The sequence below is a fragment of the Nelusetta ayraudi genome, unplaced genomic scaffold, assembly GCF_046127955.1.
Source record: "Nelusetta ayraudi isolate G7.1 ecotype Tasmania unplaced genomic scaffold, CSIRO-AGI_Nayr_v1 ptg000031l, whole genome shotgun sequence".
Classification (NCBI taxonomy): Eukaryota; Metazoa; Chordata; class Actinopteri; order Tetraodontiformes; family Monacanthidae; genus Nelusetta; species Nelusetta ayraudi.
Genome location: NW_027466081.1, coordinates 3427023 through 3498630, shown reverse-complemented (window position 1 = coordinate 3498630; position 71608 = coordinate 3427023). Strand labels below are relative to the sequence as shown.

Here is a 71608-nt window from a genome sequence, read left to right as displayed (position 1 = left end):
GAGCGGGCCGGGCCGGGCCGGGCAGGGAGGGAAAACGTGGCCTCCCCTTTGAGGATGTTCATTAACTGCCCTATTTATTTTCAACTGTCAGAAAAGCCTGCTAATTCTCAGCAGTCCCCTCGCTGTAATTAGGTCTGTCGGCGTGCAGGCACCGGGCCCTCCGCTCAGATGCTTCTCACATTATCCCTCCTCCTCCTTCAAAACTATCCCACATGTCAACATATTTCCTTCCATTTTTCTTTTTTTTGCAATATTCAAATCTCGCTAAGTCGAATTACAGAATCAGCCTGCTGCTGTGCGCGCTCAGCAGTTATCCGATTTCTTTTTTTTTTTTTTTTTTCCCCATGCTGGCGAGTGCCACCCCTGGATGAACGTAGCATATTTTTAATTCAAACGTGTTGTGTATCAGGTGTGTTTGTGTACACAGCATGCTGCATACTGCCAGAGCGGTACTGGTGAATGAATGTGAGGACTGCCAGTGAGCAACAGACACTTTCCACTATTTTCCTCTTAAGAGGTATCATTAGTTTCCCCCCGTCAGTAATATCCTTAAGGTAAATAAATAAAGTTAAACACATTCATTGTCAGCACATGGGAAGAGAGCGATAAAACCAAACGATTTGTTTCCGTTTGGAAGGAACCACCGAAAGGAAACGAGTAGCTCCAGAAAAGAGTGTGTTTATCTTAAAAGGGGGGGAGGGGACGCGGGAGAAAACCTTTGCTCACCTACGAATGTTCGGGCGAACGTCGGCTGTTGCAGCTGCTCGCAGCTGCTCTCCATGTGATGGCCGACGTCCTGCGGGCTTAACTGCTTGCAGGCCTGAACTGACAGCACAGTTTTAGTCGGCAATGCCATGATTTTTGTTTTTTCTGCACCCCCCCACCCCCACCCCCCTTTGCCGATTAAGATTAATGCAACTGCTGTTTATCAAGTCTGTTGTGATTTGCTGGATTTCACCAGACGGCTGCGGCTGGACAGTTTCAAAAATTTCAAGCCGGACTTCGGGGGAAGTCATGTTGGACGGTGTCCACGCGAGAGGAAGGGCATTTGTTTTCCGACAGGAATTGTCAAAGCAGCCTAAAGGGCTTTAAAAAAAAAAAATAATAAAATAAAAAAAGGGCTACAGCACATTTAAGCTGCTTTAATTCATCCTGTCAAGACTTCGCATTACTTGATTTATACGATAAAGTTGTGCTTCCTGTCGTGGACGGGCTAAACGGCCTGAGTCATCTGTTTAAAACTTGATGGCCGATGGAGTCATTTGTTTGTGCACTTTGCTTTCATGGTCATGGAAAAACATACTCTATAGTATCACGGAATGAACGCTTAATTTGGCTGAAATCTTGTTTTGGGGAGAAAGTCGAACATTTTTGTAAGCTTACCAGCTGGGGGCGCTAGTGCACATGACCCCCTGGAATTTGGACACAGCTGGACTCCAGTTAATTAGCCCAAACATTCGTTTAGTTTTTTTTTTTCTGAACAAATTCCATATCAGGCGATTATGTAATATTTCAAATTCCGTCAACCCAACATTGAAAAAACACTTTTGACTAGTAATATAATTATTATTTTTTTTTTTTTTTTAAATGGATTTGGAAAAGAAAATGATATTCCCTTGGGAGCACTCTACAAAGAAACAAAGTCAGCAATCGATCATAATCATAAAATTATTCCCACTGGCCATGAAGATGTCCAACATCTGTGCTTCACCCTTTTTGATTTTCTAAGCCAGCGGAGATATAAGGTCCTTGAACCCCCATCCCCCTCAGCTAAATACGTCGCTCCCCTTTGCCCCGGGCAGGTAACCCGACACCACTGTCGGTATAACATGGCCTGTCAGTGTTTGTCACTTCCCATAAACCGGAGAAGCCATTAAAACGTGTAGTTTCTAATGAGCCAGATTACAGCTTCCTGTGTTGAGTTGGCAGAGCTTGTCTTGGTTATCTCCGCCCTCCCCCTCCTCCCCTCCCGCCACCGGGGGCAGCGCTGCAGACTGCTTCCTTCAGAAGCTGCAGCCTGTTAGGACCCGCGGGCCTCCGCCCGGCCGGTTATTTTTGGAGCGCCGTCGGGCCCTGTCTGCGGGGAGTGCTGTTTTTGAAGGGCCTCCAGTACCATTAATCAGCCCGGGGACCCCACGGCGCGAGCGGGCCCCGGGCCTTGGCCCGCCACACTGCGGCGTTCTGTTCCTGCGCCCCTGCTCTCTGCACAGTGTGAAACTCGGAGGAACCTCATCAATCTCACCTGTCCCGCACGTCAACCGCAGATTTAATCAAACGCTCCTTTTGGGGGCCTTTGCCCCCCGCCCCCCACTCCCCCTTCAAGCTGCCCCCCCCCCCCCCCCCCCGCCCTCCCCCCCCCCCCCCCCCCCCCCACACACACACACACACACACACACACACACACACACACACACTCAAACACACATGCTCACAAGAGCGGAAAGAAAAGTCTTGGCTGCTTCATATTATTTATTTTCTGTTTATATTTTCACGTATGTATTTTTTTTAACCCACTTTCTGTTCTATCAGTTGTTTACCATCTTAAGTCAACAACACAAATGATAATGATAATAATGACAATAATGATTTATTTTATTTGTATCGTGCTTTACATCAAATTCAAGTGCTTTTGATAAGAGCATTACAGGCATTGAAAATAAAAAAAGCAGCCAGGTCTCTATGGCACAATAAGACAAAAACATTGGCTATAGAATTATGCTGAAAACAGTTTGATTCTTGGCATAAATAAGACTGTAACATCAAATATAAAATTATGCAAAGGACTAAAGAAATCAAGTTACTAGGGCGAGAAATAATATTTATGTATGCTTTTTTTTAAAACATAGGTTTTAAAGCCTTTCTTAAAAGCGTCCATGGTCTGTGGTGCCCCTAGATGGTCAGGTAGGGCATTTGTTTGTTCAATTTAAATGTATTTATATTTGCGCTACTTTGTCGTTCACGTTTCCTACATGGTGGAAAGCACTTTGCTTTCACAAAAGCAGTCCAGCGCAGCAAAGCTCTGTGATAACTTCCTGAAGCGGGTCTCCGTTGGTCCCGGTGTGAGAAGGAAGGGGGAGATGAAGAGAGGAGCGGAGGAGCGCCGGAAGGTTTGTTCTTGAGGGAGGGTCAGCGCTAATGCCGTGCACGGGGTAAGCAGAACAGATGCAGGGGCAACACTGCCTCCTGTGTGTCCGATGGCGCCCCCTCGGGAAGGCGCTGGAAATCCGTCCCCTTGCCCCGCGGCGGGCCCATCTCTCCGAAGACTCAAAGAGCCGATGGTGACTCGCAGCAGGGTGGGTTGCGATGCAACGGGAGGAGGGGGGGGGTGGAGGACGGGGGTTCTGGGACGTGTTGAAATTGGCGCGTTCAGGTGGTGGCGGGCGAAGGCTGCCCCTCGCCGAGCGAGATGTCAGTGGGGCCACTTCACAACCCCCAGCATCTGATGTGATGTATGAGAGTCTGAAAAGAGAAAGCCACTGTTTGACCGTCCCTAAGACCGCCGACTCGGGCTGAGATGATGAAAAATTTGTGAGGGGAAAAAGGGCCACAGGCCAATAATAATGGCAAATCTCATGGCTGCGTTCAAGGTGTCCCGAGACGACACCTCGCAGTGACAACTGCCGTAACAGGAGACGCTAATAAAAACTAAATTAAAAGCTGTAAGCTGTGAGAGGTGTTCTGAAAGGCTTTAAAGGCCCTACGTTAGACAGAATCCACTTCACCAATGTTCACCAATGTTCCATTCTGTCATTGAGCTTCCCAGAAACGAGGCGAATCGCTTCGCTGTGCTTCGTTTGGTTTCCACATTTCGGAAGGCGTGCCTGAAAAATGTTCTGGAATTGGGCCTGTGTAATGTCACAAAGGGTACCAATACCACTCCCAGGCTAGTGACCACTTGGGCTGGGTATCATCCAAAATCTTTTTTTACATGATGCAAGTTTCACTCCGGGTCAGGAGGGAAGTCCTACCGCAGGTGGGGGAGTTCAAGTATCTCGGGTTGTCATTCACAATTGGGGGTCAAATAGAGCGGGAGATTGACAGACGGACTGTAGCAGCATCTGCAGTGATGCTCCCACTGAACCAATCCGTCGTTGCGAAGAGGGAACTGAGTCTCTTGATCTGCCAGTCAGTCTACCTCCCTGCACTCACCTGTGGTCAAGAGCTCTGAGTCGTGACCGAAAGAATAAAGTTGTAAATACAATTGGCCGGAATAAGTTGCCTTCGCAGGGTGGCCAGGCTCTCTCTTAGGGATAGAGTGAGAAGTTCGGTCATTCGCAACAAGCTTGGGGTAGAGCTACTGCTTCTCCGTCTGGAGAGGAACTCGTTGAGGTGACTCGGACATCTGGTTAGGATGCCTCCTGGACGCCTCCCTGAGGAGGTGTTTCAGGCATGCCCACCTGGGAGAAGGGACTATGTCTGGCTGGCCTGAGAATACCTTGAGGTCCCCACGGATGAGCTGGTTGAAGTGGCTGGTTAAGAGGCTGGTTTTGGTTTCCGTGGTAAGGGAAACCTGGATACCTGAATAAGTGGTAGACGACGAGATACCAATTTCAGCACCTTGGTTTTGATTCTGGTTCCAGAACGATTATATGAAACCACACGAACAACAATAAAACACACTGCAGTTGCAGCACAGATGCCCAAATTTACTGTCTTTGATAATGTAATTTAGCACGGAAAGATGATACATTTTTCAATAATCAATAGAATTTGGGCATACCCAGCCATAATAACCACAGCCACAGCGATGTGTTATGACAGCCTTCTTTTACACCTCCTTCCAAACATGTTGGAGGTCCAGTAAGGTCATGCTGTGGGCAGAGGTCTAATATGCTGGACATGCCAAATATTTCTGGAGATCTCGTAGGGTTTTTTTCTTTTTCTTTGCATGAATCCAAAGTTACTCCACTCTAGTAATGGATATCTTTTTTATTTTTTGATTTATGAGGCTCTCAATCTTTTTACTTGGTAATAGTAAAGCAATATTGATTTGCTTTTACTACTTTATGTATGAACAACTGATGTTTCTCTGTCAGCAACTCTTTATGAAGTTATTGTCTGTTGGATTTTAATTTGTGTTGACAAGATAATTTAAATAATAGTCAGTTTTGCCAGTTGTCAAATCTTTCATTTTGAGTTGTATAAAAACTGTGTTCAGATTACCTATTTATGTAGAATAGAATAGCTACATAGAAAATCTATGGCTATACTATCTGTTTGTTGTGGGTTTTACCAATTTTTTTTATTTATTTTTTGGTCCAACTTATGCGCTTGTGCAATTTTATCCATCTGGTTCTGGTCCTCTTTGTCACTGTTACACATTCTTCTGCAAGACAGTAATTTATTTTAGTTTTTGTCACGCTCAAATGATAATTCCAACACATGTTATTTAGTGATCGGAACAATGAAGTGGTTCCAGTCGAGCTCTGGAAGACTTCTCAAGGGACTGGCAGACGTTTACGCAGGATCCAAAGCTTCTCTCTCGGGTGGAGTTGTGGGATTTCGTTCAATTAAGTCAGTTGAAGTCAAACGAGGTGAATCTGTGAACGGTGCAGCTCGTGAACAAGATGTAGTTGTGTTATTACAATTTATTTTTTTTGCAAGTTTGAAAGTTTGATTTGCGCCAGCACTGCCTCTGACGAAAGCTGTCAGACGTGCGCAGACGGCTGTTGATACAGGCAAAGACTATGACACGTGCGGACAAGCGTCTGTGTTTGCACATGACCTCTGCCCCCCCCCCCCCCCTCCCCCCGTGGAGTACACCACACACATTCGCACACAGACACACACACACAAATTCCCGGAAAGGTACTGAAAGTGCAAAAAAGCGACCTCATCGTTACTGTATCCCCAACACTCTTCGTACATTCATTTGGCATGTAGCAGTCATATACTTTGGTGTAATGTATGAGGAAAGCACAACTGGCACCTCCTATGTTTCCATCAAGCAGCATCCAACGTCTGTGAGGCAGTTGGAGAAATGGGAAGCGGACGAGACGGAGGAGGGAGGTTGAAGGTGGCGCTAGCCAATCTTGAAATCTGTTTTCTTAAGCTACATGTACGTTATGATCTTTTTTTGGGATGCACACTGTCAGCCTTCTGCATGAGGCCAAGACTAAAGTATCGGATCCTCCTGCCATAGATTTTTTGTTGTTGTTTGTTGTTGGGGTTTTTTTTTTGTTTGTTTGTTTTTGTCTTTTTAGGCCTGTAATGTTCCATATGAACAAAATCATGGGATCAAAGCCAATCAGGCCCTGAATAGCTTTGTTCAAAATTGCATATTTCTGTTTGGACGTTGACATTTTGTGGACCATTACTTCTTTTTTTTTCAATCAATCAATCAATCAATCAATCAATCAATCAGACAATCAATCAATCGACTGTTATAGATATACATTTTATTATAGAAAACCACATATATACATATACATTTAAATATGTATATGTATATATATATATATACATATGCATGTGTATATATATATGCATATATATGTATATATATGTGTGTATGTGTATATACTGTGTGTGTGTGTGTGTGTGTGTGTGTGTGTGTGTGTGTGTGTGTGTGTGTGTGTGTGTGTGTGAGTGAATGTGTATATATATGTATGTGAATGTGTATATATATGTATATGTATGTGTGAATGTATACATATACATACACATGCACATGCTCCTGAAGTCCAGATGGTCAAATATTCAAATTGAGTCGGAGGAAAATCAAGTTTGCTTTTGAACTGAGCTTAACCTCGGCTGGACCTCCTCTTGCGTTTGCAGCAGGTGTTCATTGTTGGCTGTTAAAAGCCAAAAAGCACCTGCTGTGACATCGCAGAGAGGGGTGCAGCCGGAGGCCCGGCATGTTCTCCATAGTTCACTGAGCCGAGAACAGATTTTTAACAAATGCGTCTTGAAATAAACAACCCGGCTGTATTTGTTTGGACTTTAGCCTATTTATAAAGCCTGTGGCCAGTTTTCTCAGCACATGCTGATTAAAAAAAGACAACAGAACAGTAATTACATAATCATTTACTTCATGACACTAACTGCATTGATAACTAGGGTTTGGCATTGAGCATCAATTGGAAATGGACTAACATTCCGATTCTCCCGGAATTGTTCGAATGTTTAAATTTCAAGTCCTAATTTTGATTCCGGTTTGCCAAACGGAAGAAGAAGCCACCGCCGCTGATCACCAAAGAAGAAGAAGACGCTGCCAATTAGTATGTAGCAATGGAAAACGTGGGGATGTGCATAACATGCTCACCAAATTTATCGTTCGGTCATTAGCCCATCAGTAGGAGCTCAATAACATCTACCTGCAGCATCAGACCCTCAAAAGGCTTTCAAAAATAAAGCTCAGTTAGTTAAAAATGTATTTCTGTGAAGAGTAAATGTATAACATTTATATCCAAGTTCATTGCAAAGTTCATACAAGTTTTGTAGATTTAAAATTCATGGAGCAGTTCAAACTATTTAATGCAGAAAGACCTCTGGTTAGCTAGGAGCTAATGCATTCAAAACATGTTCGGAATCAAAAATCATTTGAAACCGGAATCGAATGCCAAACCCTATTAATAATATTAAAGCTAGTCATTCTAAGTAACTGACCAGTCCCTGATACCTTAAGCAAAGGCGGTGGCTTGAGGCGTCGCAATACAGTTGCCCTGTGGCTGGTTACGTCTGGCGTTGACTCTCATCCGACAGCCGATTGGCTCGAATGACACCATTAGCATGTCTGCATCGCTAATAGCTTTTCCGGAGGGAGGGGGCGGGGACAAAGCAGGGTGGGGATGTGGGGTTGGTGGTGTGGGGAAGGAGGGGGTACATGCATTTGACGTGTCAGCTCAAGGTGAGAACACACATGAGCCAGACTCGGAGGCCCCCCCGTCCCGTCCCGTCCCGAACCCAAATCAATCCTGACACCTCTTAAGAGGCTCTCAGCATCAATGGCGCTCCGGCCGCAATTACCCCCGTCGGTAATGACATAAGCGCCCAGTTCCTTCCTGCTTCTCTCGCCCTCTCTCTCTCTCTCTCTCTCTCTCTCTCTCTCTCTCTCTCTCTCTCTCTCGTCGGCCGGCTCAGCGAGCCTCACGACAGTTGTTATCCGATCCCTCCGAGGGCCGATGGAGGCTGCTGACAGAGCAGCTGCTCTGGAATAACCCGTCCCTCAGTCAGATTGGATGTGATGTCGCTCCTTAAGCTGTCAAGATAACCCGAAATTCTCAGGCCGCGACCGGAGAGGAAATCCTCCCAGCGCCTCGGCTCCCAACGATGGGTTGCGATAACCTCCGACGGGGTGCGGCTGGGGAGCACACGATTGCGCGTCAGATCTGTGGCGATAACGCAGGGATCCCCGTGAGGTTTGTTGGGTTTTGAGTTTTTTTTCCCCCCCCTCTGTCAGTATACGTTACAGTACGTCTCTCCTGTCCGGCTGTTGATGTTTCCAATTTACCAGCACGTCATCAGCATAAAGCTTAAACAAACCTAACCTCGTTCAAATTTTGAGGACCTCTTAATATATAAACTGATGACTGGAATAACACAACATGTGCTTGGCAGTTGTCAAAGTGAGTATCCTGCAAATTCAAAGGCTCCAACTGGAATTCCCATCTGTCATTTGCTGTTATGATCTCGGAAGTGATAGTTCTGGCATCAGCTCCAGATTTTGGTTTTAGATCCTTCGGGAACCAGGTGGCGCTCTTTGTCCTGTCCAAGCCAAAAGGCTTGCCGAAGCTGGAAAATATAACAAGGGCACGTGACTCGTTGTTTCCAATGCGATTTGGTTGGATTGTGTTAGTCGTGCAGGCTAAGTCGATTATGACAAGATGTGCTGTTGCTTGCTGACCAGAGACTCCGTGCAAAGTCAAATACTGCTGTGCAGGACTGGATGGATTGAATAAAATACAACTAAATAGATACAAGCAGGGATGTAAATCAATTACATTGTTTTGCCAAAAAAACAACTTTTTTTAAGGTCTGCACAATGCTGTTTTGCCCAAAAATGAAAATAAAAATGCAATTTATGTTATTGCTGGTAAGAACTTCATAATAGCCAATTACACCTGATTGTGTTTTACTGTTTACTTTTTGTGTTTTTTTATGTTGTTTTGTTTTTACTATGTTTTTCTGTTGAATGACTGAATACCGTCAAGGATCACACCTTTTTTTTTTTCCTACATGTCGTTGTACATTGTATACTGACAATAAAGTTTCCAATAGGCTTTACACCGATCATATCGGCTATATCGGATCGGCCGATATTTGGCATTTTTTGAAATGTTTGTGATCGGGCGTCATGTCATAAATCACCGATCCGATCGATGACGTCATGGTCGTGTTGAAACTTTTTTTAATCTGTCTCATTTACTCCAAAGTAGTTTCACAGCATCGACATGTTTATTTTTTTGTATCCGAGAGCTAATGATTCATGATTCAAAAAACGTAATTTCAGTCTTCGTGTCTCTTCCTGTATTGAGTACTGTCGCTATGTGACGGACAATAAAGTTTCTTTGAATCTTCACGACAGCAACATCCATGGGCGACACAAACAAACATGTTGGAGGTGTGGAAGTTTTTCAAAGTGAGAGAAACAGACATAGCACAAGCTATCTGCAATATATGCAACGCTTACAGTACCTCGCGGGGGAACGTCGGCAAAAAATTTCAACACGACAAATTTAATCAGGCACTTGGAAAAGATACACACGGAGGAGCAGGTCGAGGTCAAGAAACGCAGCGCGGAGAAAGAAAAAGAAAAAACTCCAAAACGGATGCTAAAGCAAACAACTTTATTGATACTCAGGAAACAGCACATAAGTATATAAGTACATAAACAAGTAATTTAAATATTGCTCCTCACATGATCGGGTCGATGATCGGTGATCGGTTTATTTAAACTCACTGATCGGTGATCGGCACAAAAATCGTGATTGTGTAAAGCCTCGTTTCCAATTCTGATTCTATTCCAAAACACAAATTACAGTCAGTATCTTAGACCTTAAATCAGCTGATAATGTAAGGGCAGGTTGGATATCGTTTACACACGTCACCTGAAATATTATTTGTCTTTCTTTGCGGCCCTGCAATAAACTGGCAATTTGACCGGGTTGTGACCCGCCCTCTTTTCCAAAGACAGCTGGGATAGCCTGAGGCCCTGGGCGCAGCAGGGGAAGCTGAGATAGAAAAGGGACGAGTGTTTTGCTTCTGCGGTGTCAGGTCTCGTGCAGGTGCCACGCCCCGTGCCCTCTAATTGTGTGGCGGCGGCGGCGGCGGCGGCGGCGGTCGGCACGCGTCCAGCGGTACGAGCCGAAGGCCGAGGCTCGGCGTGGTGTGGCGGGTCGGTGCCAGGAAAAAATAGCAACCAAAGCATTTACGAGGCGTCACGGACGCAATGAGCAATCCTCCTTGTCAGGACAGTTTTCCCAGATTGTTTTTATGTCTTTTTTATCCCCGTGTCTTTCTGCTCCTCCGCCCCCCCCTGCATCTCAACGACGCGGTGACGGAGGACCCTCAAGTTCGGCTGCGCTCTCATTAATTATTGTTGGCCGCCGAGGTGATGCATTCTTCGCGTCGGGCGTGTTTGGAAAAGAACGGAGGTGTTAGCCACGGAGTCCGTCTTGGTAACACGAGCACGTCCGCCGCTGGCCTCCAACCTGTCAGACGTTTAACGCTAACACTTCAGTCATGGCAGACTTTTTTCCAAGTTGTCAACTTTTCACTTTTTTTCTGCCTTTGCCCCTTTCGCCAGTTCCTTTTTTTCCCCCTCCAATGTTTGTCTTTTCCTGGCTCGTTTAGGGAGCAACTCCGTACGCTGTTAAACAGGTCAAATAAGATCACTAACGACAAGTAAAATTTACCCTACTGCCTTTTTTTTCCCGTCCCAGGAGCCAACGGGAGGTGGGCGGGTCTTCTCGGGAATCCAGCCAACCGGGGTGCCCCACCTGGGCAACTACCTGGGTGCCCTGGAGAACTGGGTGGCCCTGCAGCAGCGGTTCCCCTCTGTGCTGTACAGCATCGTGGACCTGCACTCCATCACGCAGCCTCAGGACCCGGCGGTGCTCCGTGGGAGCATCCTGGACATGATGGCCAGCCTGCTGGCCTGCGGCATCGACCCAGAGAGGGCCGTCCTCTTCCAGCAGTCCCAGGTGGGTCGCACAGAAAGTTGGTCAGAAGGACGGACAACTCCAAGGGTCCATTATAGCCGCGTTCAAACTGCTATCCAAAATCCGGATGTTTAGCTCCAAATGCACCGATCGTTTTTTTGACTGTCCGTGACGTCACTCTCTACGCGACACAAGGCCCAATGCACCACCAGAGGGCGCCATTCCAGGTGCGGAGCTGTAACGTAATGGAGCAGACGCCTCCGCTCTGTCGTTGCTACAGCAACCTGTCAGATGGGTCAGTAACGTGGCCCAGAATGAACAGAGCCAGATTCCATTTGGACACTTGCTAAACACAGTGTGGACCGTCAGCCCTAAAAATCGGATTTGAATCCGATTCGCCTGCAGTCTGAACGCATCCTATGAATTGCACAGTTGATAAATTTTTTTTTTGAGTACATGTCAATATTTTCTAATCTGTTATCTTTTGCAACTTTTTTTTCCCGTAAAAGTCAAATTGTTTTTTTGTTTTTTTCCTGACATGCTCTTGTAAGCAGTTCCAGGAAACAGCACATTTTGCCATCAAAAGACCTTCCATATGTTTGGAAGGGGACGAAAAACACAAGGCAGCCTCAGCGGGCGGAGCCAAAACCTGGCCAGTAGCTTTTCAGGACCTCTTTGCGGCATCGCGAGGAGCCGATTTGCAAGGAACTGAGTGTGTTTCAGCGCTCATTCTCTAGAATATCACAAGAGAAAAAGGAGAGAAAAAGTAAAGCCTAGACTTTTCCAAGGAGATCATTGAAAAAATAGACACATATCATTGGTACAACTATGTTGCATAATATTAAATACTTAATGTTGCATAACTAGACCTACTAATTAGGTGAGCAAAGCAGAAATCTACATTAGACATATCGAGTTCAGCCTTTTGTCTCTTCATCTTTAGCAGGACTGTCAAATAACAATTACTGCGTCTTTGAAAACACACTGCAACAGCTGAAGGAACTCTGCAGCCTTTTACTGTTTATTTTACTGCTGTCAATGGTTACCTTTATCTACTGTCCGGTCAGATCAGGGCCTTTTCTCTCTCTCTCTCTCTCTCTCTCTCTCTCTCTCTCTCTCTCTCTCTCTCACTCTCTCTCTCTCCCCCCCCTTCTCTCTCTTCTCTCACTCTCTCTCTCTCTCTCTCCCTCTCCCTTAGATCCCAGCGTGAGATACGTTAAGGTCATCATTTCTTTGCCTTCCTTCTCCCCACACTCACACACAGAATTATTTTTATTCCTGTTTTGCTTTATGCCACATAACTTGGCGGCGGCGAGCAACCCTGCTGTCGAACACGCCTGCTCCACATGTGAAAATAAGATGGCTGCCCAAAGAAAATACTTGGCTTTATTGAACAAAAAAAAAAGAAAAAAGAGCACAAATCTGGTGCGCGCTCAAGCCGGGGTTGTAAAAATAAAGTGAATGAATGAGCAGATTTAACCCCCATTTAAAAAAAAAAAAAAAAAAAAATCTATATTTTGTATAAATAACCGGAGTAGAGAGTTGTTTTTCCTCTGGCTCGGCTGCCGCCACTTTTTAAAGGTCCCGTGTTGTGCGAAAACTCCACCGGCGCTTTGCTAACAGCGACGTGCTAACGACAGAGTCAAGTCCAAACTGTCTTTCAACGACTGCTGAAACACTCAATTGTGACGCCACAAGCGGCTCCCCGGGGTTGATTGACAGCGCCGGCCAGGTGTTGGCTCCGCCCCCTCTCGGGCCCCCTTGCTGTTGTTCCCCTTTGAAACACGTGGAAGCTCCAGCAAAGCGACGCTTTTAGCGGAAGGCTGGAAACTGGAGGGCAAAAAAGCTACAACTGGAAACTGGAGGCAACAAAAAAAACCGTCTGTTTTCTGGAGATCTGAGGGTTTGTCGAGGCTTTTTAATATATCTAATAAATTATGCGAAGCTTCTTCAACCCTTCTCGCCCTACATGGCTCTCCCGACTGTCAGTCTGACCCCTCCTTATTATCCATATAGCGGACATATCTTTTCCCTGCGCCGCGCTCTTGCCGTTGAGCATGAATGGGAGGTCCTGTTCCGCCGGAGCTTTTCCGGGATAATTTATTGCCCCTCAAACCGTATCCATCCCTGTCCGGGCTGTCATCGACATCTGTCCCATCTCTTGTCTGCTTGCGCTGTGTAATCAATACCCCCCCGCCCCCCACCCCCACTCCCTCCCTCGCGCTGGCTCGTCCCTGTCGTTGACGTCCGCTCTGCAGAATGTCTTTAAAGCGAGAGGACGCCGTCCATAAACTTTAATACGCCGGGGGGTTGGGTTGGGGGTCTGGGATATTTACCTCACACACCCCCCCCCCCCCCCCCCCCCCCCCCCCCCCCAACACGCTCTCGCTCCTACAACGCAGTACATTAAGCTCGAGCCTCCGCGAAAGCAGATGAGCCGCGGCTGATTTATCGCCGCCAGATGCGCAGCACGCTTTAAAGTCGACGTCCGTAGCTGCGCCGCCGCGCTGTTCTTATTCCTACTTCATCGTTTGGGGAGTAAACTGGCCGGAGTGAAACTCATTAGAATCCGAAACATGTGGAAGAACGCACATTTGGATTATTTCATTGTGGTTTTTAGCTCCAAAATCTATTTTTTCTTCTTCTTTTTTTTTTTTTTTTTTTTTTTTTTCAAAGGGTGCAAAAATGAAGTGTTTGTTTTTTTTTTTGTTTGTTTGTTTGCTGTATTGACATGGAAAATAAACCATGTCACCTGTTAGTCCCATCATTTCATTTTTTTGAAGTTATAAAATAATGGCAGCAGTGGAAGTTTGCATTCATCACATTTTCCATCCTGGCAGGAGAACACAGGTGTAGACCAGGTGCCCCGTCTCATTCCAATACCCTTAAAGTTACCAGTACTCCTTTGTGCCACTTGGGGGCATTAGGGACTTACCCTCCATCTCTACCATGTCCCAGTATAGCAGCTGACACACAATCCACCTGCCTGCCTGCCTGCCTGCCTTCAGACGCTTCCCCATCTGGAATCGAATCACTTCTGTGTCTGTAAATTCTCACGTGACTGTTTGTGCTGTATTCTTCCCATCATCAGCTCTTTATTTGCACACGTCACGCTGCGGCGACGTCACAAAGGGCTGGTTTGCAACACTTTCCGGAAAGTGGAGTCTGTCCTTTCTGGAGAGGTCGCCGCTGACTGTCGGTGTGAATTTTCTCTGCTTGTCCGTCGACTCCCCCTTACTTCCACTTGCCGTCCCCCGCAGGTCTCGGAGCACGCCGAGCTCTCCTGGATCCTCGGCTGCCTGACCACCATGCCCCGCCTCCGACACCTGCCGCAGTGGAAGGTAGGCCCCCACGCTGGCTACTCAGGGCTCCGTTTCGTACATGGCGCGAGTTCTGTGCGGGAGAGAGCGCACGTGTTCCTGATTTCCAACAGATATCTCCAGATAAGGATCCGGCGCTTGTCGCAGAGGAGACGATTACGGCGCTGATAACAATCCAACAGGCCGCTGAGATGTTTCGTTGACCTGTCACAGATCCCCTCTCCTCCTAGCCGTGATTGTTTGTTCTGCGACCGAGGATGGAACCTCCTGGCTTCACCCCACACGCTTCCATAATCGCTCCCACGTCTGAGCCCCGGCTGTGCTTAAACGGTGACAAAATTTGAGATAATGAGGTTTTTGTTTGTTTGGTTTTTTGGGGGGATTTTTTTCCTCCGGCTCCTCTCCAGCATCCCGCGTTGTCCGGTTTTTATTGTCCGGCCCTCTCCGCTCCACCTGCCAGATTTCTCCAAAGTTACGGCTCTGTTTCCCAGCCACATGCGGCTTTTATGCAGGTTGGAGCCGGAGCCAGGCAGAGCCAGCGAGTGCCTCTCCGACTCCCCGCCGCTCGGCAGAGAACATTTCTCCTTTCTGTTTTTTTCGGCACGCGTTTAGCCGACAGATGAGTTGATCTCAAACGCCGTGTGCCGCGTGAACTCATCCGCGCAGCGTTTGCCTGAGAATCGATGACTCGTAAAAGTGGAAACGGCTCTCTGAGGCCAAAGAGGAAGCCGCGTCTTGAACCGTGGCTGGCGTTTCAGTTGTGTGTGCGTGTGTTTTTTTTCTTTCCCTCAGATGAAGAGCAAAGCGAAGAACGAAGGCAGCGTCGGCCTCTACACCTACCCTGTGCTCCAGGCCGCCGATATTCTTCTCTACAAGTGAGCTCTTCACACGCGCACATTGTTGCTTTGGCTCTCATGAGGCCGTAACTTGTGTTGTTTTCACAGCGACAGGCCCACATACACTCTTAATTTCTGTGTCCCTTGTGCCTCATTTCATTCACAACGAGCTCCAGTAGCGAACTTTTTTTTTTTCTTCTGAGAGTCAAGATTGTTTTTTTTTTTGCGATACTGCGCCTAAACATTAATTTCAACTACTGTGAATACTCTAATACTACTTTTAAAAGAAAAAAGAAAGAAAAAAGTCACATGACCCTATAAAAACCCATTTCAGATCAGATCCGTTCAGTCAATGCTTTTTGTGCCAACGCGGTGATAATCAGGGGTTTAGTGGTTCAGTGCAATTGAAAATGAACAGGCAAAAAAACAGAAATCAAGAAAAGCTTTTTGGATTTTGACAAGCCAAGCAACTTCCTAAAGGAAATGTAATTGAAGCCTGCAATACAATAATTATTAAAATATGTACGTATTTTCTGAGAAATAAGAAGTGTGATTTTTAAAAGAAAGTGTCAATATTTCTGTCTTTGCGATGTATATGATGAAATTTCTTCTGTGCACCGTTATTGGAAATGTACACAAGCCAACAACTTTGGTCTGCAGTGAATAACAATTGAACTTAATTATAACTCTCTCTGCAAAATGTTCTTTTTTTACTTGAATTTATTTTATTTGAATGAATTGTCTATGTATGTATATGAGCCACCGGGTGATATTCACATCCCTTATTTTCAAACGGCATCTTTATTCTCCACTGTCTCTTGTCAGAGACGGTCAAGTCGAAAAGCCGACTTAAAAATACATGTTTTGAAAAACAGTTCTGTTCCAAAGTGACGCTTCAACTGCTTCATTTCAGCCCCTTAAACTCCTACCATAATAATTTGGTGGCCAGATGACGGCGCTGTTTCACGTGTGTGATCTGCTGTTAAATCTGCTGTCGCATCAGAAGGCTTCGGCGTTGCTGTGGGGGGGTCACGTCACGTATGTCCAATTTTGCTCGTTTCATCCCTCAGGTCCACCCACGTTCCCGTCGGCGAGGATCAGATCCAGCACTTGGAGCTGGCTCAGGACCTGGCCCGCATCTTCAACGGCCGCTTCGGAGAGCTGTTCCCCGAACCCAGCGCCCTGCTCAGTAAGATCCGGGGACGGAGCTGCGTCTCCCGTTATTTGTACTGCAGAGAAATGATTCAGCATTTTCTTCTTTTTTTTGATCGGGGAAATGCTGAAATGCTACTGGGCGAGTAATCCATTACTAAGTAATCCACCACTGTGATTAAACTACTTTTATGCAACGGGATTACTGTGGCAAAACTGGTAATTATATCATAATTACTTGTGTCAAGTTACGATTCCATTACTTTTCTGAAATATTTTGCAAGCTGAAAATGTTATATTATCCATAAAGTAATCAAAGAAGTAATTAGATTACTTTCTAAGGAGCAATGAGTCGTTGGGTTTTCTTTTATGGAGTAATCCCAACAACACTGCTTCAATACTTTGAATATATTTATTCATCATTATTTTCAGTGGTGGTGTTATTACCACTGCCAATAATAATGTTGAGAGTGACAATCATGATCATAATAAGAAAAGAATAGCAATATTAAGGATACACAATACAAAGCATAGTCGTTATTTTCAAGTATTTCAAGTATTTTGCAGTAGATAGAAAGACCTGTACAGAGCACGTATTGGTTTTCTGTCACTGAGGATGAGTGAACGCAGAAGAGAACAGCTGACAGGTAACAGGTCAGAAGATGTGTAAGAGTTACTCTTGGTTGCTCCCTAGTCAGCTTATTTCAAAACGTCATTATCAAGACAATCATTTTGTCTGAGGGACACCAGTAGCTTTAGTGCATAACAAACAGAGACGTAATGGCTGTCTGATTTCAAAACCCATCAAATAAAGATAAAAAATGCATAACAGAAATTTGCATTTATTTAAATGTAGAAGTTAAAAAAGTGTCCATGCCAGTGTTTTTCAAAGTGGACCCTGACTTGACGTCACGTGTGTGTTTCAGGTGCACTTCATCATTTTCTCATCCTGGTGTTATCACGCCAGTTTTTTCGTTCTTTTCTTTTCCTTTTCCAAGTCAAGCCTTTGTATTCGGCGCCAGGTTCGATCTTTGGAAGCCAAAAACGAACCTTCGCTCCTCGGGCTCGGCGCTTGTTTTCCTCTTATCGTCGTTTCTTGGATGAAGATAAATGGGGAAGCGTTCCTGCTCTCCGCCTCGGCACTGGGGACAGTTAGGAAATTAAATCACGGGGACTCATTCCGGGCCAGATTCAATAACATTTGCATCATACGGTCGGTAATTCCACTCGGGATCGTCGCTCTGCTCTTATCTCACACACCAAACCGGCCAAGTCCGAAGCGTCTTCGGCCGTTTTCCCAGGATCGCCCGACCAACCGGCGGGCCTTTCTCAGCGGCGGCGTCATTTAACCCGGGACGAGCTGCTGCTAAAGAGATTAGCGCAGACGCTGCGGTAGCGGCAGTTTTTTTTTTATTATTTTTTTTTTTTATATCAGAACTGGACGGCGTTTCCACATCAAAAGAGGAACAAAGAACGGCGCCGGAGAGGATAACATGTTTTCACTTTATTCTTGGCCGGATTTGGCGAGGCTTGAGTAAAACGCTGCAAGACGTTGCGGCCCCGCCGTGAGGCGGCGACGCGCACGTCTACGCGTTGCTGTTTGCGCCAGTAGAACGTCTTGAACTGTTGCTAACTGGCTGAGCTGGAAATAAGAAATGGAGAAAAAAATATATTTTCTTGCTTTGAATGTGCTGAGAAGTTCCTCCAATCCAAAATATTTCCTTTGGGCTCTTGCCTCGGTTGATACATTGAAATATATCCTGTGGATCAAGGAAAATGTTTTCCACTGTATGGTGTCAGGACAGGCAGTTGTTTACACCACTGGCCTGTACACAGCATGACATGATGAGTGAGTAATTTCTCTTCCAAAAGCCGTGTGAATTTGCAGCTTCCGGAATATCTGATTATTGGCCCAAGACGAGGTGGAAGTCGCTCGCTAACACATGGAAGCTCTTGACTGAAGATCTGATTTTGATGAGCGGAATGGAGGAAGAGGTGGGCGAGGCTCGCCCCATTTGTTTTTTGGGGGGGGGGCAGTTTGATATAGATAGACCTGTTGCAACACGATGACGGATGTGCGGACTAGCAGCGCGGGATGAGAAGAAAGTGCCAAGGAATCGTTGGTGTGCGTGAAGGATGAATCAGAAAATCTGGAAGATCTCGGTTCCCGCTGTCCGCTCATCGCTTCACACTGTGAGGCGTCTGCTTCACGCTGGGGCAATTTTGTCTCTCTCGCGCGCACGCGCACACACACAAACACACACACACACACGGCCGCTCAAAGACACACTCGCATGCAGAGCAGCAGTAATGGAACTCTGTTTTTTCAACTCCGGTTCAACCCTTCAAAGTCCGGATTGATGGCTCTACGTCGGCGACCAACCTGGCTGCAGATGGAAGGTTCTCCTAAACCCCTTTGGATTCGACTCGCGCGTCCGTCTGGTGAAGAACGCGCGCGAGGAGTTCTGCGGAGGGGCTTCAAATCGTGGAGGTTGCAGTAGCTTTCCGTGATGTACGTGATGGGGACGGACCGCAGGGGTGAAGGTCAAGAGGGGTCATCGCCTTAAAAAGTGAGGTGGACGAGCGTCGAAGTCTTCGGACTGCTGCAGCATCTCATGCTGAACTCCCCTCCGTTCCTCCTCCTTCTGTTTGATGGCCACAACCTCGTCGTCGTTGCTTCGTCTCCACTAAAAGAAACCGGATTGGTTACACGCACTTCAAACTGGGGTTTTAGAAGTTTTCGCTCTTTCAGAAGTCGGCCAGACGGATGAGCAAGATTCAAAAATTGATTGGATGTGTCGCGTCGGAATTTAGTTAGAAAACAGGATCGTTTGTCAGCAGTGGCTCTGCTTTTTCACCAGAAATCAGTTGAGACAAAACAAAGTGAACGTAGAATAATTAGAACAAAATTGTGGAAGGCAGTGCTACTTTCTAAAAAAAAATATACAAATACACACAAAAAACAGTTCCAGATGAAATTGCAAGCTGCAATGCAACAACATCTCACCCGGGAATTTCTTGCAGATGCTTTGGGAATTTCCAGTTGTCTCTAAATTCTGGTGTTGTGTAATTTCAGCACTAGTGGACATACTCAATATTTGGTATGCTTCTAATCCTGTATTTTGTCTCCTTAATGATAGTCGTGGTGTTACTCTGAAGCAAATCCAGCTCAAAATGGTATTTGCAGGATTTACCACTGCAAAGCAAAAAATAAATAAATAAAAAAAATTTAGTTTTAGATGACGTTGATCAATATTTGTTCTGACTGTTCTATTCTAATCCGCTCCTTTCCTTCTTCAGGCTCCACCCGAAAGGTGAAATCCCTGCGCGACCCCTCCTCCAAAATGTCCAAGTCCGACCCCCAGGCCATGGCCACCATCCGCATCACCGACTCGCCGGACGACGTGGCCCTCAAGATCCGCCGCGCCGTCACCGACTTCACCTCCGAGGTGACCTTCGAGCCTGAGGAGCGCCCCGGCGTGTCCAACCTGGTGACCATCCACGCCGCCGTGGCCCGGATCGGTGTAGACGAGGTCCTGGCCCTGGCCAGGGGGATGGACACAGGCCAGTACAAGAAGCTTGTGGCCGAGGCGGTCATCCAGAGGTTGACGCCCATCAGGGAGGAGATCCTGAGGCTGAGGGCAGACCCCGGCCACCTGGAGGCCATCCTGGCCCGGGGGGCCTGCAGGGCCCGCGAGCTGGCCACCCCAGTACTCAGAGAGGTCCGACAGCGGGTCGGCTTCTGCTGATTGGTCAGAGGAACTTTCTCTTCGCTTGGAACTGGAAGATGCTTCACGTGTTACAAAATGGGCCTGTTGGACCCTGTTAAAGTGTAAAGTACTGCAAGCACACTTGTTCTGAAGACTCTGAACCTTATTTCTCTGTTTTCCCCATGCTCTCTGTATGTATATATATATATATATATATATTGTCAATCTATGTTGACATGTCTGTGATTTGACAAATTGCTTTGTACCATGATAATGAAAAGTTGAAAAACACTTCAAAAACGGTTTCCCTCACACTTCATTGTAACCTGACGCACACATGTAGTTTGTCCTTCCAGTCCTTTCAACGTATTTCAGTGTGAAGATCGTTCGGTGTTCTAGTAAACTCTGTCCAAAGCCAGTGAGGAAGAGAGAAAAGCCTTCTGCGCTGCTCTGCAGCAGCCACACTGGGGATTTTTCTCCAACTAGCGGCAGCTCCTCGTTTCGGTCACAGCTAAACCCCCTGGCAGGAGCTCCTCTCTCTGATTGGCCGGGGTCACACTCCTATGAACCCTAAACCCAAAATAAATCTGCTTGCGGCTTTTGAAAGGCAAATCTTTGAAAATTCACACTGAATTGTCAGTCACCCAGCTGCTTCAAAAGAGCAAAGCAAGTAAAGTTAATACATGGAGTGCTCAAGTAATTGTGGCTTTGTGTGGATTTTTTTTTTTTTTTTTTTTTTTTTTTTACTACGTGCTAGAAGAAACTTGAATATAAACATACTTTTTGTAGCATCAGATTCAAAAACATATTTTTAATCCTTCGTGGAACAGTGTAGAACATTATTCTGAGTGGCCTGTGAGTCAGTGCAGCCAGCTGAAACGCATTACATTTTAATTCTTTTTTTCATTTTCGAGTCCCACAACTTCACTTGGTTGAAAAACCAGTGTGGTCCGCTTCAACAAAAGCACCAGCACGTTTATTAGAAATAATGAGAATACAATTGTTCGTTTAAAATTACATTGTCACTTTTCATTTCGTCCCCTGACATAAACGTTGTAATTCAGTAAAAAAAAAAAAAAAAAAATCCCGCTGATTGGTGCTGTCAGAGGCTGCCTGACTCTTCCACCATGGAGAGACTTGAGAGGTGAGCGCTGGAAGGACGCGCCTTGAGCCCCAATTCCACTGCCCAAAAAAACGTGGGGTTTTGTTCTTCTGTTATTGGCAGTTGGTTAAGAGTGGTACTTCTTTTTATCACTGCATTATGCTTTTTCTTTTCTTTTCTTTTCTTTTTTATTTCCCACATTCCTTCATTCCTCACTGGCACTCCTGCATGCTGCGCTCCTAAGTGCCTTGGCCTTAAAGTGCCCACAGGGACCTGGAGCCTGAACGCATCGTGCAACTTCACCTTCATCTCAACCTCTCTCCATCTTTGCATTTACCTGGAAGAAACCTCCGCTCTCATCTCTCTCTGTCTCTCACTCTCTCACTCCCTCACTCTCTCTCTCTCTCTCTCTCTCTCTCTCTCTCTCTCAGGTCCCCTCTTGGCCTCCTTTTTTTTTTTTTTTTTTGGCCTCCAGCTTCTTCCTGTTGGCGTTCGCGGCTGACGCGAGAGTATAAACGAGAAATGTGGAGAGTCGGAGCTGCGCGCCGTAAATCGCGGTGACCTGCGGCACCGCAGAGTCGTGACAAACGGCTCTGGGTTGCGGAGATAGCGGCCGCTGCGCGTAGTTTGTAAATCCGCCGAACGGCGGGAGGGGGTTTGAGCGCGACGCCGTATAACTGAACCGTTTTATGCGCAGAGGTAAAAACTTTAATGGAGTCGTAATAATTGTTATTCTAATGGAATCGTGGTAACCGGAGTAGACGCGCAAGTCTAAAATGCGGCCAAAACGGACCTTGAACACCGCCCAATTAACGTTTTGCTCCACATTTACACAATATTGCCGAGAGAGAGAGAGAGAGAGAGAGAGAGAGAGAGAGAGAGAGAGAGAGAGAGAGAGAGAGTTTTCAACATAAAGGATGGGATTGTAAAATGTATTAAAGGCCCGCGGTGTAACATTTCGAGGGTTCTGTTGGCGCAGTATAGGCTGGAGAATAAAATAAACAGGTGTGTGTTTTAGCAAGATAAACCCACTGAAATAACGGTTTTCACTCCGTAACAATAATAATAATAAAAAAAAAAGCGTTTAGTCTCTTCACGGTGTGTCCACTAGAGAGTCATCGAGAGACTAGAGAGTCCAGAACGTGAATCTCAGAGTTTGGTGACAACAACCTGACGTCACAGTCTTAGAAATATAAATAAATAATTAAATAATAGTAATAAAACGGCCCTTTGCAGTTTAAATCACTTTGATAATATTACAATTGTAAAGTAAGAAATTTCTGCAATTCATGCTTCTGTTCGGTTAAGACGGCTGCTTGTTCCAATGTATCATTTTATCCAAAATTCAAATCCGTTCAGTGTCCCGGAATTATTATTATTTTTTTCCTATATTGCACTCAACTTTGAGATTTAATACATTTTATCCCTGCAGAGACCAGATTATTCTTATTTAAATCAGTTTCTGTTCAGGTTATTTTTTTCCCCCCCGTGCAAAATATACGTGTACTTCATCGCTTTTGTTCTTTCAATTTCAGAGTCACATCTGTAAAACATTCCGTTCAATTCATTTGAAGAGACTTCACAAAAAGTGAACAACAAAAAAGCACTTTTTTTTTCTCGTTTTCATTTTATGTTGTCGATCTCAAAATAGCGTTTTTCAAATATATTTTAAATTACAGCGTTGCTTGCCCCGTTCATATAAAAATCCCTTTCATTTAACACACGCACACACACAAAAAAAAAAATCCAGTTCGACAAAAGGGGAGTAAAAAAAAAAAAAAAGGTCACTTTTTTCAAGGGCGTCTTCCTTGGGTGCGTGCGCCAAAAAAACATGTGTTTGGGATCGCCGTTACGTTTAACGCGCACGGCTCTTGCAGTTGTTCTCCGCGCTAAATTTAGCGCGTTTGTTCCTCGGCGCGGAGAGCCGCAGTCCTTGGCCCCGAGTGGAAGGTGTTCAAGATGAACCCAGAGCCGCCGCCGCCGCCGCCGCCGCCGCCTCCACATCCACCACCTCCACCTCCGCCGCTCCGGATTCCTTTAGTGCCTGCACGCAGGCTTGATCCCCGGGGTCATCCGAGGTCAAAAGCTTTCTTCTACTAATTGGACATTAACGTCACGTTTGGTCGTTTTAACGCGCGGTTGCACGTGTTGCGCTCGGGGTGGTGGACGGGATGGGGCGGGGGGGGGGGGGGGGGGGAGCTTTTTTGGCATCGTGTCTTCACGTTTTGCACAACAAAGGCCCGGATTGTGAATGAAAATAGCGGGGTAAAAAAAAAAAAAAAAAAAACTTACGTAACCGCCGTTTTTCGCGCGTTAAACGCTGAAATCAGAACAGAGTTTCGTAAAAGCTCAGAATAAAAAATTAATAGCCAAACAAATTTTTAAAAGAAGAGAATACATTGGCTCACGTGTTGTTATGTTATGTTTGTATGTTACAGTTTTGTGTGTCTTTTCTTTTTTCTTTTTTTTTTTTTTTTTTTGCGTTAATGAGATGCCATCGGGGCTGAAATTGGGATCTAAACAGTTGGTTTTTAGCTTTTACTGCTTGTTTTTAACGAGTCCTCTTCCACAGGTATTCAGCCTCCCTCCCTCCGCTAAACACACACACACACACACACACACACACACACACACACACACACACACACACACACACGCAGGGCATTCAGCACGGTTGTTTACTTTACTGGAGCTTTGCGCAGGGCTTTAACTCCTCCAAGTGACGCACGCCTCGCAGTCATGTGCAACCCAATCAAAACGACACGTCGTTATCCGGCTGCGCCAGGACGTCATTAATGCTCCGAACTCTTAGCGAATACTTTTATTTATCTTGTTACTCCAAAACAAACGGGGATGGATATCCCATTGTTGTGTGTGCAGATTAGCACGAATGTGCGTAAAAGCTGAGCAGATGCATAGTGGTTTAATGGTGGATTTTTTTTCTTTTCTTTCTTTCTCCTTGCGCGATTAAAACAAACAGAACCGCCCTCGCCCTCCTCCACTTGGAGCATCTGGACCAGTTTTGTACAAAGCTACAAAATGTTTTTTTTTATGTATATATATTTCAAAATGAATCCTTGTAAATCTCAGACTCAGGCCTCCAATAATCATAATCAAAGCCGCTTATCTTGCTTCTTTTTCAGAACCTGCTGCAAACAACCCCGGCTGGCGCACCTATTTGGTTCTCATTTTGCTTTTTTGGTGTCTAACCGGGAGTCACAAAGAGCCTCCGAGTTTTCGTGGATATCTCCTCTGATCGCATCCCGGAATCAAGAGCAATATTGTTCATCTATGTTGAAGCAGTTTTATAAAATAAAATAAAGAGTGGAGGAAGAACTGGGTATTGAAAATGGATGGATGGAAAATAATTGTTTTCAGACAAAAATAATGATTATTATGATTATGATTACGAGGATGATAATGATTATTATTACTATTGGTGGTAGTACTAGTATTATTAGTTATTCTTGTTGTTGATTAAAATAGTTCTGATTTTATAATTAATATTGTTAACAAATCGTTTATATGAAATTATTATTATTATTATTATTATTATTATTATTATTATTATTATTCAGCGTCCGTCATTAATAGTAAGCACTATTATTTTCTGAAATTTAAATCATGTGTAAATGTCAATATGTATCAATGCATCACAACAATGACGGGTTTTTTCGTAAACCAAATAGAAAATATGATCATAGTTTAACTATTATTAATTTGCCCGCATCGTCTCTAACTTTTTTGTCATCAAATAGATTCATTAGAACCACGTCCCATTGCTGCTCAGATCCAGGGTCAGTCACTCAATAATTGCAGTGCAGTGTTTCTATTTTATGGATCGGGAAGGGGTGGAGGGGTCCATTCAAATAGTATTTCTAGTTCGGACCATTTCCTCCAATGTGCTTCTCTAATCTGAAACCTTAGATGGACTTCTCAATGTGTTTGAATATAAGAGGACGCGTCAAGTGAATGGAAAGAGAGAGAGAGAGAGAAAAAAACTATCACTCTACTCTCCTTCCAATCGGGCCGGGAGCGCGGGTCCGAGATCAGCCCACCTTGTGCGGCTCCTCAGCCCTGCTCCTCCACCGCACAACGAAGACAATTAACGCCGCTTGTCACCCCGCCATCCCCTGGTAATGATGGAGCACCTTGAGCTGCATTGGTGGAACCGAGGGACGGTAACGTGACTGTGCAGTGCATGGTGTCCACCGTGAAGGCCTCGCTACTTGCTGCTGCTGCTGCTGCATGATCAACCTTGAGGAGCAGCCCGCTGAGGAAGGTCACCGCAGCCATCACCCTCAAATCACAAGCACGTTTTCCAAAACCAATTATTATTATTATTATTATTATTATTATTATTATTATTATTATTACAATTAATAATTCTGTTCTCGGAGCGCCAAGTGTGATTTTGCAAACGCGTATTTTTCCATGAAGGTGTCACTTCGGCAGGGCTGCAGTCACCCCCGATAAACTCTTTCACTCTTTCTTTCTTGACCCCCCCCCCTTTTTTTTTTCTTCCAGAACCCGCTGTTCCCTTCTCCGCCATTGGACGAGGCGCTCCGTGTCGTCGCCTTTCCTCGCTCCTGATTGGACCAGCGCTGGAAGGAGAGAAAGAGAAAGAGAGAGAGGGAGAGGGGGAAAAAAATCCCCACCAGAAGTGAGTATCAATCAGAGAGCAGCGAGAAGAGCAGTAAGAGGAAAAAGGCGAGACGCGCGAGCGGACGCGCGCGAGAGAGAGACAGACGCTCGAGGCGCCCAGACCGCCGAACCCCTTCTCCCCCGCCCCCACCACCACCACCACCCCATATCTACCCCCACGTCGTTTTGATCTCACGCGCGGCGACGATGACTCGGCGCGCCGCGCAAAAGTTTGTCGCGGGCTTTCTAGTCGCAGTTTGGGATTAACTTTGGACACTGTTGGTGGTGAGTTTGCGTCCCGCTGTCAACAATCGACGTGTGCGTTTTTTCCCCCCCTCCAACCCCGCCTTCTCCACTACTACTTTTTTTTTTTTTTTTTGTCTTTCTGTTTTGCTTCACCGCGTTGGACGCACGGCGAAGTGGCGAGTCGGGCGGGCGGACTTTCCCCCCCCCTCGAGAGAAATGAGTGAGAGGAGGCGATCTGCCGCAGCCCTGAGCTCGAGAGCCCACGCTTTTTCCGTGGAAGCCCTGATCGGCTCCAACAAGAAGAGGAAGCTGCGGGGCTGGGAGGAGAAGGAGCTGGAGTTGTCCATGGAGAGCCTCGGCGCGGACGGAGAGGACCCGGCGGCGCACTGTCTGGATATGGACCCGGGTCAGTCAGTCAGTCTGTCAGTCAGTCAGTCGGTCGGTCAGTCCGTCTGTCAGTCCGCCGCTCGATATGTTTCCCCAGGGGGGGACATCTCTTGTTTTGTGGGGCCGCAGAACAACACAAAGCGACCGTGGATCGCGGGGCTCGGCTCTGTGCATGCATGCAGGCTCATCCCGGTCGAGGTCCCGCCGTCTCAAAAGTTTGATTGTCGAGTTATTCTGTTGCCCTGCTGGTAGAATGAAGCTGACCGGCAGGCCCGCTGAGGGAATATCACTCAATATAATCTCAGTGAGATGTCCAAATACGCCACGAACGCTTCACCAAGGCCCACAATCCGACACCTCATGACACACTTAGTGCTGATTCTACTGTCATAACCGGGTGGATGGTGCTGCTTGAACTCCACCGTGACATGCTGATGATATGTGTATTGTTTTTTTTTTGTTTTTTTTAAATCTACATCTCAAAGCGTAAAGTTGTTGCTGCTGCTGGAAAGCGTTCGCCTCCAGGGTGGTTGGAGGCCTCTGTCTCGTGCGGGGGTCATCAAGTGTTTTGCGTTTATGTTTTGGGTTCCGAAGCCCTGCAACCTTCCATGATGAGGCCCGGTACCGTGACAGAGGAGAAAAGCATCCCAAAAAGGGCTCCACGGTTAGTTTTGCAACATAAACCGTGAAACACCCTTAAAATATGGCAGCCGAGACTAGAACGTGCGTGTGCGTGTTGATATGTTTTATTGTAAATATATTGTTATTATTGTTAAGACTGTCAAACACAGGCGCTGGAGGAGCGCAAACGCCCGGCGCGCCTACAATGGTATATTAGAATCTATTTAGGCCTGCATGTTTCCGCTTAAAAATAATGCAACAGTGGCCGAGTAAAATGATTGAATAATAATAATAATAATAATAATAATAATAATAATAATGATAATAATAATAATAATAATAATAATAAGGCTAAAATTTGACACTTGTTTAAAAAATAGAAATAAATATATTTTTGGAATTGAAATGCTCTGCTCTCCCGTGCAAAAATATAATTCTATTAATTCAATGTGAGCCATTAATTGTATATTTTGTTATATTTCCGGGGGTGGATTTAAATGCTCGCGGGCTCTTTTGTAACAACAACAAGAAAAAAAAAGAAAAAAAGAAACTGATTAGCTGTCGTTGAGTTTTTCCTCCCTCCACCCCCACATCCCTAAAAACCTGCCGCCGACAAGGAGCTGTTTCAATCCCGAGGTGACTTCTCGCTCCTGTGCGCCGCGCGGAGCTCTGAGACGTCGACACTTCATTTTTCAACTGACAGATACGAGGTGGTGCGGCAGGAAGCCTCGGGGCCCGCAAAAAACAGCGCCCCGTTGTTTGTGTAGAGACACCCCGAGTGACTCGGTTCACCCGAGGACACTGTCCGGATTATTAGCATTATTATTTCTATTTATCTATTTTAGTTTTTTTGTTAAATAAAACACATAGTCTTAATCTGAAAAAAAAACAACAACAACGCTTTTGATCCCCAACAATATAATGTAAGTGTGTGCAGAAGCAAACCGACGGGAAGTTCAGGCCTAACCGCCGGTTAGTGCGCTGACCTCCGGGTCGCTGCGTCTTTACGCACGGCTCCAGCCTACTGAGATGCGAAATAAATTTAAATTCAATGCCTCGCTGAGATAATTTTATCGCAGAATTGCAATATTAGTGATACCAAAAACCTGCGTTTGGTTTATTGGGTGACAAAAATTGACGGCGAAGGGGCAAAAACAAACCAAACCAAACCAAACCAAGCGGGCATCGGAAAAACCCGACCGCCATTGAACGAACCAGCAAGTTCCTGGGTCATTTTTTAAAAAAAACAACTGCTAAAATAGCTCAGAATTTCACCTCTAGTCGGGTTTTCTGAGACTTTCGGCTCGGGCGGCATGGAGGTGGTCCCTCGGCGGCCCTGCCTGCTCGCCCTCACCCAGCCGACGGGGCTCCTGGCAGGTTCAGCCAGCGGCTGCTGACCGGCTCCTACACCCGCCGCTGAGGCGCGTCGGGGCGGCTGTGACCGAGAACAGTGCGTCTCTGTGGTCAGATTATGTGGTTCGGTAGGAATCCTTAAACGCAGTCATTTCTTCTTCTTTTTTTTACGCAACTCCAGGCGAGTCTGGAAGCCTGTTGGTCGTATAACACGTTTATTAGCCTCCAAGACAAGGGCAGGACTGAGAGAGGCTCAGCACCGCCTGTCGAAACGGAGCCGCTCGGTCAGCAAGAGGAGGGAAAATAGTTTTTTACTCAACCTCACAAACTTACAAAAACATCCCCTAAAACTGTTTATTCTTAAGTCAATAAAAACGAAGGTCGGAGCTTCTTGCTGCGGCCTCGGATTGGCTTCTGAGCGCGCAGAACTTTCAACAGGGGCACCTGCTTTAACCAACGGGGATCTTAATTTGAAAATAATCAGAATTAAAAAAAATAAAATACTAGGATACGTTCTGTTCATAATCCTTCCAATCAGACGTTTAATCGGTTTACTTTGGACACCGTGTGTGTGTGTGTGTGTCTGCGCGCGCGCGCGTCAGCCGAGTTGCTGAAGCTTTTACTGCTTCCGTCGTGCCCGAGTCCCCGCGTTGAAACAGGTGCTCCCTTCCCTGTCCCCCCCAACCCCCATGCGCGTGTGCTTACTTTGTGATTTCACGGTTGACCTTTCACCCCGGAAATTCCGCCGCCCGCCGCCTTCACATTAAAACGCGTCTTCTTTCCAAATTTATTCCCGAGTCCGCCGCTTTTCTGTCGCGCTCGCACACGCACAAGCTGAAAATAGACATATTTTTGGCGGTTTTGTAAACGTCCTTTTAGAAAAATGTTTGGAAACGCTGCCACATCTGAGAGATTAGTTTCCCTTTCCCCCCCCAGCCCCCATTTTTTTTTTTATTAGAAACATCTAAAAAAAAAAAAAAAAATCCATGCTGCTGCCTCCAGCTCAAAATAGCTACAACTTACTAAAAAGAAAAGAAAAAAAAAAAAAGATAATTTGTAGGGAGCTCCCCATTAGAGATATTCCACCACATCACGGTTGTAATATCAAAAATAGCAGCGACCTCGGCTGCACTGACCTGCTCTCTGCTCGCTCGAATGTGCAGATGCGTTTAGTTTTCTGTTGAGATGGAAGCCCTCCCGGGGGAGCCGACCTGAGCGGGACTGCTGGTGAACTTTGACCCCCCCCCGTAGGGCCGGCTTGACGCAAGTGGCTCGGACGAATTCAGAGCCAATTAGTGGCCTGCTGTATGGGATGGCTGCAGGTCCCCTGGTCGCCCAGTGATGCTGACCGGGTGAATTCTTTTTGACTCATGATGGTATTTTCATTCATAGAGATGCTCCGAAGCCAGGCAATAACTGCAGGGAAAGGCTTAACGGTGCGCAACAGCGGACGGGGAAGTCTGATGCAGTTTCAGCCACTGCGGTGGTGGAAATCAACTCGTCCAGCCTGGGCAGTTCTGTGCAAATGTCAGTGTTTTCTGATAATAACTTGTGTTTTTATGAGACCATCCCGTCCTCTCTTGCTCCACTTTTTTTTTTTTAAATAATGTGCGCTAAGACACCTTTTTTTCCACTATCATCCCTCTGTGATGTCACAAGGGGGCACCGGAATCGCAGGTTGCGACCACCGGTCGTGTTATCGTTGTCGCATGCAGAAGCTGCAGAAAAATATTTGTTCGCAGCAAGTTGCAATCAAGCGATAAATATAAATAAATATTTCAGGATTTTTGTTTGAATTAATTCTGCAATTGTGCTCCAGTCATGGGAGCAAAACGACAGTGGAGACTTTGGGTATATGGTGTAAGGGACCTTTAACACAATGACATATGGAGGCGGTTCGAGTCAAACCACGGTTCGAGTTGGGTTTTCTTTTTCTTTTTTTTTGCTTCCACCTTCGTGTTAGCGCAACTGGTGTCCTCCAGCGTGATGACAGGGCGCCCGGCCTGAGTTGACAGGCCTCTGATTGGTCGGTGTGCCACTGATTTTCCTGTAGGTTTGGCCTGTGGAGCGCTCCTGTTTCTTCCCAGCGCCTCCTGTTGACTTCACATCCGCTTCACAGCGCTGAGATGCCGAGGCCCCCAAACTGGATTTTTCTGTTTGCATGTGTGTTGGCGGTTTTCCACTGAAGATGCCCCGAAATCTCAGTCCTAAATACAAAAATGAATTTAAACCCACACGACGGTTACTTTACTTTAGTTTTATCATTAACAGTGAGAATTTACAGCCTCAATAAAGCACCGATCTGATCCTTTTTCCTAAAAAAAAAACCCAAAACAATAAAATATAAAATTCTAATTTTAAATAAATGTCATTCTGCTGAGACAGTGCTGGAGTTGATGATGATGGAAGCCGTGGTGGCTGGACAGAGATGGTGTCTAACTGCGGGATGGACAAGCTGTCACACCACCAGACATTTATGGAATCATCAAACGTCCAGTAAAAAAACTGGAAAACCAGAACATAAAGTCTGAGACAGAACGTCTGCTTTTTTGTTAATTTTTTTTATTTGGGGTCCACTAAATTCGAGTAAAATTAGATTTTACTCCAGTCTTTTCTTTCAAAGTGCCAGTTACGTCCTTAACTTTTTTTTTTTTTTTTAATGATTTCCTGTCCTGGTGGTACCATCCTCCTCATGGCAGTGTGTTAGTGTGTCTGCACAAAAAAGAGGGAAAGTGTTGGTGCGTGACGGCAGAAGGCGATGGAAAAGTCTGCCTCTGCCTCTTTGTGGTCGTCACAACCCTTCGTCCCTCTTCCTCCTCCTTCTATCTCCTCCGACTCTCCCCTCCAGCAGCAGCAGCAGCAGCAGCAGCAGCAGCAGCAGCAGCAGCAGCAGCAGCAGCCTTGGCTCGGCCTGCTCAGCGGTGGTTTTTGCCCGGGATGCTGTCCAGTGTCTGCATTTGCATAACCATATTTGTGTGCCCCGCCGTCTGCCAAGTGAACCTCCCCAATGTCAGGCCGCTCAATAAATAATACATTATTGGATTCTCTCTCTCTTTTTTTTTTTTTTTTTTCAAAGAGTGATGGATTTGGAGCTGTAAATGCAATGAGCCAGAGTGTGTGCTGATGGTGCGAGGGTTTACTCGGGGTGATGCGTCGCTGAGGTGGAAGGTAGTTACTTTTTTAAAATTATCATATGAAAGAAGATAATTTTACGGGTTGGTTTTTTTTTTGTTCTTTTTTAACATTGTCATCTGTGTTGGGAAATTCTGAAGTTCAAAAAGCTTGATCCTTTACTGGCGAGCCGCAGTTCAAAATGAATTTTTTTACATGTCCCACACTCTAAAAAAAAATCAATCAATGTTTTGTGAGAACATTCTGTTTCCAGCCTGCCCCCCAAAAAACTTCCGAGACAGAATCATAATTCATCCTATTGGCTCCTTTCATGTATTTCTCAAAGCGAGAGCTTTGAAACAGCACTGTAAAAAAACAAAACCCGACCGGTTTTGATGTCACGAAGGGCATCGCAGCCTCCGCGCGCCTGCTTAGTTAACGCACCGTCCAGATGTTGTTGGCCGCCCCTTTTCCGTTCACTTGGGAGCTCCTCTGCTGTAAACAGAGGGCTAATTTGGCGGCGCCGCGAATTTGCGCCTCTCTCTGATAGTAACTGAAAAGCTGGAAAATGTAACGTAGCATTGGACTTCTAAAGAAAGAAATCGGTTTTGGCGTAAAATTGTGGTGCATTTTGCGGAGTTTGAAAACTTGGGGCTGCTTGTCGTTGAGAAAAATAAAAATGCTCGACGTCCCCGAAGTTCGGTTGACTTTGATTCCTCGCGGACAGATGGAAATCTTTTCCTGGAGGTCTGCGCCGCGTTCACGTCCCCCGCGCTCACCGACACATGTGACCGTGCCCGGGGCCTCGAGTGGTGGTCAGACTGGTATCGCCATAAAGCCAGGCACGTTTTCTTTTTTTTTTTGGGGGGGGGGGGGGGGAGTTGATCTCATCTTGATCTCATCTCAATGCTCCGTACTGTGTGGCCCCGGCAGTTTAAAGCGCAATAAGCTCGAAATGGCGTTGGAAAAAAAAAAAAAAAGAAAAGAAAGAAAGAAAGAAAAGGTTTTACACGCAACATTTACTCTGGTTCTGACACGAACCCCAGACCTCCGCGAAGGGCGCAGCCATGCAGACGGGGGGACCCACTTCGCTCCACCACCACCACACATGCCGGGGCAGGTGATTAGGAGCCACCGCGGCATCTCTGCCAAGTCCCCCCCCCCCACCCCCCCCTTCCCTTCGAAAGCGCGGAGCCTTTTAATTCCAGCCCCCTTGTTTCCACGGCGGGGCCTCCTCATCATTTTCACGCTCCCATTTCTCTCCCTCTCTCCCTCCCTCCATCATACCCGCCGCAGACTCGGAGGCCAGTCCCGGCTCGGACGGCGAGGGCCTCGCCGAGAGGACGTCGTGCTCCTTCGGCGCACCTGACGACTTGGCGCCGGGCCCCTGCGAGCCGTCGCCCGCCGCCACCATGGAGGAGATCCAGGTGGAGCTGCAGTGCGCGGACCTGTGGAAGCGTTTCCACGACATCGGCACGGAGATGATCATCACCAAGGCGGGAAGGTACGAAGGCTCCTCCCACTCCCCTTCTTCCTCCTCCTCTTCTTCGTCCTCTTCCTCTCTCAGTGGTGTAGTCAGTCTAGTTTATTCTACTCTGATTCACCCAGCCTCGTACACATCTGCCCGGCAGCAGCTGCTTCAGAACAACACACACACAAAAAAAAGAACCACCATGCTGAGGAATGCACAATGCAACGCATCCACATACAAGTGAAATAAGTGACATCATGGAAGACTGAGTACTTATACTGTCTAAATGTAATTCTATTGTAAGCAACACAAGATATGTAACCGTCATTTACAGCTGGACTTTAATTAACTGACGAACAGCAGATCACAAGGCAATTTTGTTAAAATACTTTTTTTTAAATAAATGATTAACACATATTTAAAAAAGTAACGTTTCATCAATCGGGTGCAAAAAGTGGCGCAAACACAAACACATGATCTGATGCGACACTAAAGCAACGGAACATAACATTTTTATGAAAATTTTAAACCAGAAAGTCAACGTTGTGACAAAAACAGACTGTTGCGTATCTTTGCGCATTTTTTCATTATTATTATTATTATTATTTTTTTTTTATTTTTTCAGTGGTTGTACGGTAATTTAGGACCTTTTTCTGGGTTATACCTGCGAATTACGTAGACTGCTCGCCCGCGGACGCAAGTCCATTCTGCGTCATACGTCGACGATAACCGACAGAGGTCAGGAGATCGCGACACGACGCGGACTTCGGGGGCACGGGCCGCGCAACTCCTCCTCGGAGCTCGTGTGTGCAGGGTGATAATGTGTTGCACATGCAGGCCGCTCGCTCCGTGTTTCGGGGGGAACTGCGCTGCTCCGCGGCGCGGCGGCAGGTTAGTAGAAGTAGGCTAGCTGGTTCTCATTAATGCGCCTGCAACACGCTTCCTCCCTCTCTCTCTCTCTCTCTCTCTCTCTCTCTCTCTCTCGCTCTCTCTCTCTCTCTCGCTCTCTCTCTCTCTCTCGCTCTCTCTCGCGGGGGAAAACAGCCTCGGCCCAGAGGCCTGGCTCAGAGGTTGACCCGCCGATCCCGCAGGAAGGACCTTTATCCCGACACTGATCCGCTTCCCCCCGCGCCGCCGTTTCCAGCAACATTTCCCCCTCCTGGAGATCCCCCCCCCCCCCCCCCCCCCCCCCCACCACTACTACTATCCTCTTCTGAAAACCCGTGTGATCGCGTTAAGTCTTTCAAACAATGTGAAGGCGCGCTGGCGGAGACGAGATCTGGCAATGAGCTCCTAGCATGTCGGTCTGTCCGTCTACTGGAATAGCGGAACATTTTAGGGGGAAAGTAAGAATCGTTTAATCAATATAGGTTTTTTTTTTTAATTGATTTAATATAGGCTGCAGTAGTTTTATTTTATTCTTCCTTTCTGAAACAAACAACCGAACATGACGTTTCAATTTTCCAACTTTTATTTTTATTCCACAAATTAATTATAAGCAGACTATCAGTGTTTTTTTTTGTTTGTTTTTTTTGTTTTTTATAAAAGTCTACAAGCAAAGTTGAGTCAAAAAAGCAAAAAACAAAAAATGGTAGAAATAAATATAAAAAATAGACAATGTCTTCACTTACATGTGTATATGCATGTGTACATATATATTATATATAGATGCACATGTAAATTTATGTAGTATGCATGTATGCACACACACACACACACACACACACACACACACACACACACACACACACGCACACACAAACATCAAAGCGCGTGCGAACATCATTCCTCTCTTTTCAGTTTCACGTGTGAGCTGCAGCCTATTTGTGAAAATGTGTAAAATAGTTGTGGTCGCGCTATTTCAGCCCCAAACTTCTAAAACCCCGGGGTGTTTTTCATTTTCATCCCCCACCGTCGCCTTTCTCCACAGCTTTTACCTTCTTCTTTTTTATTTTTTATTTTTATGAATTACTTCTAAATTGGTCATCGACTCATTGCGTTGCGCGTCAGTCACTTTGCGCTGAGGCAGAGTGCGGGCGGACGCTGCCATCTCCGGTTGGATTTCACGGCCTGCTCATAATAAGGCCATAAATCCGGTGGAGAAGGGAAGCAAAAAAAAGGGAGCAGCCCTCTCTTCCTATTACAGTCCCGGATTTACGAGCCCGAAATGAAAAAGGGGGGAAACGCTTTGTTTGAAGTGAGAGAGAGAGAGGGAAAAAACAACGTTTAAAGTTAAACTCCTCCTCGGCTCCGCGTTTAGATTTTTCCTGTTTTCTTATTTCTTTTCTTTTTTTTTTTCCAAAGATAATTTATTTTTTTTATTTTTTTTTATCTATCTAAGTGTTAAAAACTTGAGCATACGACTGGAATGGCTGTCACGTGAGAAAAAATACGTTTGGGTGTGTTAACTTAAAGAGCCGTTTCACAACACCAGAGAGAAAAAAAACCTGTCACTAAATATAGTTACTGATAATAAAATATTTGATTTGAAATTATTTAAAGACTATATATATATATATATATATATATATGTATGTATACATATGTGTGTGTGTATATGCTATTTTATATATAATATTTATATACATATATAATATTTATATTTTTCAGGAAATAAATAATGAATGATTAATGATTTTTCACCAGGCATGAAAAACCAGCAATCAATTCTTTTTCACTGGTTCATCAACACGATTGACTTCATAGTTGGAGTTTGAGTTAAAATGAACTACACAGTAGCCAAAGTCGATTTTGAAACGCACTTAAAATCAAACAGAAAGACATTTTTTTTTAAATTATTATTCTAAGACAGGCTATTCGAAAGAGCAGTCTTAAACGTGTCCGAGTGTGTGTGTGTGTGTGTGTGTGTGTGTGTGTGTGTGTGTGTGTGTGTGTGTGTGTGTCAGTCTGACGGATTCACTCAGCACTGCACAAACATGGCTGTGTTTACATCAGCTGCGCGGCTGCACAGAGCGGCGGAGGGAGAAACTCGCTGCCCGAGTAGAAAAACATCCAAGTTCTCCTGAAAACAGGGTTGATTTTTTTTTTTTTTTTTTTTTTTTTTTTTTTTGCCATGTGAAGACAATATTCGGTCTATTTCAGTCCGGAGAACTGCATTTATTTTTTATTTTTTTTATATTTTTTTTTTTACCGCGCATCAGCTATTTTTGTCACGGAGTGTCTGTGCTCAATTATCAGCTTGCGCAATAATAAGAATTAGCTTTCTTGCAATTCGTTGCCGTGATTTGTATTGCAATATATTAATTATGTGACGTCATTTAAAACATCCTTCATTGTGTTAATTAAGCTTTTATTTATGATGGTGGCTGTTTCCTCTCTCACACATGTGGCTTGTTGAAGGGATATGACACTGATTTACTTTTCGTCACGTCCTCATTGGAACAGTGCGTTTTTCATAAACTTCCTGTTTTGTTGAAACTTTTTACTAACTTTTTACGGTTACTCCCCCTACTTTTGAGCTATTTCATTGTGAAAAGCAACGTTTTGACTTGTTTCATCGACACAGGTATACTATGCCATTATACCTGTGTCTGTGTTATGGTCTAAATCTGCAAACTATGGCCCGGGGGCCACATGCGGCCCTTTAAGCTTTTTAATCCGGCCCGCCGAACTTTAAGAAATTGCATTCGAAAGCAAGTCGTAAAATAGCTGTATTTTTCCAGTGTTTTAAGAGTCATTTCAATAAAGAGCTAAATACCATGGGGCTTCAAAGACGTAGTTTGTTGTAACTTTGCTTTTGTTCATTTTCAATTGACATAAAACCACATGTTTTCTATGTATCCCATGATATATTTTTCCTCCTGTAAGGTGGGTCACCAAAACACTCCATCCATCTGCTGCTGCTCCAGCCCCCTCTGTCAAATTTTAGAACCCACTGTGGCCCCACCTCTGCTGTAAACAGTGTTCTGGAGGAAATAACATGTTTAATGTTTGAACTGTTTGTCATGGCATTTTTTTTTCTCCCCGCCCCCCCCCCTCGTCAGGAGGATGTTTCCTGCCATGAGAGTGAAGATTGCAGGTCTGGACCCTCACCAGCAGTATTACATCGCCATGGACATCGTGCCGGTGGACAACAAGAGATACAGGTCAGTGGCTGTGAGTGTGTCCTTGCGCGACAGCATGGTCGCCGGTTGAAGGTTCATAAGTGATGAAATCTCGCCCATCCATCTTGGAAACCTCCGGCAGAAATCGTTTTCTGATCCGGTGAGTTTCCGTGCAATTTTGAATTCATCGGAAAGAAGATGAAGAAGCGATGCAGTAAATCACAGCAAACTTATAGTTGGAGATTAACGCGAATGCTGCTGTGTGTGAATGTTTGTCCATAAAGGGTTCCCTTCCATTTAACTGCTGTCTATGGGCTCAAAACCAGGCTGGCGATCCAGATGGATCATCTGGATCAGAAAAGCAACAGCAAAATTATCAGTTCAGAAAAATAATTATCATAACTTACTCACAAATGCACAGGCGTTTCTTCTCCAGACAAAAAGCAACACCTTTTACTTCAACATACCACTGGGGGAGCTTTAACCCCTCCAGATCCCCAACGGACCCCTCCCCCACCCACACCCCCCCACCTCCCCCACCCACCCTGGGGCCTCTTGGCCGAGATATTAAAACGTGCAAATGGACGGACGTCAACCGTTGCAGATGCTTCAGACCGACACAAAAGTAAAAGCTGCTTCCATCCATCCCCTCCAAAAAGCCTTCAGAAATCCTTTAAACAAATGCACAGCTGTGCATAATATGCACAGTTGCATCTGCATGAGTGCTCCCCCCACACCCGCAACCCCTCCAATTCCCTCCACTAGACTTCTGCCGCTGCCACAGCTGGACAACAAAACTGCATTTTCCTGGAACGCCTTTCAAAATGTCAGACGGAGCATGAACGTGTCGACCTCCAGCTAGCTGGACCTGCCGGCTCTCCTCTGAACGCCACACACCTCGCGTCCGACTCGATTGAGCGAAGACGCCTTCGCACGGGCGAAGTGGGCCGAAAGCGACTTAAAAAGAGCCACGGCGGCCACGTGATGGATCTCTGGGGATAAGCAGCGAGACTCGTATCCCCCGGACCGCAGCGCCTGAAGTGGAAGCCAGCGAAGTTGGGGGAGGTGGGGGGGGGGGGGGGGGGGGGGGTTGAAATATTCATCATCCCAGAGGCTGCTTGCAAAATAGGATCAACCCTCAGACTCACACGGTGGAATAGGGGCAGCGGGGGAGGGAGGGAAGACAGGATGAAATGGAAAGAAAGATTTCAAAGCCGCTGTCGTGATGCGGCGGGCCAACATCGCAGGCAACTCCAGTGGAAATAAGATGAGGGAAAGTTGTTTCGTTTTCAGAAGTTTCCTCGACCCACTTTTCTGCGAGCGACCCTCCGCTTGTCACGCCGTGCCCTGACGAGGATTTTAACCAATTAGAGCCTTTCAATAGCTGTGCAAAAAAGCTGGCACTTTGAAGAGCGTCGTTGGGATTACTCCATAAAAGTAATCTAATTACTTCTTCAACTACTCTGTGTCAAAAATAATGAATTACTAATTACTCTCGTGAAAAAAGATAAAGTCACAGTTGCCCAGTGCTTTGGAATAAACTTTGTTAAAGTGCAATTTTTTTTAATTCCAGATATTGACTCTGCCCTCTTAACGTGCATGAAACATCGTTGCTTTTGTTTCTTTTTCTAAATTCCAGACATTTTGTGGATGATAAGACATTTTTAGCTTGCAAAAGATTTCGGAGAAGTAATGGAATCGTTTCGCGATAAAGTAATTATCATATAATTACCGGTTTTGCCACAATAATCCCGATTACTCAGAAAGTTGTTTCATTACAGTAGTGGATAACTTAGTAATAGATTACTCGACAGCACTGACTTTGAACGGACGATCGAACAGAGCAGAAATCCAATGTGAAAGGGATAAAACTGAAAACTAAATTAATAACCGCATCAGTGGGAACACTGTAGGTTATTATTGCCATCGTTATATTTTGATTGAAGTTATTTTGAGCTGTTGGCAATGCTCAAGGAGCGCTGCACCTTTTTGGCGGCCCCGATGTGAAAAGCCTGTAAGTGGTTCTTTTATGTTCCCGTATGGAACATTACCGCAGGTAGAAATAGCTGCAAGCTGCTTTGTGAACGAGAACAGTAACGAGTAGAGGAAAAAAGAGCTCTGGTGTAATTTGTCCTCAAGACAAAGCAAGGTTTCTCCTCATGGTTCCACTTCACCAAGGTGATGAAAGTCACCCCTTCATGTATTAATGGCTTATTACATAAAGAGCAACAGGCCGGAGACTTTCTACGTGTCACTTAGTGAACTTCCAGCTGTCAGATGTGCAGCTGAACGTCAACATCAGTTGCCTTCTCCATCTGTCTTCCACTTCCTGTCTCCAGTTCCGACCGTAGCAAGAGCTCCTGTCCGTCCCATGAGTGACTTGATTGACTTGGGCTCCGTTTTAGGTGCCCGTAAATGTTAAATCGATGCCCTGCTCATTAAACTTTCAACATTCAAATGCACTGTAGTGTTTGAAGCCACATGGTTTTAAACATTAGCTGGAAGCTGCTGAGTACTGAGGAACCTGGCTGCTCAAAACGTCCTCCTACTTTCTTCCTTTCAGTCCTCAAACACAAACACACAAACACATGCGCCTTGGGCTAATTCGTAACAGATCCTAAACTATTGAAATTGTTTTTCAGGTTCTGCATAGCAGGACATGCCTGGTTATCTAGAAAGCAACATGTTACTTAGCCCTCTGTTTGCAACCTGTCGCTAAGAGCGAAGCCCCGTTTGACCCTCCAACATGTTTGGAAGGGGACGAAAACAGAGGACGGTGGTGTGAGTGTGTGAGACAGCCAACACCCGGGTCTGGCTGGTGTTTACCCCGGGGAACCGGGAGAGGTGCCAGCACCTTTTGTGATGTCACAAAGGGCACCGCCGGATGATCTCCAGAGCTGCACAAAAGAAGTCAAGGACCTCCCTTCCTCGTTTCTGAGTGCAGTTCACTGCCGGGGTACAGACTTTGGATGACTGTTATTAAATCTTGGCCTGTGCGTGGTCTTTCCATCACATGAAACCCCGAAAGGACTCGACACACTTCCAGCCTATTTATTTCTCCAACAGTAAATCTAAATCTAGCTAATCTGGCCTGTAAACCTAAACATCCCGACATTTAAGCCCGTCTGGAAGTGGACGTGTTGCAGCGGTGACATCATGGCGCGTCCGTCATATCTGTGCATGAGAATGTTTTGTGCTTTTGGTCTCTCGGACCCACACACACACTCACTCACACACACACACACACACACCTCCAGTTAGCTCTCAATGTGTAACTCAATAGTAATATTTTACTCTGTCGGTACAGTAACCTAATCTAGAGTCCGCGCTGGGCCTGTGTGTAAACGTGCGTGCGTGGGAGAGTTTATGTGCATGCCTGCCTCTGTTACATTATACACCGTGTGATGAGCTGAGAAAGCTCACACACACATGCGTGCACACACACACTCACACTCTTGTCAACCTGTTTTTGCTTTCTTAACGCCGCGAGGCTCCTCGTGCGAGTGCGCGTGAGAGACATGAGGAAAAAAGGGGCGAATGAAGCCGTTCGTATCTGCCAGCTCTGTGGTTGTGGTGTCAGCCCCCACCCCACCACCAACCCCCACACCTCACCCTTTCCCCCATCTGTCCAGCGAGAGTGTCACATAAAGTCGGCTCTTTATTGATCGCGCCGGTGCCAGATGGCAGATTTATGGAAGATGAAAGCGAGGGGAGGCTAATCAGATTTCCAGTCCTGTTTGGAGCTTGAGTTTCCGCGTTGCCTGATGCTCGCCCCGCTCCGCCGAGCGTAACCCCAAACAGCTCTCCAAACAGGAAATTACACACAACGCCTGGCACCCTACGCATGTGCGTGTTTTTGCGACGGTTCTGAGTCGCAGCTCACGGTGCTTTGTGTGAGATCCACTAAACAGGTGTTGGAATTCTTTCAAAGCCGTTTGAGTGCAAACAAAAAACGTTTTGCATTCATAAACATAGCGACACATACAGAATAATTGTCCACGTTTAAGGTCAAAGCTGGATGAGATTCCATCTTGACAGTCATGACAAACAAACTTGTGAACCAGACCCTTAAGAGGTCATCAAAGTCCTGCAGTGCAGCCGCGCAGTGCAGTTGTACTGCTGAGATGCCAAGCGCAGATCTGTCCAGAGGAGCTCTGATCTGAATCATTTGTGGCAATCTTCTAGAAAACAGAGGCGGAGCTACAGTCAGTTTTTTTTTTTTTTTTTAATATTAATCTTTTTTATTTTATTTATTTAACCTTTATTTAACCAGGTAGATCCCACTGAGAGGAAGAACCTCTTTTTCAAGGGAGACCAAGATGGCCAAGATGGGCAGCAGCGAATACAAAACACAGTTACAAATGAAACATTTATAGATTTTACACAGATAAATCACAACCAAAATAAAATGGCTAAAATAAATTAAAAGTAAGCAAGCAGAACACAAAGTACAAAGTCCTCAAAAATGTAAAAGTCCTCAAAGAAATTAACCCTGTTAGTTTTCAGTTATTTTGCAGCATATTCCAATGCTAGAGGTGCAGAAAAGACAGAAGCCTTTTTGCCCAGTTCAGTACGTGCATATGGAACAGAAAGCAATAGTGTAACCTTGAGAACGGAACGAGTAAGGACAAGGACTTCTCTGAGCAATTCGTGAGGAAATACAGGAAAGCATTAGTTTGAGTATTGCCTTGTATATGAAAGTCTACCAGTGACTGAGCCCTCGGGTGGCCAGAGCAGACCATCCGACCTTAGAGTATAGCTCACAGTGGTGGGCCAGTGGTTTACAGTTGGTAATGAACCTCAAAGAAGCACGGTATAAAGATATTTAGCAGAAGCATTCATGTATGAAAGATCTCTGTCATCAAGCACTGGCAAGAAGGTACTGTAGCAGCAACCAAGTCGCTTTTTCGAAAATAAAAACCCAGTTTTATCCTCAGCTTCATCACAAGCTTCTCTACATGCTGATTGGAAGTGAGGGAGTCGTCAATTACGGGTCCAGGTTTAGCTGTCTGGTCAGGGAAGCTGGTGCAGTAGCCTCTAGACAGCAGCTACTGAGGTGTGGATGCTGCAGTGTGGTCACTTTGATTCGAAATTGTGTATTCCCCCATTGTAAGTCGAGCAAAGAACAGCAGTGAAGGCTTTTCTCGAGCCCTTGACCAGCTGTGGATGCAGTTCAGGTCAACATGGCAGTGCCTTGCAACCACGGAAAACCTGTCCTCAACTGACTCGACCGCTATTTTTTCCCCCCTCCAACCTTGAATGTAATAAACAGACCATTTCTCTGTTTTTCTTCCATTCATTTTTCTTTTCAAACTGCCACCCCTTTGCAAAACCTACCATTGGCTCCTTCGTAAACCTGCAAAATGAGTTTACCGGCTTTGGAAAATGTTTCCATCCGGTGCATCAGGTCAGACTTTGGGACTGCTTTGACATTAATCTTGCATCTACTGCGTCTATTTTCTTTTTCCCTTTAAAAGTGCCGATTATTTGAAGTGCTCCGCTCCGTCGTCAGCAGAAATTCTGAAGAATCTATCAGTGGCCGACGCTAGATGAGGTATCAGGTGTGTGACTCACTCATGTGACTCAGTCATGTTGGCTTAAGCAGAGGTCCAGACATCTGAAGAAGCCTTCCAATTGCAAAAAAAAGTGGGAAAAAAATGAGAAAGCACAAATTTACTGTTTATCTCTCCGCTTATTTGTCTGCTGGGATTACTTACAGTGTGTTTGCTGCAAATCTAAAAGAAAAACAAAATAGTTGAGAACGATCTGAGAATTAGTGGTTTTGACTGTGGCAGCGTAACTAAGCCCTGATTTGTTGTTTTTGCTTTATAAATATGCATTTTTTTGTACACAGTGGGTTTTCCAGTGTCATGCGCGAGCCTTTTTTCTTTCTTGTGGCACGGGGAGGCGTGCACTTTCCCCCTTTTTATTCAAACGTAATTACACGGCTGCGCCAAGCGTGCGTGTTCTGGTGCTGTGAGGACCGCCGCGAGGCTTCACCCAGCAGAGCGAGGACATTCTTGGGGTGTGAGGACTTCTCTGCCGTCCGCTCGCAGCTTCGCCTTTAAATTTTTTTAGGGGGCCGAAGGCTTCAAGTGAACTGAGGTCGGAGTCGGTTGCGCTGCGGTCCGGGTTTGGTGTCGGGATCCGAGACCGTACGAAAAAAAAAAAGTAAATGGAAATCAATATAAAGCTTTACAAGTGTGTGTGTGTGTGTGTGTGTGGAGAGTGGCGCAGCCCGTGGAGGCAACAACAAAGCGACCAAATGAGTGTTTTGTCTGTGTTTGATGGGTGAGTGATGACTCTGGCAGATTAAACTCTCACCACCGAGGCCAGAACTAAAGGCTAACAGCTGCAGCTTCACACTCGCTCTGCCCCCCCCCCCCCCACCGGCCCGCACTTCTCTTTCTCTCTCTCTTCCTGTCCCTGTCGTGACGACTTCCTCCCTCACCTGCCCCCCCCCCCCGACCCCACCGACCCCCCCCTCCTCCGCATTCCTTCCTTTTATCGTTCGACGTCCAACGCTGATCACGCCGGCTCTTCCTCCGTCCTCTTCTCTTCATTCCAACGCCGTCTGTTTTTCTTTATTTCCGTCCCTCTTTCCCGCCGTCCTCCTCTCGCTCCTCTCTTCCCCTCTGCTTTTTAACGCCTCGTCCTTCTCTTCCTCTCTGTCTCTCTATCCCTCCCTCCCCTACCTCCCGCTGTTTAACGGTCACGACGCCCCCAAGAGTGCCAAAACCCATCATCAAATGTTTTGACGGGGCCTTAATTGAAAAGTATGCGGCCGATGCCGAGTGTCAGGCCCCATGTGGAATATGGCGCTGTTGTGTGGGGAAAAGAAAAGAAAAAAAAAATCGAGCGCGATAAAAAAGCAACAGATGAGATTTTTTTTGTTTTTTAAGAAAGTGGTGTTGTGGCAGCGTGGTGTGTTTTCAGTTTGTAGGAAGAGGGCAGGCGCTGCGGCTTGGATGAGACTTTCTCTGCAGCAGGAACCTCCAACATTCAGAGTCAGTTTCGACGTTTTATTCCGTTCAAAGCAGGAAGGTGACGAGCGGAAACGCATCACTTAGAAACCTGAGTGTGAAAGATCAGATGGCAGTTGACGAGGCTCAGAGAGTAAAATATAGCAGTTTTTAAATGAAGTTTTTGTGTCGAGCATTTTAGGCAAGGTATGAGCCCCTACAGCCTCATTAAAGACAGAAAGACGATTTGACATTTTAGACCAAAGTCAAGACAAGTTACAGTTCCTCACAACATCATACATAAAACAGAATGCAGATATAGGATCATTTATTTCTATATCTGAAAATTCAGTTGTGGAATTTTCACATTTGTCTAATAATGTCACAAAAATAAGCTCCCGCAACTTGAAAAGGTCAAAATACATTAAACATTTAGATTTAGATTTTTTTTTTTTAATAGTTTAAATTTGTGAATGAAAATTAATCGCAATTATTAAAAAAGATAAAAAGAAAAATTAACGATATTTCTTTTTTCTTATCTTATCCCATAGTGTGTATTGTGAAGTCTTCAGACTTGGAATGCGTGAAAACCTGTATGATGAAAGTGTTAAACCCTGAGAACAACAACGGATTTATGTGCTGCAAAGTCCAAATATGCAGGATAGCAGGACCCGAGTATTTTGCATTAATGACTGGGCTGTCCACTGTAAAAAAAAAAAGAAAAAAAAGAAATCTTAATGAAATTAATAAATAAATTAAAATAAATAAATGAATAAATTCAACAGTATTTGGATTGTGCGTGTTTGCTCACTGACCCTGCTCCTCGCCTCCCAGGTACGTGTACCACAGCTCCAAGTGGATGGTGGCCGGGAACGCCGACTCCCCCGTGCCGCCGCGCGCCTACGTCCACCCGGACTCCCTGGCGTCGGGGGACACCTGGATGCGGCAGGTGGTCAGTTTCGACAAGCTGAAGCTCACCAACAACGAACTGGACGACCAGGGACACGTAAGAGGCATTCAGAGTCTTACACATCTGTCACAGCAAAGAAGGGGAAAGAAAAAAAAAAAAAAAAAAAAAAATCTCGATCTGACTCAGCACATGTGATTTCAAAGTTTCATTGCTGGGAACCACAAAAGATGATTTTTAAAACCGGCAGTGGGAGGAGGGAAAGGGGGGTGGGGGTGGGGGGGGGGGGGGTCGGGGGGGTGGGGGGGGACTCGCAAAACCTTCACTTTTGATTGGGATCTAATACAAATCACCGAAAGCTGAACACAATTCAAGATGTTCCGGTCCCCGAATCCGTCATTATGTCAGAACCCCTCGAGCTGTTACTCATTAGTTTAATTTCTTTCCTTTCTGTCATTTCACGGGTCGGTGGCAGCGAGGGGCAGCGCTTGGAGCGCCGCGGCGGCCGTTGGACTCCAAACGCCCTCGACTGGTTTCCTTAACAGCCGAGCCCCGCTCTCCTTCTCCAGACCGGCTCTGGCCGCGAATCGATCCCTCGCTCGCTCGCTCGCCCTCCCACGCTCGCACGTCTGCGGAATAATCCACCCGGGCTGCTTATTACGAGGCCTGCGGATTAGCGTGGAGCGACATTAGAGGCCTGGGATCCCAACCCCCGCGCACCGTGTTTTTTAATGTATAATATTCATTTCCTGCGAGGCCGTGCAACGCTTTTGGTCGCGAAACCGTTTCATTAAAGGCACTTAATGATTGAATGTGATTTGCAGTCGTGCGCCCGGGCAGCAGCTCCCTCGCTCGGGCGAAAATTCGAGTCTGACCACAATCTTCCAGATTTACAACCTCGCTCGCCGCCAGACAGTAACGGAGGGAAAGGAGGGGGGGGGGCTGAGCGCCCCGGCTCGGCATTCTCATTGGCTCCTGGCTGCCTCAGATGTGTAATGTGGGTTTCGTAGGTGAAATGTTGAACTGCGGCGCAACAAGCGCGGCCGCAATTTGTCTGATTTACTGCCCTCCTCATGTTTAATCAGCAAGTGGGCGGCGAGCGAAAAGGGAGTCCCGTATTTGCACTTCATACGGGCGGAAATGGGGTCTGGGAGAAAAGCGTGCCGGCTTCGGATTGGCCCCCGGGGTTCAAAAGTGTATTCAAATCGATTTGGGGGGGGGGGGGGGAATGGAAAATTAAAAAGATCGCGCAGCACATTCCGTCGCCGCTGCGAGGTGTTTCGCTGCTCAGTTGCAGTTCTACGAATGCCAAGTTTGAATAAAAAAAACATAGTTTTAGCTAAGACTGCAACGATTCCTCGAGTAATTCAAGTAACAAAAAATAATTGTGGAATTTCATCCACCTTGAGGCGTCGTTTAATTAAATTTAAAGCTCACGTTTCGCGCGGGCTCTGCGACGGATGGAATTTTCAATTAATTAATTGATTACCCAAATATTCGATAGCTAGTTTTAGCATTATTTACCATCCCTCACATGAGTGGAATTCAACTTGAAGACCATCCTCCAGTGTTTCATAGCATAGCATTGTTTCAATCAAGTTCTTCAAGAGCCCCTAAGTGGCAAGGAATAGACTGGCACAACTTGTTTAACTTATTTAACGGTCTTGCATCAAAGGTTGCCTTCTCAGATCTCTATTTGAAATCCCTGACTCAAGAAAGGTCCCTTCAAAGCACCAAATTAAGCCCTCTGTTTGCAGCCTCCTGTGGAAATACTTGAGTGCTCACCTCGTGCCACAAGCAAAGCTTATTGGGGTCCTGACATGTGTTCAGGAAGCAGTTAAAAATCAAGGTGGTCTTAGAGGATGGATCCAACACCTGCCGGAGTGTGCACTGCAGGGGTATCACTGCCCTTTTTGACATCACAAAGGATCAATTTCCAGCTCCATGTGTTGCGTAAAATGCGATTTTCAGTCAGCGTAGAAAAAAAAAAAATAGATCAATGTCACTACGTTGAACCTCAAGTGTTTTCACAGGGTTTTCTGCAACATTTTAGCTAATCAGATCAGTCAATTCAGGTCAATGTTAGCTTCATTTGGTTTCCCCAGGAGAGGTTGATGTTTCACTGAGTGAGAGTATCTGCTGCCCAAACTTAAGCTAATTTATCCAAGCGCTAAACCAGCGGACTGTCCCTCCCTCCCACTGCAACCAGGGAGCTAATTCAAGTCTGAAATGCCTCTAATCGGTGCCTTCACTGAAAGGTGAGCTCCCCTTTCAAAGATCGAGCCGGCTGACGACGCTAACGCTACTGAGTAGGAAAGCAGCGTAGGAACATTCAGAGGTTGTGGCGGGAACGGCGGTTTCCGGTTTCGCATAACAAAGCCGCGTGTGGATGAAAAAAAACAAAACAAAACAAAAAAAAGCCTTCCCGCTCGGTCACGGCCTCGCCGATGATCACATCGGCTCGGCGGCGACAAATGTAATAACACATGGGTCGTAGTGGGCGAGGGATCACATCAGAGCGAGGGCTAACTTCACCCCTGCTCCGCTTTCCCCCGGAGGGGCCTTCAGAGGCCAAAGGAAATTAATTCTGGAGTTTCCTGTGTGGGAAAGCTCGGCACCTCGTCCTCGTCCTCCCTCCCTGGCTCCGCAGTCGGAAACACAAACCGTATGAAGCTGACGGGCACGAGTACTAATGCTTGTTCTATCTCCCGCAGCAGGATCAACAACAAATCCCCTCGGCGCTAACTTCTTGTACGTCACCGGAGAAACATGTGGGACGCTGACATCCAAGAGGCGCTTACGTCTTCGTGTTTTCAATCGCTGCAAGAGACGAAAAAAAAACATCCAAACAAACAAAAACAACCCACGCGATGAGGCATCCGTCGGTCAAGAACAAAAGAAGAAGAAGAATTATAGAAAAACGCTTTACGACAGTTCATACTTTTATGTGTGTTTCATCACGCTGGGATGGGAACTTTTTTTTAAAATCACAGAATTAAAGCAAAAATTTGATGGCAATAAAAACAATTTGTTTATTTATTTAGTTAGTTAGTGACTGAAACAGATGGAAATGGGAAAAACATTATTTTTTTTCCCCCTATTCACAGCAGCGCTTTAAAACACTCGCAGCAACTCTCGCTCACACTCAGGATGTCTTTGACCGTCCACCGAGCTGTGAACGGCACGCGGCTCGGTGCGTGAGCAACTATATTTAGCAACTCTTCGGCCACCTCGGGATCACGTATGCAAAGTTTTGCAGCCGCTCGTTTCATGAGGAAATTATTAGTGGCTGGTTGGCTCGAGGTCTGTCGCCTATTTCCTGTGAGTAAGATGAAACAGAGGAGCGAGTCAGGCGGCTTAGCTGAGGCTTTTTCAGATGTGTTTTAATACCGGCGAAACTGTTGTGCTTTTACGCCATGCAGATGGGATATCTGCACGGTTGTTCCTCTGGGGGGAGGGGGGGGGGGGGGGTTGGTGTAATGCTCTCGACTACTGTTAGAAGTGTAACATGAATTAATCAGCCTAATTGCATTTGAGTTGAACTTGTTAGCATGATGTGCCGTGAACGGCCAGCGAGCCTCCTCACATGAGCTCAGGCTGCGTGGCTCTTTGAAATTTGAAAACAACGCCACCCCCCCACCCCGCCACTGCTGCATGAAACTGGTTTCCGCTGGGGGCCGTCCGCTGGGGGCCGTGCAGCCGTGACAGAGGATCAGTGGGGCTAATTGATGCCGGAGAGGATTTGCATGTATTGAATTTTTTTTATTTTTTTTTGGGAGACTCATACAGGGATTAATGTAAATATATATATGTATATATATATATATATGTATATACATAAATATAAACACAAATATATGTATATATGTATTCATTTGTGTATATATATATACATAGATGCATACATGCAGGGCCTTTAAATGTACATATGTACATATCCTGTATGTATGCATATGTACCATCCATCCATTCTCAATGTCGCTAAATGTGTGTATGTATATGTACACACACACACACACACACACACACATATGAAGAACGTGTATGGGCTGTGCTGCCTAACCATTAGATGCTGCAATATCTTACACACTGGGCTTTTAATGCTGGAACAAAATTTCAAACATAATACAGATGTTTTGTTTTTCATTTTTTCCCCCCTCTCCCCCCCCCCCCCTGAAATGTAATATAAACCTCCGCTGACTGCTCTCTGCGGATAACACGAGCCGTATTAACCCCAACTTCTCTCCCGCTGCCCCACCAGATCATCCTCCACTCCATGCACAAGTACCAGCCTCGCGTTCACGTCGTCAGGAAGGACTTCAGCAGCGAGCTGTCCCCCAACAAGCCCGTGCCCAGCGGGGAAGGGGTCAAGACCTTCAGCTTCCCCGAGACCGTCTTCACCACCGTCACCGCTTACCAGAACCAGCAGGTACACGTTCACCCTGATCACCCTGGTCATAGGTCTTCCAGTCAACTTGTTTATTTCCACTCCTTATATCCCCTGTAATGACTTGGTAGAGATACAACCACTTTGCAAGTCTTTTCACACATTGTCAAGTATAACCATAAAAAACAGAACTTTGGGAACCAGCAACATCATCTGTTCTCGCGAGTTCCGTAGAAACGCAATTATCTCAATTATTCAATCAAATGTTTTGCTATTTTCCGCAACTTTGCTCCAAAGTGAGGTGGGAAAAACCGTTCCTCCCATCCACGCTTAATCCTACTGGTAATTCTCAAACTCATGGCGGAAGCCAATAACGTCTTTTGCACTTAAAAGGAAACAAAACAAAGGATGAGTTATGGCTCCTAATGTCACTGCAATTCACTGCGAAAACACGGCGCAACATGTTGGCGCGAGGAAGTCTTTCGCCACATTCTCGTTAACCTGAAATAATTACAAACATGCAAAAACATTCTAATCCCCATGTTTTTTTTCCCCCTTCCTGCAGATTACCAGACTAAAGATCGACCGCAACCCGTTTGCTAAAGGATTTCGGGACTCGGGCCGGAACAGGTACGACACTAATGCATCAGTCGCTAGCTGAACAAAGTTTAATACCAGTGATATAGAGCAATAATAGTCAATGTTTTCTTTTTTCATTCGAATCATTGTTTTTTGTGAATGGCCCACATTCAGGGTTGTTCCTGGAGAGCAAACATAACCTATTATCCAAATATACTTCTCTGTGTTCTCGAAAGAGCATTGTTAGCCCTCTGTTTAGAGTCTGTCATGAACATGCTGTGTTTTAGCGTGTGAACTGACCATCTGTTGGCCCTTCTACACGTTGCGGAAGAGGCTAAAAACAAGGTGGCCTCAGAGGGGCGGCGCTAACACTCGGTTTTTAGGGTGACCGCTGACCTGGGAGGGAGATCAGTGCGCGCGCGCGTTCTCAAAAGTGGAGCAAGCAGGAGTTTTTTGGCAGCCCGCTGACAGAACGGAGGCACAAATTGTTGTCAGAAGACATCTGTGAAGTACATTTGCACAATGCGCCAGAAAATTTGAGAACCGAGAAACCAAAGCACAAAAATAGATTCTCTCTGAACTCCGGGCAAAAAAAGAAGTCGCGTAAAATAGTACATTTGCTGAATATTGGCACGGGTTGAATTGATGTCCGCATTTTTCTATGTTGCGTGTCGTTCAGGAGAACTTTCATTTTGATTTGTCATTTGATAAACAGATAAATGCCCATGACACATGCTCACGGCCTGCTTTCAGACTGAAATCTGCACAAACCACTGTAGCACGTGACGGTCAAAATGGCTCTTTCACCTGCTGATGCTGCGAGATGAAGTGCATATTTCCCCTCTCTGATCCCAAATTATCATATCGTTAGCCTACTAGCATAATTGCCTCAGTCGTTTTTTTGGCCAAATTGTTATATCTGCCTAACTTTACCAATGTGCTTGCTAAAAAAAATGTGTTTTTTCGTGTTTTGCGAAAACGTTGAAATATGACTTAGGCAACTATGCTATTAGGCTAACGATATGCATATATAATGTATGTGGAGGAGGCGAGGAGGGAGAGTAGATGCTGGTGCTTGTTTTTGGTGCGGGGGGAGGGGGGAAGGTGGGGGGGGTTGGGTGAGCCACCAGAAGCCGCGGGAACATGAAAGCAGCCCCCTCATCTGGTCCACATTATTGGTGCACAGATATTTCAGACATCTTTTTTCATTTTGCAAACAATAGGGCCGTTTGATTTATGGCGCCGCGTTAAGAGTTTCGCTGCAGAAAAGCTACAGATGAAAAGATAACAGAGGATGAGATATTTGTCCGGCAAGAGGGAGAAAATGAATTAATCCTTACGTGCGGCTCGTCACCCCGTCTGGATTTGTTTTGCGCGGTGGCTGGAACTGCACTGTGGCCACTTTAAAAGCTCTCGCTCCGTCCGGTTCAATTTGGCACTGTGTTTAATCTCCCGCGGACATTGTGGCAGCGCCAAGACGCCGACCTTTGGGCCGTCACACTGCTGCTTTTGCATAATTATGCTGATGCAGCCCCGTAATTGGTCACACACTGTAACTCAGTCAGCAGAAGGCTTCTCTCTATCATCTTTACATCTCTCTCTCTCTCTGCACGCTATATTAGCCACTTTACACAGATTAAATTGATAAAACAGATTGATAGAAAAAAAAAAACAACTTTTCTATATTCATGCATCCTTTTTCTAAAAAGTCATCATATACAAAAGTAAGTCAAAAACAACAACAGGCATTGATTTGCTACCTTTATTAACCGCTCAGTTAATCTGGAAATACTGCACACTGGAATTGAGAAATGAAAATGCACTTCGTGGAAATGTGTCAGCCCCCCCCCCTCCCCCCCAAGGAAAATAAATCTAAAGAAAATAAATAAATAAAACAACAAATAAATAAATAAAAACAGCATGACTTTAATCAATTTTGATTTATTCTGGAAAAGTATGGTCAACCAGGGAAAGTGACTTGCATTGGTCAGAAAATACATACTGATCTTGAGATAATGATGTTTTATTTCAAGCCAGGAAAAAAAAAAAAGAGAGACATGGCTTGGCAAAAACATACACAATGGATTGTGAGGAACATCCGCTTCTCCATGATTCTTGGAATGACAGTGCCAGAGGGGGAAAAAAACAGAATTTTCTTTAGTGCAAACATCATCACTCAGTGGAAATGTAGGAAATTCACAGTTGTATTACATATACATATTTTATTTAAAAAACTAAAAAAAAACTGCTGAAGCTAAGCTAAATACGTAGCTCAAACAGTGCAGGTGCTGGTGGCCGAGTGCCATCAGGTGAAGCAGAACTTCTTCGGCTAACAGTGAGCCTCCTCCTGGCCACTCAGTCCGGGAGAGACCATTGTCTGCTTCATTTTCTTTCATCCAGATCTTCTCAGTGTTCTCAGTGTCCGGTCAGTTCAGAAGAGAATCTGCACTCTGTGACGTATAGTGTCACTTTCCGAGTCCCGCAGGGACAGGAAATCATTTACACGTCACTTCTGGAACCAACGTTGAAACATGACGATATTGAAACAGGAAGAAGCCAAGAGTGCAGAGAGCAGAGGTTGTGAGGGAAAGAGTGAGAGAGGAAGTGAAGGCACTCTTTCTCCCTACGGTTTGCTGGAGGATTACAATGTACCGTCAGTGAAGTGGCCACAGCCAGAATGTTAGTCTGGTTACGGTTTGGCACAAAAGCTCTAGTTTACTCCAGAACTGCAGCACAATCCAGACTTCCACTGAAGGGATTTTTCACTTAAAAATGTGTATTTTGTTCATCACAGTGTTGCAGTGTTGGTGAGTAATCTATTACTAAGTAATCCGCTACTGTAATTAAACTACTTTTCTTAATGGAGTAATGTAACGGGATTACTGTGGCCAAACTGGTAATTACATCATAATTACTTCATCAAGTAACGATTCCGTTCATTCTGAAGCACTGAGCAACTGTTACTTAGTAATTAGTAATTCATTACTTATGAAACAAAGTAGTTCAAGAAGTAATTAGATTACTTTTTAAGGAGTAATCAGTAATCAGTAGTTGGATTACTTTTATGGAGTAATCCCAAAAACACTGTTCAAAGTGACAGCTTTTGCACAGCTATTGAAAGGCTCTGATTGGTTAAAATCGGCGACGTGTGAACACTGAAGGCTCAACAGAGTCCAGCCACTTGTTGCAGCACCAAGTCCTGGCATTACAGTTTGAAGTTGTTCCTGTTTGAGTTGGAAAGAGGGCTGGACCACCGTGAGGAAAAGCTATAAACAAAGAATAATTACTAAAGAACCTGTTAAAGTGATGAGCACGCTTCAGATCAACAGGCCAGAATAAGCCTGTGGTTGCTTCAGTTAGTTGTTGACCTGTAGGTCTCAAGGCTCGTCAGAAGAGCCTTTAATCAGCAACCCTCACAAGATTTACTCTTTGTGACTTTTAAGAGTTCCTGTAAATGAAATGTGTGCCTTTCAGGGATCTTTTTCTGCCCCCCCAAATTAATGTTCCCTCTTAATTTTTCTTCTCTTGCTTAAGATTTTATGACTTGGCTGTTTTCAATTTTTCTTCTTCTTCTTCTTTTTCCCCCCCAGCTGTCATAACTCCTGAGGAGCTTTGATTTTGAAAGCGTTCTATAAAGAAAGGTTATTGACAAGCAAGAAAAAATGGAAAGAGAACCACTGCTTTATCTCCTGCCAGATGCATTACTGCGTGGCGCGTGCAGGCAGCCGTCCGTGATTTGCTGAAATGGTTTTCAAACCAAAGACCATATTTTGAGACCCCGGGATCAAGGCCGAAAAGCAATCAAGGACATTGAAGAGCATCTGATTTCAGCCCCAAAACATTGCATAGTTTTTTTTCTTGGCAAGTAGTAAATAAAAACAAAAACAGCAACAAGCAGCGCCAAACTAATACACCAGCAGTCGTAACAAAATGAAACATTTGAGCATTAAGACACTATTTTGAGTCAAACGTGACTGACAGATTCCACACTGGAAGGAAATTTAAGAAAAAAATAATATCATAAAAGGGGCAAGCCGGTGCTGCTAATTCTGAAATTAAGCACCGAAGTGCCGTCACTTGTGTCTGCCGAGCGCTCTTTATTGCCCGGCCGGTTGATACAGCTCATTTGTTGGGTTTTGGTCCCGTAGCGATGTGATGTATGAATGACTTTACAGTCGCGGCGAGAGGCGAGACGATTAGCCCGACTCGCTAATGGCCGGGCGGGGGTGGGGGGGGGAGCGGGGGGGGGGGGGGGGGGGGTGTTGTCAGTGGCCCTAAAATAACACGCGGGGCAGTGACCGGTGCTGGTTTCCTTTGCGACGGGGCCCGAGCGCGACGCGACGCGAAGGCTCGGAGATGAAACGTCACGCAGATTTATGCCCGCAGTAAAAACCTTTAAATGGCTCCAGGTTTTTCACAGTGGAATAAAGACAAAAATGTTGGCCCACTCACTCTTTCTCCCTCTCCCCCGACGTAATTTAAACATTTATTCCTTTTTTGGCGCCCCCCCTGTTCGACTGACATTCTCTGTAGTTTTCCTGTCATGTCCAAAGTATAGGCCTCACATCCTTTTTTTTGCGACATCATCAAACACACCTAAATATCATTTTCAAATGAAACAACAGATGAGACAGATTGATATTTTATTATTTTATTTTGTAAATATTTATTCCCATGAGGCCTACGTCACATTGTATAACTTGATTACAAACAAAAGATCCATACGTTTGCTTTATACTTCAGGCTTTCACTATTTTGATTTGACCGATGCAGCAGCAGAAGTTAAAAATCAAAAAGTATGCAACTTGGGATGCAGCTCAAATGTGACCCTCAATCTATTAGCTATGAGTGTCCATGAAAGTGCTGTTAGAAATATTATATATATATATATACGCTTTAAATAGTACAGTTTATTGTTAATCTTCGTTATGATTCATCACCTAGATATAGACACAGTTGGTCGGTTCTCGGATACATTGGACCGGTTTGACCAACATCTTTTCAACCTCGTTTTTCTCTCTCTGTCTGGACTCTGTTTCTCTTTGCGCTCGTGTCATCTGGTCAGCATGGGTTTCTGAGCACCCCCAAGCAATTTGCCTCTCTCGTTTGTGTCTGTCAGGACCGGCCTGGAGGCCATCATGGAGACCTACGCCTTCTGGAGACCCCCTGTGAGAACCCTCACATTTGAAGACTTCACCAACATGCAGAAGCAGCAAGGTTGGTTGAGCCGGCGCTCGCTCGCGTGTTTTTACTAATCCCAGTTGAATTTTCTTTGGTTTTGAACATACGAAAAATTGGTTTACGATTGCCAAAACAGTTCTCTACTTGTTCTCTAGTAGGCTAGAACCCGGACCAGCCCACTGTTTGTCAAACTAGCTGGGTTGTCAGGGTAAAAACAACAAAACCGTTTTGTTTGCAGTACGCTTTCTCACCATTAGGAGTCTAAAAATCTGACACTGGGGACCTTTAAAAAAAAAACAAAAAAACCACAGCTATTTACAACTATTTACCTGCAAAATAATAATGTGGTTCTTCACTTTGCAATGTTTTTTTTTTCCTACATCGGGCCTAAAAAAAATATGACTGACATCCAAAGGAAATAAAATAATGTTTTCTCTCGTGGCCTAAATGAGCCGGGATGTAGGATCCTGAATGCTTCACGCTTAATAAACTTGAATTCATCACTGTGAACGGTTTATAAACCACAAAGGAATCATGGAACAAAAAAGCAGTACAAAAAGAAATTCCCCCTCGACTGGTTGGTGCTGACTAGCATTAGCCTTCGCTGCGTGCGCCGATCCCGAGCCCTCCGTCTGCACATCCCCGCTGCGCGTGAATCGCAGCGCACCGCCATCCCTCATTTGAGCTTGGCCATGTGTGGCTTGTCTGGCAGGTCGGCCGTCATCCGCTCAACTATTTCACATCACGCGAAGCCCTCGAAAATAAAAATCGTTATACACGGCTCACTTGGACGCCAGCACGCGAGTCATAATCCCGTTTCCAGTCTGAGTCATGGCCCCTCTCAAGGCCCCGGCGACTGGCTTTCTCTCCTCCTCCCGTCCCGAGCGGGCCGACGCGCGTGCTTGTTATCATTGCGCGCCTCTGGACCCCCCCCCCCCGAAAAAAAAAAAAAATCATTACGTTCTAATGGAAGTCCTTGCACTGCCAGTGAACCCAAACTCACCCAGGAGAGGGAAAGAAACACTTGTTTGGACTGAGCCCTACACGTGTACGTGTGTGTCATTTCCCCTTCGGTGCGTCACGCACTTTCTTCCTATAAAGCAATCAGCGGCCCTCCCCAAGGCCTCCTAACCAGGGGGGAGGAGGGGAAGGATGACATCACCCAACTATCGTCCTTTCTCTTTGTCTACCTTCATCCCTTCCCTTCCCCTCCTTCTCTTTTATTCCTCCTCCTTTCCCCTCTCCGCCTCACCTTCCCCGAGCCCAGCGATGCGGCCGTCTTTATCAAAGGCATATGGCGCAAAATCAGAACCCCTGCCAAGAGGGTCCGGGACTATTTAGTTCTGCCCCCCCCACCCGCCCTCACCCCCCCCCATGCTCAGTTTGAGCTGAAGCCGTCCAACTGCAGGATGAACCCCTGGCCAAATTCTCATTAATACGGAAATATGTGATTGATGTCCCACAGCTATCATTTCACTTTGAGAGGCTTGACTTAATGGATGTATTTTCATAGCACTTTAACGACAGTAGAAAGGAGGAGGAGGATGGGGTCGGGGTTTGGGGCGGGATGAGGGCGACGTGCGTTTCTGCTGACCAGATATGCTCCAAACTCAATCCACATTTATCAGTTACCACCAGCCACATATTTTTTTCAAAATGGCTCCCTGGTCCAGTTTCTAATAGAGGCAGTAAAGCAGTGCAATCAGTCGGCGATGACATCAATTGACCAGGACGTGGGATAGATGATCAGCAGATGACCTCATCACGTGGCTCCCCGCTCAAGGCCAATTCTGGTTTCCCCACGAAATCGCTGCGTTTGACTTACCAACAAGAGACTCATTAAAGGGATGGTGCACCTATAGGAACTGAAATTGTACACGCTCGCCACTTGGCCACAATGGAGACTCCAGTTAGACTTTCTTATCAACATGACCATCCCGGGTTTTTTTTTCGTATTACTCCGATGGTGTCCATCAGAGCGTCATCAAGACGAGACAGTCCAGAGACGGCGTCGTTATTGAGATCAGCGAGGGTGCAGCACCTGTTTTTTGATGTTTCTGCCGCTTCAAAGGCAGAGAGCAGGATGTTAAAAAAAAAAAAAAAAAAAGCAATTTCAAATGCCAGAAGAAAACGCCAGGATCTCTCTCTCTCTCTCTGGGAGGCTACGCTGGATTCTGTGGCTAAAAAGACTGTGCTAACAATCACCGCTTTGCGCACAGCCATGTCTTCCAGACACTTTGGCGCCACCATGCGAGTTGTGTGAGACAGTTTGCTATTGCTGTTTGTTGAGTCCGTGGCCACCATGAGTATTAATCAGGCCAGAATTCATCCCTTCTGTGAAACTCCAGAACTGTTACGTGGATCAGGAAAAGGTTGCTTCATAATTAGAAGCTGTTTTCTAACAATGTCCTTTTCTCGTCTCTCCATTTAGGGGGAAGCACCGGGACGTCCCCCACCACCTCCAGCACGGGGACCCCTTCCCCCTCCGGTGCCGCCCACCTCCTGTCCCCCTCCTGCTCTCCACCCACCTTCCACCTTGCCTCCAACACCTTCAACGTGGCGTGCAGGGAGAGCCAGCTCTGCAACCTGGGCCTGTCCGAGTACCCGGCCTGCGCCCGCAGCAACATGGCGGCCCTGCAGGGCTACGGCGGCCTGGCCGACGGCTCCTACGGGCGCCTGCAGGCGGCCGCGGGGGGCGCCATGGCCTCGGCCCAGCCCTCCGAATCCTTCCTGCCGCAGAGGACTTCCTCCCTGATCGCCGCCGGCATGCAGGGCGGCGCCCACGGCTCACTGGCCGGCGGCGGTGGCAGTGGGGTCGCCGCCTCCGGAGCCAAGATGGACGCCTACGGCGGTCAGCTGGGCTCCTTCCCCGCCTCGCAGCTCCAGTACGTCATGCAGGCGGGGGGCGGCTCCGGCTCGGCTCCGCCCTCCTCCTCCGGGTCCTCTTCCTCCTCCCACATGTTCAGCGGCGGCCACCACCACGTGCAGCAGGGCTCGTACAACGCCTTCTCCCTGCACAACCCCTACAACCTCTACGGATACAACTTCCCCGCCTCCCCGCGCCTGGCCGCCAGCCCCGAGAAGCCGCAGGGGGGCCTGCTGTGCTCCTCGTCCCCCGCCGGCGCCTTCGCCGAGCGCCAGTACCTCTCCAACGGGGGCATGGACACGATGCACATGATCGGCAACGCGGGCGGCGGCCAGCAGGGCGGCGCCTCCTGCGACGGACGACAGTACGGCTCCTCCTCTCAGATGTCCATGCACATGGTGTAGCAGCAGCTGGGATCCAAAACCTCGCCCTTCCAATTTGTTTTGTTGTTATTTTCTTCTTTCTTTTTTTTAAAGTCTTCCCGCTGAGAAGCAGAATTCTCATCCGTGAACTCACTTTTGGTGTGGAACCATTTTACACAAGGCAAGCAAACCTTTCGGAAGGATATCGTCTCGTCCTCGCGGTGAAACCCGACTTACGAAGTCCGAGCGAGTATTTCAAAGACGTTCTCATCTGAGCAGTGAAACCCGGGACAGCCGCCTCAATTTTGATTGTAGGAAGAACGAGCCGCGGGATTATCAGTCGTGAATCCATTATGGTGCAATAGCAACAACACTTTTACCGTAGGGACTCGTCCATATTTTTCGAAAGACTCAAACATGGTCTTGACTCCGTGAAACCAAAGAACCTTGGAGATGTCGCAGTTTGGGGGAAGGGGATGGCGTGCCTGTGTGCTTTGCTGCCAATGGTGTGACGTTGTGGCCGCAACGAAAGGGACAACTGGACAATCGAGTGACTCACGGCCCCACAAGTGTGCGGGCGGTGAAGCGTCCGGATGCCTGTGACGACGCAGAGGGCGCACAGGGCGGAAGAGCCTCCGACCGTCTTGCCGGAGCTCAGCGCTCTCGACAGCGCGCGACCTCACCGGTCTGAACTGGAATGGCTTCTTCTTCTGTTGTGGCGTGGATAGGCCGTTTGCGAGCATAAGATATATCTATAAGACGGCAAATCGATAGCTTAAAAGTTGTTGTGTGAAAAAGATATTAAAGAATCAATAGCAAAAGCAGAGTAATTAAGGTATGTTTTGGTGTGTTGAGATGTGTATTTAAGTGCTGAGCAGTTATAGCAATTTTACAGGCGCAACCGTCGCTAAGACAGCGTGTGACGAAAAGGGAAATAGCAGAGTGAATCTTTCTGCGGCATTTTAAAAGAGTAAAACTGTAAATACAGGTGCCAAGCACGTAAAAAAAAAAGCCCAATAAACATTTCAGTTCATGTACATGGTTCTGATTTTCTTTTCTCTGAAACTGCCTTTTTCCTCCAAAAGTCGTTAAAGAATGGTACAGCACATATAAATATCGCTTGAAGCACATGCGCAAGTCATAACGACTGTCGATTGCAATAATGCTCATACCGGGTTGTACAAAACGAGGCCCTTTATTTATTTTTTTTATCCTCCTTTCACCTGAGGTGACCTCTTATCAATTGCAGCCCGCGGGCTTCGGTAACAGGCGAAAGACATAAATATTAATCGCACGAAAGGAGCCTTTCCATCTTATAAAACACACACACACATCTGCTTCGCACCACATCACAGGCATTAGCTTCAAACGCTGACGCAATGCATCGATCATAAACCCAACTGGAGGAAAATGACCCCAAAGAAAGTATAATATAAAATGATTCCCCTGCTGGTTCTGTTTATTAGGGGGACGAAGCCAGACGCTTTGGTGGTGCCCACTGCGCTCATCTGCTGCGGTCGATGTACTTAAATGGGGCACCTGTTGGGAAGAAGAAGAAGGAGGAGAAGAAGAAGAAGAAGAAGAAGAAAAAGAAAATCCTCAAGAAATTCTTTTGTAATCACGTGAAGCTCGGAGATGCAGCATTTATGGTCATTAGATCACTGATGTTGTCCTTCCTCTCTCGCTAAGCAGACACAGACTCCTTCGGGATGAAGGTGGGGGGGATTTAGCCGAGGCTAATCAGCCTCCATTACACGGATGTCTTCTCATTGGCTCTCCCCAATCACTTCCTATCATGTGTACGACTCCAGCCATGAAACATCATATCTGAACCGTCATCAGAAAAATGAAGCGTGCGTGTGTGTGTGTGTGTGTGTGTGTGGAGCGACTCAGTATTGGAAACACCTGTTTTTCCAAGCATGACTTTGAAATAATGAGCCGGGTGATGTCCTCGAATGCATGATTTCATAATTTGGCAATGACCCATGTATCTGGATCTCATGCGCCCACTCACCCCCACTCCAAAGAAATTGCTCTATTTGCTACTCTTTTATTGTCCTACATCGTCTTTGCTGCAAAAGGGGCCGACTCATGGAGAGACGTGCTGGTGTGAAGGGCACGTTCTTGTCCATCTCCAAGAGCTGCAGGGTGACACAACGCGCCGCAGTTCTGCGGTTTCTCTTCCAGAGTTAACGAACCGCAGGGTCTTTAAGTGGAAAAGAATGCTGGTGAGACAAAATAATATCCAGTCGCTGCCTTTCATTGCAGAGTTTCCCTTCCCCGCCTTTTTTTTTTTCTTTTATTGGAGACAAACAATCTCCTTGATTCATTAAAACATGAAAAGTGGAACGTTTGGAGACGCGGAGGCTGAGACCCTCTGACGCAGATGTTGGAGATCTGGCGCTTGATCTGTTGACTTTTTTTTAAGGCCCATTTTGAGTGACAACCTGCTGCCAGCACATTTTTGCCTATAATTGCCAAATTAGTATCTGGAGTATCCATCCCTCTGTTTACAGTGTTCTGCAAAAAATCTGTTTTCTATCTATCTATATATCTAAAAACACTTTGTGACATAATTAAGAGACTAAAGGAAATTTTCTAATTTCCAAGGTTAGAAAAATTTTAGTGAATTGTTTTATGTCGGACACTCTGCACAGAAATCCTGGTTGACTATTGCCCTCTTGTGTTTATTCCGCTCTTATGCTCTGGATTCCTTGGCCTCACTTGTCTCCAGAGTGATTTACTTCTGACGAGGAGACAAGGACCCTCTCCTCTGAGGTGTTACACTGCACCCGACGTGCATTGAAGCACTAAAACTTTGCTCTTTTGCAAACCCTTGCAGACCTTCCGTCGCCTTACACCAGCACTTCTTTTTTTTTCTTCCCCCTTCTCCTTGGAACATCTTGAAAGTATTTGGGGACTGATAAAGTGATGATACAGATGTCAGGCTTGAAAAGAGAAGCACACAGGTTCTGGTGAAGTGGCCAATATGTGTGCGTGTGTGTGTGTGTGTGTGTGTGTGTGTGTGTGTGTGTGTGTGTGTGCAAAATATGTACATATATATATGCACACACACATATATGTATATATGTATGTATATATACATATATATACATATATATATATATATATATATATATATATATATATATATATACACACATACATATATGTATAATACATATATGTACATATATATGTGTCTAACTATCTGAAGAAGGATGATACATTCTGTACAAAAGAACATGTGAAGTGAAATTATGTAATTTGGTGCTGTAATCCTTTTTAATTCTGCGCACAACTTTAATGACATCAAATATGAAATCACAGTTGTTGAGTCAAATGTTTTAGATATTTACACTTGTTCACAGGGTCATAATTAATTTTGACTTGTCAGCAACATTCTGTTGCTGTTAATTTTCCTACTAAGTAAAAGCTTTATGCCTGAATTTGAAATGTCAAGGCACTGTAATGAGAGTTGCTGGTTTTAATTTATTTATTTTGAGTTTTATCTCCTTTGGTTTCCAGATGTTTCATATGAATTTTGTACCTTTTATTTTTGCATATGAACGTCAGATACCCGAACATATTATTCAAACTGTTAAGAAGAGACTTGCAAGTTGCTATGCAGATTTCTGATATATGACTGATATCAAAAGACTGATAAAATTGATATTGAACATCTGGGAACCCAAATCTGGGAACCCACAGAGATCAAACAACTTCGGATAAAATCAAACCAACAAATAGTCAATATCAATATTCTCATTTTGCATTGGAAAACATCAGGTGTGCATGTTCTACCTAGTTGGAATATTGTAGTGCCTAATATTTAAAGACATTTTAATCCCAAAATCCAATTAACCCTTTTACTTCTGTAGGGAAGTTACTTAAAAATAATGACACACAAAGGAGACCCACAAAGGATAAACTGTTAGGGATGGTCCTAAGCCTTGAATGCAGCTGGATTGCAAAGGTTTCATGTCAGAAATCTTGCACATCCATCTCGCAAAGCACTCGTCATTTTTATTTTTTAAGTCGGTCCTCATATTGCATAACCAATTAGTGTCCTTTGAGTGTGTGACTGTTGACAGGCCACAAGAAATGTCACAAAGTGATTATGCTCCCTGGATGTCCTGCCAATGAATTTGGGCTCTTTGATGATACTGTCATCATGACCGACACTTATCTAGGAGTCTGTGATTCACATCACATCTGGGCTGTTCTTCAAGATGAAAGAGGCTCTGAGAGAGATTAATTCATGATTATAAAGTGAGGACAGGCTGTAAGATGGAAATGGAAACTGTAAAAGACGCAGCCCTCAGTTTGTGCAATGCTGGAGAAGTGGTATGCCTGGTATTTCTAGCAAAAGAAGAACCACACTGACTGAAGCTCTTTTGAAAGTGGAGCCCAAGAACAGTCATATTCTCACACTCTCAAGAGCTGTGAGGAACAGCAGGTCAACAGGAAATGGCCTTAACTGCTTTCTTCTTCCTCCGGCGGAAACAAAGATGCTTGAGATACGCTCTACCCGCACTGGCAGGTGGTTCTGATAAAACTGGTAGTCTGGGCCGTCCCATGCACGGTGCCGTGCCCGCTGAGTACAAAGATACCCCGCTGGGATGCTGTTGGGTCTAAATGAGAAAGGATCAGTGCTGCGTGGCAACTTCCACTCAGGTCCTTCCAGAGTTCCAGAAGATGGTGTGACTGACCAGCCAGGTGATTCCGACGCAAACCTCAAGATGGTATTTACAGTATGTTAGACTGGGTGAACTCTATGGAATCACAAGAGTGCCAAAATTAAAAATAAATAAATAAATAAATGCAAAAGGAAAAGACAAAGGCAAAAGAAAAAGGCCAAAAAAAAAGGTATTCCAAAAAATGTTGTCATTGTTTTTTCCATTTGTGTTTTACAATGCCAAAAGGGAAAAAGCAATGACAAAATAAACCCTTGTACTTCGATTTCTGCATTTATTTATTTATTTTTAATTTTGGCACTCCTGTGATTTATTTTTAATTTTGGCACTCCTGTGATTCCATAGAATATATATATATATATGTATATGAGTAATTATTTTAAATATTCTTTTATTTTTTTTATTTATTTATCTGTGTGCTGCTATTTCTTTTAATCTGTGTGCTTAAATTTCTCTTTCCATTGGTGTGTACTACTGCTGCTGGAAGTGTTAATTTCCCTGAGGGAGTCATCCCAAAGGGATCAATAAAGTCTCTATCTATCTATCTATCTATCTATCTATCTATCTATCTATCTATCTAGAACTCAAGGCATGTCTAGAAGTGCATGTCCTTGCAGTGGGAAAGGTAAGGTGTCTATGTGTAGTAGTTTGTAATTTGTCCAGGAAGTTGGAGCTGAAAAGACACAAACTATTGTAGTTTCTAACTGATTGTTGAGGAACAGACACCCCCGCCAACCCCCCCACCCCAAATTTTTTCTTTTTAAACTTTTATGACATTAGCAAGGGCAACAGCCAGTAGAAATGTGAGCGTTATGCAGGGCTGTTGAAACTGACACAATTCCAAGACCACCTGTAAAACACTTTGGACCAGATTTAATTGAAATTAATTTGAATTGCTCTGATCCTTTATGGGGCCAAGAACCATAATGGGTATTTTACATGCAATAGTATTACTATAAATATATTACACGAGAAGTTTATAGTCACCATTACTGGCTTCAAAACAGTAACTTGATGAAGTCATTTTACGCTGTCTCATGCATTTTGACGAATGGAAAGTTCCCCAATTACGTCTGAATGTTTAAAAGGAAATTAACATTCTTAGATTTTTAATGTCCTTCTCATGTCATTTTACATGTAAATAAATCCTACAGCACCAACAAGCTGTATATGATAACGTCTTTGACTTTTATTGCCCAAACTGACCATTTATTCAACCATTTCAAAAAAATAAAAAATAATAAAAAATAAAAATAAAAATCTTCTTATATCCCTTGTAACTCCCCAGGTCCAGATTTTAGATATCTAATAAATATTCCAGTGCCCCGGAAATTGCTCGACTGGAGAATGGACGAACAAGCTTTGTGATTCGCAGATAGTTTTGGCTAACGTCACGGCCGATACTTTCTAACCAGTCAGCAACCTGTTGACGTTAGGTAAATAATTGACAGGTGGTCATTTCACGCTGCCTTATTTTGCCCACCGTTTGGGTTGATTTCATTTCGTCAACTTCGTAAAGTGATTTGCAGAGTAATGAAAGGAATGTCGTACGGGAGAAAGAAGTTCGAAAGCACCAGGCACTAGCATGAACGATCATCTACTTCCTCATCCATTTTCTTTATCGTTATTATGAGCGGGAAATTGAACTTAAGACAGGAACTTATGGGGTCGCATCGTTCAAATGATGGCCCAAAATGTTCAAATGACAAACGTTTTGTCTTATTTAGTTCGGAGGAAAGAAAAGACTGGCTAACGGCTAGCTTAACCAGGAAGTGGACCAAACGCCTTCGCTCTGTTGTCTATCTGGCAGGACTTTCAAGAAGCTTCTTCAAACAAGGTAGGTATTAAATACTAAAGAACTCTTTTATGTTCTCCATACGTTTCTTAGTAACGAACTGAGCTCCCCTATTATTGCAACATTCAGGTTGTTGTTAACCCTTAAAATCTTATCAAAAAAATGGAAACACGTTACCATAAAATAAAACGAGAGCTGTTTTATACCCTTTGAAGAACATTCATGTGGTTTTTCCGTTTTGAAAGTTAACATTCTATGGTTTTTACACATGTCAATATAATTACAGTAGGTATCCCTGTAACTAATTTATCGTAGTTAGAACATCCTCGCCTGGATTCTATTTCTCAGAAATGGCTAAACGAAAGAGGATGAAGATGGAGGGAATGTAACAAGAGATCAGATCAAAGTTTCATGTCTTACTTAAGTCTTACGGACAAACTGACCAATTGTATACGCGTTGGTGGCTGTATCTTGAATTACTTTATATGACGAACATAATAAGGCACTCCGGTTATATTTGATACAAGTTGTTGTGTTAAAGCTCTTGCGGAAGCGTTGTTGTCAACTGAAGCCACCACTAAAGCCAATAATCCAGTAATGATTCCAAAAACAATCGGGGAAAGACTTTTTGTTTTTTAAACAGAGCATCCTATATGAAATCTTAAATCACATATGTTTGATATTCCATGCCAGGGGAATGTTGGCTGAACCATTTCGATTGGCAACACCTGTCGTCTGTACTCGCTTGTCTTTTTTTGGCATTTTACATCAAAGACATTAGTGTGTTACGAGTTCTGTTGGCACTTTTGGCATGGGTCTGCTTCCATTGTGACAGTACTCACATGCAACAGGCCAGAGGTCAGTGGCAAACACGAAGGGGCATCTGATAAAACCAAACAATACACACAAGGCGTCGCGTACCGAGGGGAATCTCCTGCGTCCTTGTCAGGGTTTTTTGTCGTCAGGCACAGCGAGCTCTAAATTCTCCGCACTCATTATTGTCCCAGGAAGTTTGTTTAACGCTCAGCCTTGGGGACAACGTTTGGGCAGATTCTAAAAGCACAGGCTTAATAACCCTGGCTAAATATTCTGGAAAATATTCAACCCTGACACACATGTGTTCTATAAATCACCTTTATAATGCTTGTCACATAAAATGTTACTATGACTGCGGGCTTGAGAGCGTGTCCGCTGTGTTAAACTTGGCCCGCTTTCAGGAGTGCCTTGTAGCCCTTCGGCCGCCCCCCCCCCCCCCCACCCACCATCAATCTATCTATGGGGGCCATACATGCCTGCCGGTGCGTGTCTGAATGCGAGTTTGGAGAGTGGCAGCTGTGCTCGCTCGCTCTCATGGACCTCACCTGCACCAGCTGGGTAGGTGCCAAGGACAGATTCACAGAGTTTTTGCTGTGACATTTCCGAAGCCGTCGGCAGAGCTCAGGGTCCGAGTCGTTCCTCTGATAAAACAACATTCTGCTGCGGTCCGGACAACACTTTCAAACGACGGCGGGATAATCCCCAGTAACAGGCCTGCTGAAAGCTAAATCCCAACCTGCACTCATTGGGAAGGCTCGTCTTGGCTCGGGTTGCGACATGCGCCGACGTGGGCGGAGAGGAAGCTCCGCTCTTGTGTTTTTCTCGGGGACAGGTTCTCGGAGCAGCTGCGCATGTCAGGCCAGCTCCTGAAAACCTGGGCATCAAAAACGTGCGTCAACAAATAACTGATCTGACTCTGCAAATGTTCCCGTGTAGGTCCTTGTAATGCACAGCGGTGAGGACACAGGATGGCATGTATTTGTGTAAGACCGGCACGTTGATGTGAGTGAAGACCATTTACTGGAGTTGTATGTGTAGGTCATTTGAGGGTATTGTGTCTTTTGTGGTATTGTATTATTTTTTCTGGGTTTTAAATGCAAACAATCCAATACAATCCATCTTTAAATCATACAACAACAATCCTCGTGAATTTACTCTGAAATTCTTCAAGCTGGAAGATCTTCCGTCTAACTCCAAGGAGTCAAATTTATTCTATTGTCGCCTTTAACTGAGAGAACGGTGCATAAAATAGACGTTGACCCTCTAAAAAGTAGGTACATTGCATCCGTTGGAGCCTTCTCTTTAGTCTGGCTCCTAAAGCACTGTCAAGATGCAAACGTCACTACACAAGAGGCACATGTGCAGAAATGTGCAGCCATCTTTCCAGCTACTGCTAGAGCACTTTGACAGATAACACGCCAGGTTTTGACTTTCAGATCAAACCGTTTTAGCGGGTTTTTAAGCATATATAAACAGTGTCTTCTAATATCAATGTTTTTGTGTTGCAGTCAAACAAAATGATTGGAGAAAATATTAAAATGCCCAACATAAACTTTGTATTTGTAAATATGCATGCGCTATGTCATAGTTTTATAAATTAAAATTTAAACCTGCCACTTTCTGTTGGTAAACACAACTTGTTGTCGTTCCTGGTGAGTTTGTCGTCTTTGTATTCTGAATAATTGCATCTTGCAAATGTATATATCATTACTAAAACAAAACGTGATGGCTACTATCATATTTAATCCTTTAATAGCTTGCTTTTAAAGATGAACGACCTGACTGCACACACACACACACACACACACACGCATGGGCGCGCGCGCACACACATACGCGCACACACCTCACACAGCTTCTGCGCTCACATGAAGTCTTGGCAAAGCAAATGTTGTAATGTCAGCAGGTGTTGCTCCGTCGGGGATTCCAGCTCTTTTGTCTCCCTGTGTGCAAAAAAAAAAAAATAGAGAGAGAGCAAGACCTGCTTCTGCGTTTTCGTTCCCATTCTCATGTTTAGCCGACACTTGTCGTTGCGCTGCCCCCCAGTTGTCAGAGCCCTCTTGGTGTTGGGAGCGAAATGCCGTTTATGTTTAGCCGCCGCTGGCTCTCGCACAAGCTGAAACCGTGTGCGAAAGAGTTGGAGTTCAGATGTCTCACAACATGTACAGTTTGTGCGACATCTGAGCCTAATCCCTCACACCTGCTCCAGGAAGGAATGCCAAGTTAAATTTACAGCCATGGGTAAAGACCCAATGGAAAGAGACTTTTAATTGAGGACGAGTCTGTGAGGTTCCCCCCCGCGCGGCACACTCGAACAGTCAGATGACTGCCGGTCCATTTGAAACGAGTCGCAGCATTGCTTAACTTGTTAATTGCATGGCAGGCGCATAATGGGCCTCATCAAAAGATGATAGTTATTATCGTCTCTGTTTGCTAAAGTACAACAGCCACAGCTGCGGAGGTGAGAAGTGCGTAAACGAGCGTAACATCCAAATTTGCAACTAAGTCAGCTAAGCGTAGAGTAATGATTTGTTTTAAGTTTTGCTTTTAAGTAAATGGGCAATTATTAAAACATTTCATATGTTCATGTTCATGTTCCATATGAATTGAATCTATATTTAGAATTTAAAATACATCTATTTATTTGTTTGGTCCCAAGATTCCCTACAGGCAGCTCTGGCACCACGGATATTACTGCTATGATGTTCGCTGCCAGTAACGTCTTGTAATAATGGTCACCTAAAAAAAAAAGATATCTTTTTTTATTTTATTATTATATTATATTTATTATATTTTGTAATGTTTGCTCATAAAGTTTAATTTCCCTTTTGCTGCAAGCATTGTCAGAGGTGTGAATCACCCCCCCCCCACACACACACACACACACACATTTTATTTGAATATAAATTCACCAGTCAACATTGTAAATGTTGTCTGGTGAACGTCACAAAGGACTTCCTCAACAGTAACTCTGCTGTTTAGTTCCTAAACAGTAGCCCAACAGAGCAGTTGCCATGTGACGCCCAAAGGCTGGCATGAGTCAGTTAGCAGTTTGTGGCCACAGGTGTCTGATGCTTATGGCTTTTTTTTTTTTTTATGGCCTTAAAGTTGGCTCAGCCAATGAGGAGTGAGGCGCAGATTCATACGTCTAATAATGAAAACTTCTGTCGGCCAGATTGAGACCTCATCTCGGCCAGCGCGGCGTTGTGTTGTGTTTGGACCGTCCATTTCCAGCCAGGGTCCTCTTGTCCTGCTCTGGCACTCCCTTCCACTTAAAACCAATTACATAACTATTGCTGTGATCACCTTCCCGGACATCACAATCCTTCCCTGTGGTGGGGACATAAGCTTGCACGGCAGCTGGATCGCTCACATTTCAATTATAAACTCCAAAGCTCATCCAGCCCCGTCAGTCTCCCATAGACTGTTTTTTAATCGGCCTCAACTCTCAGAGCAGAGAACAGAGCAGTGACACGCAATTCATTTCAAGAGTCAAGATTCAAGAACTTTATTCGTCACATGCTCATGCTGGATGTGCAATGAAATGACAAAGTGGCAATGCTTATGCGAGACAGAGAGCAAAAACAGCATTCCCAGTATAGAAAGAGGCAAGAGCAGAAAAGAACAATCTAAAATAACACTATGATACAGCCATTTGTTTTTATAAATACAAAAGAAGAGCACCATTCACAAAGGCACTTATTAAAAAATACATACTGTATATATCGAGTGTGTCTACGAATGTAAAAGTGACTACAAGTATGTACATTTTCTCCCATCATACCACCAGGAAATTCCAAAGATCCATCTCCTGGCTTTAACAGCACAGCAAAATCTGATTGTTCCGCTTAAACGTGATATACAGTTCAATCGTTGAACAAATTTTGCCATCTCTCCGCTTTCACTGAACTCTGTTCCCTGCAAATAGATGAAAGAAAGCTAGCAGATCAAGAAAATGTTCCATCTGGAGGTTCCTAATGGTGGCAGGAAGGTAAAGACAAGTCCCTGAAGTCTGCTGCAGCTCTGCCCCTGCTGCGATTCCTCCTCTCCCACATTGCTGTTATCTCAATTAGCTGCAGCAAAGGGCATCGGTATAATCACTGTTTTGGCTACATGAGCTAAAGGTGTTGACAGACGAGTTCCTACTTAGGCCAGATGAGATTTAGAAAAATGTTTCTGTGGGGCTGCTTTGAGGTCAGAGTGCAGCTGGCCAGACAGATCAACGCCTGCTCGACTCGGACATTTTAATTAATTGGAACTTGCGTCAGAAAGTGTTGCATTTTCGTTAAGCTGCCGTCACTGGATAGCGTTTTTGTTTTTGCCACGTTGTTAGCGTGTCGTCAGGCACACGTTGAGGGCACACAAAGACTCTCCAGAGCTTACATTAGTACACATTGAGTTAATTACACAGGAAGTAGGCCCTGTGACATGTACCCATTTTATTTATGATGTGATGTTGACATTTACGAGTCAGCCGGCCCTGAGAGGGAAACGCAGGGCAGCAATTAGGAATTCAAACCACTGGGGTTTGGAAAACACTGTTATGATCATGTCTAAAAACAAAAACACTCAGAATACTTTCAGTTACGATTTAAGTTGTGTAAAAAAAAATGTTAGTTAGCCTTTACTGGTCTGTTTGAACAGAGCAATTTGCTTCAATGCAGGACGCAATGTTTTGTGATGATAATAACAGTAACGGATCACGGAACACACACCACAATCTTAATGTCTTATTAAAATGTGTCGTCATAGTTGGGAGCATGTTTGCAAGCCAGCAGTTATGTAGCTAGCATGCTAACACCATTACGCCACATCTGCCGTTGAGGGTTTTCTAGAAGGTGTGAAGTGTCCATCGCTCCTCACTATGTCCGTGGACCAAGTGTGCGAACAGTGCACTGCATTTTCACATACTTAATAGCGTGTAAGCATATAGAAATATGAGCTAATTATGTTTGCAGCAGAGCAGAAGTATGCATTTTGAACTACATCAAAAGTCTGAGATGAAAAACAAAAAAAAATCAAGCGAAACTACCATATTATTTTTTATTCATTAAATAGCGTAACATACACAACTATGTGACTAAAAACTTTCCCACTTCAAACCTTAAATCTTCCATCCTCAGTAAGTCACACAGCATTCGGACTCAAAGGCTGTTACTCCAGCAGATATTTGGCTTACACGGGCTCTCAATTAGGGCTAGGTTTAGCAGCTGCAAACTGTTGTAAATAAATGCTAAACGTGTTAGCCAGCAGCTGCTAATATGCCTCAGAGAAATTCAGAATTGGGTGCTAATGCTTAAATGATTATGTACTAATGGCAACGTAAATAAACATGTTTAAACACGGCCTTTGTTCTGGCTGCGACCGGGACGTTAGGCTGGGTGCGAGCCAAACCACTGGCCGTTGGCAGCCAGGACTTTGAACGTTTGGGCGGAATATAATGAGAGCATCGCGAGAGTATCGCAGACTTTTTGTGTCCGCGTCAAGCGGACCGAGTGGAGGCTCTCGTCTCACGGTCGAAGTTAAACTTAAGACGCCGTTTGGGGGGCTGGTGGGACACGCTCCTCATATTCTTGGATGGCCTCTCTCGAAATGTGTGTGTGTGTGTGTGTGTGTGTGTGTGTGTGTGTGTGTGTGTGTGTGTGTGTGTGTGTGTGTGTGTGTGTGTGTGTGTGTGTGTGTGTGTGTGTGTGTGTGTGTGTGTGTGTCTTTAATCTCTATATTTTTAATCCGTAGTGAGTGAGCCGCCAGTTTTAGTTGGGTAAGGTGGTAGGGATCTAGTTACCTCGCTCTCTCTCTCTCTCACTCTCTCTCTCACTCTGTGTGTGTGTGTTGGGTTGGGAGTGGGGGGGGTGCTATGGGGTGGTGGTGGGGGGGGTACATGCAGACGTTTGTTGAGTGGAAAATGGCTTCCAAAGCTCCTCTACTCACCTTTCG

The 71608-nt window shown here is 45.3% G+C and overlaps 2 protein-coding genes and 1 long non-coding RNA gene across 4 annotated transcripts in view; all 3 read left to right on the top strand.

The window, feature by feature from the left end:
* Nucleotides 1-20827, top strand: part of wars2 (tryptophanyl tRNA synthetase 2, mitochondrial) — a 24490-nt gene extending 3663 nt beyond the window's left edge. For both annotated transcript variants that reach the window (XM_076030886.1, XM_076030887.1), the window contains exons 2-6: nucleotides 10884-11144; nucleotides 14363-14443; nucleotides 15215-15297; nucleotides 16329-16447; nucleotides 19711-20827. In XM_076030886.1, coding sequence (XP_075887001.1) covers nucleotides 10884-11144; nucleotides 14363-14443; nucleotides 15215-15297; nucleotides 16329-16447; nucleotides 19711-20159 — 993 coding nt within the window. In that variant the 3' untranslated portion in view covers nucleotides 20160-20827. The remainder of the gene's footprint in view (nucleotides 1-10883; nucleotides 11145-14362; nucleotides 14444-15214; nucleotides 15298-16328; nucleotides 16448-19710) is intronic.
* A 5177-nt stretch (nucleotides 20828-26004) lies between these two features.
* On the top strand, nucleotides 26005-59400 carry tbx15 (T-box transcription factor 15). The gene is made up of 8 exons (XM_076030885.1): nucleotides 26005-26518; nucleotides 32881-33088; nucleotides 37060-37161; nucleotides 44916-45087; nucleotides 49250-49417; nucleotides 49941-50005; nucleotides 55074-55171; nucleotides 57567-59400. Exons 1-8 carry the CDS (start codon nucleotides 26329-26331, stop codon nucleotides 58403-58405), a joined length of 1842 nt encoding a protein of 613 aa, XP_075887000.1. The 5' UTR covers nucleotides 26005-26328; the 3' UTR covers nucleotides 58406-59400.
* A 5372-nt stretch (nucleotides 59401-64772) lies between these two features.
* Nucleotides 64773-71608, top strand: part of LOC142891394 (uncharacterized) — a 90836-nt gene continuing 84000 nt past the window's right edge. Inside the window, exon 1 of the long non-coding RNA XR_012927266.1 lies at nucleotides 64773-64897. This is a non-coding gene — a long non-coding RNA (uncharacterized LOC142891394). The remainder of the gene's footprint in view (nucleotides 64898-71608) is intronic.

Excerpts from the sequence above, each read along its gene's own strand:
- tbx15 (XM_076030885.1), top strand. The coding sequence starts at position 26,329 with ATGAGTGAGAGGAGGCGATCTGCCGCAGCCCTGAGCTCGAGAGCCCAC. Across the intron at positions 37,162-44,915 it reads GTGGACAACAAGAGATACAG|GTACGTGTACCACAGCTCCA; the intron begins GTCAGTGGCTGT and ends CTCGCCTCCCAG. Across the intron at positions 49,418-49,940 it reads CCGCTTACCAGAACCAGCAG|ATTACCAGACTAAAGATCGA; the intron begins GTACACGTTCAC and ends CCCTTCCTGCAG.